The sequence below is a fragment of the Arachis stenosperma genome, chromosome 10 (genome assembly GCF_014773155.1).
Source record: "Arachis stenosperma cultivar V10309 chromosome 10, arast.V10309.gnm1.PFL2, whole genome shotgun sequence".
NCBI classification, from domain to species: Eukaryota; Viridiplantae; Streptophyta; class Magnoliopsida; order Fabales; family Fabaceae; genus Arachis; species Arachis stenosperma.
Window position 1 is genome coordinate 98,635,409 of NC_080386.1, and position 72,089 is coordinate 98,707,497.

Sequence of the window (72,089 nt, forward strand, 5' to 3'; positions counted from 1 at the left end):
TTTAAATTGAAAACTACTCAAAATTAATTAATTTCCTCTAATTTAATTCTATTTTTAATTTAACCCATTGTATACATTGTATAAAACATACATTGGCTCCTCATACTTTTTCTTTACAGAAGAACCGCTTGTCTCATAGAGATAACGGACAGTGATCGAAGTGGCTCTTTTTTTTTTTTTTGTCAAAGATGGCGTTGTCCTTCATATAAAAGGATAAGGTCGGATTGACAATTCACTCTATAAATGTCATTATATAGAAGCAAACATGAATTTTTAATATATGTATTAGACAAATACATTTTTAACAAATTGCTATAGGATAATAAAAATATCATGCGTTATTTTTCACATATTTTCAATGTATTATGTTAGGTATATGTAAAATTCAGCATTTAAATTAATTGTCTATATAGAATATATATTAAAATATAACATATATATTAAAAATATGTGAAATAAAATATATTTTTATATACAAATATATAGTGACTAATTTGATATTTAATTCTTTATATACATAATATTTTTTTGTATTTCAATAAATATATATTATACAAGCGATTAATTTGATGTGTAATTTTTAATATAACATAGCATAGTTGATAAGAGTCAAAACATTAATTTATCAAAGCACTCTAAACTGCAATGTTGATAATAGAAAATACTTAAAAATACAGAAGCTTTAATGGCAAACTAAAGATTAACCGTCAAAACATTTTGAATTCCAACCACTCATGAAATACAAATCATAGATTATTCCTTTAAAACATTCCCAGCATTCTCCAAAAGTACAAATTTAGAGCCACTAATAATTTATTTGCATCACAATGAATAGATGTAACGAAGAAAAAAAATATTATTTAACCACATTCTTTTTTATGGAAGATAGAAGGAACAAGCAATGAATTATTTAACTCACATTCTTTCTTGATGGAAGATAGAAGGAACAAGCAATGAATCTAAGATACACTACTAAGTAAGCCTCACATACAAATTTTAAAGCACAAGAATCATAAGAAAGCCCAAATTCTATATATAAGAACACAAATTTTAACAAATATTCAAAAGATGTGAGACACAATTCTCTAACACTATAGCGCTAACTCAACACTAGGTCACCAATCTTAAAGGTCACATGAAAACTCAAGTAAAGTTTATGACATGAAGGTATAAAAATATGATACTCTATAATGCACGGATACACTGACACGGACACGGGACACGATACGACACAGGACACGATACGATATGGGACATGCTGACACGCGAATTTTAAAATCTTATAAGATACGGGGACACGCATACATATAAAATATAAAGTATTGTTTTAGATAAATCGTAATGATATTTTAATATTTTATTGATATTGAAATATAAATTATTATTTTTATTATTTTTAATGTCTTATTTTAATTATATCAAGTATTTAAAATATCTTTTTGTTTTAATAAATAATAATATATACTATATCTAAATTTATTTCAAGAATATATGTTAACAATAAGACTGGACACGCTGACACGTGATAGTATTTAGGTGTGTCCAAGTGTGTCCGGCAAAAATTTTTTTACTTTTTATTAAGACACGGTTGGACACAGTAGACACGAGTGTCGAACGAGTGTCGTGTCCGAAATGTGTCCGACACACGAATACAGCAACTCAGCCAAGTGTCCATACTTCGTAGACTATACTATACTAAAACACAGAAAAAAAAATAAAGACTTATTAATTCTGTTATTTTCGAAAAGAATATAATTTTTCTATCTTTTCTAAATAGATTACACACTTTCGTATAAAATGTTACAAGCTGCTATATAAAAAATTATCATATTAAAAATATTTTTTGCATCCATACTAATGCCATGATGAGAAACAAACACTCCAAATATGGAAGTTACAAGTTGCTATATAAAAAGTTATCACATTAAAACCATTTCTTGCGTCCATACTAATGCCATAATGAGAAACAAACACTCTAAATATGGTACTAAACTTTTAAGAACTAAATTTTGATATATTCTCAAGAGAATATTTTTAGTATTTTAAAATTAAAGAGCGAAATCGTAATAAAGCCATGTTTAAAAATTTGAATATTAAAAGAATTATATTATATTGGTTTTGGATATCAAAGAGACCAAGAATTCGTCTAAAAAATAATAGTACTAAAAAGGCAGTGTTTATAAGGTCTATTGGAATAAATCAGGACAGCAAGAAGCTCCCTAATACTTTTTTAGTTCAGTGGGACTTACAAAATTTAATATTTAAATTCGAATTTATTAAGTCTATATTTAGTTTGTTTTGTTACTAGAGTTTGTTAGAAAATTTGATTTAGTACTGATTTGCTTACTATTATTTTAGGGATTTTAAATTTTAATCAATATGATTTAATCCAACAAGATCAAATCTGATTTAAATTAGTTATCATATTTTTAGAATTTTTTAATTTAAATTAGTTATCCTATCTTTTAGTTATTATATCTTTTAATTTTAGAGTCATATATAGGAAGATTTGACCTATTTTTAGGTTAATCTATTAGAATCTATTTAAACATTTTTTGTGAGACAATTTACACAACATTTGATGAATAAATTTTCGTGGTTGCTTTATGCATATTTTTTTATGTATTATCAAGTAAGGTGAGTGATTTGATTTGCTTGTTGCGTGAAAAAATTTGAAGGATCCAACCTAAGGTAATTCTTTAGTGTTAGTTCTTTCAATTTTCAGCCCTTTAAACTAGGATGTCAAGAACAGATTCTTTAAAGATCTAATAGAAAAAATTTTCCGGTGACCTATGTGACAACTTAGATTTTAGTAACGGACTTCTCGAGTTTCATACATTAGGAATTTGCAAAATTCAAGTAACATAGTAGACTTCGTTTGACAAGCCGATTTCGAATATATAGAAAAAAATAAATAATAATATTTTATTATAATATTATTTTAAGATAATAATATTTTAGTATATTAATAATTTATTATAGGAATATTTTATGATAATAATATAATATCTGGGTCCAAAAATCTACTGGCACGAATTAATGTCGACACTCTTGTTACTAGTATCATTATACTAGTAGCTCATATATTTATTCTAGTAGTATAACTATTTATAATCTAATACATTTAGTTTTAGTAATTATCTCCTTAAAATATATTTTATTAGTTAAGGCCGGTGAGTAATCACCTCGAGATTTGGCTCGTTTTGATTTTGGCCACTTCCTGCTTGTTTCTCTTTCTTCGCATGTAATCTTGAGAGCCACTTTCTTCTTCCAATCTCTTCTAGTTTTTACGAGCTTCCAAGGAAAGAAAAAGAGAGCAAAATTTAAGCAAACTCCCTTAGTCTCCTTAAGCTTCTATATTCAACTCTTTTGATTCTACAACTCCAACGAAAATTATAAACCGATTAAAATATTCGTCTCTTCACAACCGTACCCGATTTCTTAAGGAACTCTTGCTTAAACATCCATAGGGGCAAGAATCCCTCAATCCCAACTTGAGAAAGGAAATGAGCGAGCTACAAATCGCCGAGAGAAAAACTGGTTTTTGCAAGCTAAAACGAAGAGGTAAGATTTGGTAAATTTATTATGAAATAATTATGTTCTTGATGACTGATTGATGGTTGGTTGTTTGTTACTTGAAAATTGAGTGGTTACGTAGTGTTTTGACATGTTTTTGGTGGCTGGATTATTAGGCGTTGGGTGCCTCTCTCTTGAAATTCATGGGTGTTAGACGCCCTCCCTTTTTGTTCCTTAGGCGCTGGGCGCCTTATCTGTTGCTTTTCTCGGCGCTGGCCATGCCTTCTGAATTCTTAGGCGCTAGGCGCCGCTCACTTTAAATTTCATAGGAGCTGGGCATCCTACTTTTGGTATCCTTGGACACTGGGCTCCTAACCATACACACGCTCGAAGGCACTGGGCGCCCAACCATGCAACCTACTTGGACACTAGGCGCCCTATTATTTAAAATCCTAGGCACTGGGCCCCTAATATTGGGTGCTAGGCATATGTGTTCTGCGATAAAGTACACACTTCGAAAGCGTTAAGCGCTAGTTTGAGTGCTAGGCACCAAGGTAATATAATAGAATTTCGTAAATAACCAAGAAAAAACGTAATTTGGTGGAAATGCAAAGATAAAAGTGTGATTAGTTTAAAGGCATGCATTAATGATAATTAACTAAAACTTAGAAATTAAGCTATAAACATCCAAATCTTGAATTCTAGTGTAATATTTTAAGATTTAGTGATATAAAAAAAATTAAAGTAAAATATGAGGTAAGTAACATAAAAGTTTAGGAATATTACGGTAATTATAATAAAAGACTTAGAAAGATAATTCAAACAGTCTAGATTCTAGAGATTTTTTCATAAAAGGTCTATGATGAGGTAAGAGAACTGAAAATTGATAAGAGAGTAAGCTAAAAATTGAGGAAGAGATTAAGAACAAAGTAAAGAAAAAAATTAAACAAGAGGCAACTGAATGGCCTCGGCCATAGGGCTTAAACAAGAGTGAGTCGAAAGTCAACTAAATGACTTCGATTATAAGGCTTAAGAGCTAAAGTAGGAAAGTCTAACGAAATGAGTGAAATGCAATTAATAAGAAGTGAAATAACTAAGAATGTTGAACGAGTGATTGAATGACTGGCAAGGTCAAGGATTTCGTTCTGCTTGCGCAGTGTTTGAATATATAGTGAGGATGCCCGTAGTGTTTGAATATATAGTGGGGATGCCCACAAACTGATAATTGTTCTCCAGATATAAGCATATCAATATAATTTAAGTTAATAGAATGGCTATGCTATAGGAATTAATACAATTTAAAATCAATTGGATGGCTATGTCGTAGGGCTTAATACAATATAAAGTTAACTGAAAGGCTTTGGCCATAGGGCTTATGCAACTGAACATTTGAAAAATCATATCTGGTGCACGAAATTGTGATCAATACTTTTCAAAACATAAACAATCCCTAGTAATGGCTCCAAAGACTTGGTGCTCAATACCATGGCATAAACACAACTTCACACAACTAACCAGCAAGTGCACTGGGTCGTCCAAGTAATAAACCTTACGCGAGTAAGGGTCGATCCCACGGAGATTGGTGGTATGAAGCAAGCTATGGTCACCTTGTAAATCTCAGTCAGGCAGACTCAATTGGGTATAGATGATGAATAAAGCATAAAGATAAAGATAGAGATACTTATGTATGTCATTGGTGAGAGCTTCAGATAAGCGTATGAAGATGCCTTCCCTTCCGTCTTTCTGCTTTCCTACTGTCTTCATCCAATCCTTCTTACTCCTTTCCATGGCAAGCTTGTGTAGGGTTTCACCGTTGTCAGTGGCTACCTCCCATCCTCTCAGTGAAAATACGTCCCTGATGCTCTGTCACAGCATAGGCTAATCATCTGTCGGTTCTCGGTCCGGCCGGAATAGAATCCAGTGATTCTTTTGCGTCTGTCACTAACGCCCCGCCTTTCGGAGTTTGAAGCACGTCACAGTCATTCAATCATTGAATCCTACTCAGAATACCACAGACAAGGTTAGACCTTCCGGATTCTCTTGAATGCCGCCATCAGTTCTTGCCTATACCACGAAGACTCTGATCTCACGGAATGGCTGGCTCGTTTGTCAGGCGAGCACTCGGTTGTCAGGCGATCAACCATGCATCATGCAATCAGAAATCCAAGAGATATTCACTAAGCCTCGAATGCTTGTAGAACAAGAATGGTTGTCAGTCACCTTGTTCATAGGTGAGAATGATGATGAGTGTCACGGATCATCACATTCATCAAGTTGAAGAACAAGTGATATCTTGGACAAAGAACAAGCGGAATTGAATAGAAGAACAATAGTAATTGCATTAATACTCAAGGTACAGCAGAGCTCCACACCTTAATCTATGGTGTGTAGAAACTCCACCGTTGAAAATACATAAGAACAAGGTCTAGGCATGGCCGAATGGCCAGCCTCCCAAATGATCTAAGATAGCATAAAATTAGAAGATAGCTACCAAGATGTCAATACAAGTAAAAGGTCCTACTATAGAAAACTAGTAGCCTAAGGTGTACAAAGATGAGTAAATGACATAAAAATCCACTTCCGGCCACTTGGTGTGTGCTTGGGCTGAGCAATGAAGCATTTTCGTGTAGAGACTGTCTTGGAGTTAAACGCCAGCTTTTATGCCAGTTTGGGCGTTAACTCCCATTTAGGTGCCAGTTCCAGCGTTTAACTGGAATTTCTTGAGATGACTTTGAACGCGGTTTGGGCCATCAAATCTTGGGCAAAGTATGGACTATCATATTGCTGGAAGCCCAGGATGTCTACTTTCCAACGCCGTTGAGAGCGCGCCAATTGGGCTTCTATAGCTCCAGAAAATCCACTTCGAGTGCAGGGAGGTCAGAATCCAACAGCATCTGCAGTCCTTTTCAGTCTCTGAATCAGATTTTTGCTCAGAACCTTCAATTTCAGCCAGAAAATACCTGAAATCACAGAAAAACACACAAACTCATAGTAAAGTCCAGAAAAGTGAATTTTAACTAAAAACTAATAAAAAATATATTAAAAACTAACTAGATCATACTAAAAACATACTAAAAACAATGCCAAAAAGCGTACAAATTATCCGCTCATCACAACACCAAACTTAAATTGTTGCTTGTCCCCAAGCAACTGAAGATCAAATAAGATAAAAAGAAGAATATGCAATGAACTCCAAAAACATCTATGAAGATCAGTATTAATTAGATGAGCGGGGCTTTTAGCTTTTGCCTCTGAATAGTTTTGGCATCTCATTTTATCCTTTGGAACTCAGATGATTGGCTTCTTTAGGAACTCAAATCCAGATAGTGTTATTGATTCTCCTAGTTAAGTATGATGATTCTTGAACACAGCTACTTTATTGAGTCTTGGCTGTGGCCCAAGCACTCTGTCTTCCAGTATTACCACCGGATACATACATGCCACAGACACATAATTGGGTGAACCTTTCAGATTGTGACTCAGCTTTGCTAAAGTCCCCAATTAGAGGTGTCCAGGGTTCTAAGCACACTCTTATTGCCTTGGATCACAACTTTATTTCTTTCTTTTCACCAATTTTTTTCGTTTTTCTCCCCTTTTTTTTTTCGTTTGCTTTTTTTTTGTATTCACTGCTTTTCTTGCTTCAAGAACCATTTTTATGATTTTTTCAGATCCTCAGTAACATGTCTCCTTTTCATCATTCTTTCAAGAGCCAACATTCATGAACCACAAATTCAAAAGACATATGCACTGTTCAGCATACATTCGAGAACAAAAGTGTTGCCACCACATCAAAATAATTAAACTGTTATAAAATTCAAAATTCATGCAATTCTTTTCCTTTTCAATTAAGCACGTTTTTATTTAAGAAAGGTGATGGATTCATAGGACATTCATAACTTTAAGGCATAAACACTAAGACACTAATGATATAAGACACAAACATGGATAAACATAAGCACTAAAATTCGAAAAACAGAATAAAGAACAAGGAAATCAAGAACGGTCCACCTTAGTGATGGCGGCTTTCTTCCTCTTGAAGGTCCTATGGAGTGCTTCAGCTCCTCAAGTCTCTTCCTTGCCTTTGTTGCTCCTCTCTCATGATTCTTGATCTTCTCTAATTTCATGGAGGAGAATGGAGTGTTCTTGATGCTCCACCCTTAGTTGTCCCATGTTAGAACTTAATTCTCCTAGGGAGGTGTTTAGGAGAATGGAGTGTTCTTGATGCTCCACCCTTAGTTGTCCCATGTTAGAACTTAATTCTCCTAGGGAGGTGTTTTTGCTCCCAAGAATGGAGTGTTCTTGATGCTCCACCCTTAGTTGTCCCATGTTAGAACTTAATTCTCCTAGGGAGGTGTTTAGTTGCTCCCAATAGTTTTGTGGGGGAAAGTGCATCCCTTGAGGCATCTCAGGGATCTCATGATGAGAGGGGTCTCTTGTGTGCTCCATCATTTTCTTGGTAATGGGCTTATCCTCATCAATGGTGATGTCTCCCTCTATGTCAACTCCAACTGAATAACAAAGGTGACAAATGAGGTGAGGAAAGGCTAACCTTGCCAAGGTAGAGGACTTGTCCGCCACCTTGTAGAGTTCTTGGGCTATAACCTCATGAACTTCCACTTCTTCTCCAATCATGATGCTATGGATCATGATGGCCCGGTCTAGAGTAACTTCGGACCGGTTGCTAGTGGGAATGATTGAGCGTTGGATAAACTCCAACCATCCTCTAGCCACGGGTTAGGTCATGCCTTCTCAATTGAACCGGCTTGCCTCTTGAATCTCTCTTCCATTGTGCGCCCTCTTCACATATGATTGTGAGGACTTGGTCCAACCTTTGATCAAAGTTGACCCTTCTTGTGTAAGTGTTCATCTCCTTGCATCATAGGCAAGTTGAACGCCACCTCACACTTTCCGGACTAAATCCAAGTATTTTCCCCGAACCATTGTGATAATTCTTTGGATCCGGGTTCACACTTTGATCATGGTTCTTGGTGATCCATACATTGGCATAGAACTCTTGAACCATCAAGATTCCGACTTGTTGAATGGGGTTGGTAAGCACTTCCCAACCTCTTCTTCGGATCTCATGGTGGATCTCCGCATATTCACCCTTTTTGAGTGAAAAGGGGACCTCGGGGATCACCTTCTTCAAGGCCACAACTTCATAGAAGTGGTCTTGATGCACCCTTGAGATGAATCTATCCATCTCCCATGACTCGGAGGTGGAAGCTTTTGCCTTCCCTTTCCTCTTTCTAGAGGTTTCTCGGCCTTGGATGCCATAAATGGTTATGGAAAATGAAAAAGCAACGCTTTTACCACACCAAACTTAAAATGTTTGCTCGTCCTTGAGCAAAAGAAGAAAGAAGAGAGTAGAAGAAGAAGAAATGAGGAAGAGGGAGATGGTGGTGTATTCGGCCAAAGAGGGGGAGAAGTGTTGTTTAGGTTGTGTGAAAATGAAGGAGTGAAGAAGGGTATTTATAGGAGAGAGGGGAGATGGTGTTCGGCCATTATGGGTGGGTTTGGGAGGGAAAGTGGTTTGAATTTGAAGGGTGAGGTTGGTGGGGTTTTATGAAGGATGGATGTGAGTGGTGAAGAGAAAGATGGGATTTGATAGGTGAAGGGTTTTTGGGGAAGAGGTGTTGAGGTGATTGGTGAATGGGGGAAGAAGAGAGAGAGTGGTGGTGGGGTCCTGTGGGGTCCACAGATCCTGTGGTGTCAAGGAAAAGTCATCCCTGCACCAAATGTTGCTCAAAATCACGTTTTGAGCCATTTCTGGCGTTAAACACCGGGCTGATGCCCATTCCTGGCGTTTAACGCCAGGTTCTTGCCCTTTTCTGGCGTTTAACGCCAGTCTGGTGCCCCTTTCTGGCGTTAAACGCCCAGAATGGTGCCAGACTGGGCGTTAAACGCCCAACTGCTAGGCTTACTGGCGTTTGAACGCCAGCAGCATCTTCCTCCAGGGTGTGCTGTTTTTCTTCCTGTTTTTCATTCTGTTTTTTGCTTTTTCAATTAATTTTGTGACTTCTTATGATCATCAACCTACAAAATAAAATAAAATAACAAAAGAAAATATGTAAAATATAATATTGGGTTGCCTCCCAACAAGTGCTTCTTTAATGTCAGTAGCTTGACAGAGGGCTCTCATGGAGCCTCACAGATACTCAGAGCAATGTTGGAACCTCCCAACACCAAACTTAGAGTTTGAATGTGGGGGTTCAACACCAAACTTAGAGTTTGGTTGTGGCCTCCCAACACCAAACTTAGAGTTTGAATGTGGGGGCTCTTCTTGACTCTGATTTGAGAGAAGCTCTTCATGCTTTATCTCTATGGTGACAGAGGGATATCTGATGAGCGGATAATTTGTACACTTTTGGCGTTGTTTTTAGTATGTTTTTAGTATGATCTAGATAGTTTTTAGTATATTTTTATTAGTTTTTGATTAAAATTCACTTTTCTAGATTTCACTATGAGTTTGTGTGTTTTTCTGTGATTTCAGGTATTTTCTGGCTGAAATTGAGGGACCTGAGCAAAAATCTGATCCAGAGACTGAAAAGGACTGCAGATGCTGTTGGATTCTGACCTCCCTGCACTCGAAGTGGATTTTCTGGAGCTACAGAAGCCCAATTGGCGCGCTCTCAAAGGCGTTGGAAAGTAGACATCCTGGGCTTTCCAGCAATATATGATAGTCCATACTTTGCCCAAGATTTGATGGCCCAAACCGGCGTTCAAAATCACCTACAGAAATTCCAGCGTTAAACGCCGGAACTGGCACCTGATTGGGAGTTAAACGCCCAAACTGGCATAAAAGCTGGCGTTTAACTCCAAGACAAGTCTCTACACGAAAATGCTTCATTGCTCAGCCCAAGCACACACCAAGTGGGCCCGGAAGTGGATTTCTATGTCATTTACTCATCTTTGTACACCTTAGGCTACTAGTTTTCTATAAGTAGGACCTTTTACTATTGTATTTGACATCTTCTGATCTTTGGAACCTTTTCTTTAGATCTTTTGATCACTTTGGGAGGCTGGCATTCGGCATGCCTAGACCTTGTTCTTATGTATTTTCAACGGTGGAGTTTCTACACACCATAGATTAAGGTGTGGAGCTCTGCTGTACCTCGAGTATTAATGCAATTACTATTGTTCTTCTATTCAATTCCGCTTGTTCTTTGTCCAAGATATCACTTGTTCTTCAACTTGATGAAGGTGATGATTGACACTCATCATCATTCTCACCTATGAACAAGGTGACTGACAACCATTCTTTTCTACAAGCATTCGAGGCTTGGTGAATATCTCTTGGATTTCTGATTGCATGATGCATGGTTGATCGCCTGACAACCGAGTGCTCGCTTGACAAACGAGCCAGCCATTCCGTGAGATCAGAGTCTTCGTGGTATAGGCAAGAACTGATGGCGGCATTCAAGAGAATCCGAAGGTCTAACCTTGTCTGTGGTATTCTGAGTAGGATTCATGATTGAATGACTGTGACGTGCTTCAAACTCCGAAAGGCGGGCGTTAGTGACAGACGCAAAAGAATCACTGGATTCTATTCCGGCCGGACCGAGAACCGACAGATGATTAGCCTATGCTGTGACAGAGCATCAGGGACGTATTTTCACTGAGAGGATGGGAGGTAGCCACTGACAATGGTGAAACCCTACACGAGCTTGCCATGGAAAGGAGTAAGAGGATGGATGAAGACAGTAGGAAAGCAGAGAGACGGAAGGGAAGGCATCTTCATACGCTTGTCTGAAGCTCTTACACCCATGATATACATAAGTATCCCTATCTTTATCTTTTATGTTTTTCGTTCATCACCATACCCATTTGAGTCTGCCTGACTGAGATTTACAAGATGACCATAGCTTGCTTCATACCACCAATCTCCGTGGGATCGACCCTTACTCGCGTAAGGTTTATTACTTGGACGACCCAGTGCACTTGCTGGTTAGTTGTGCGAAGTTGTGTTTATGCCATGGTATTGAGCACCAAGTCTTTGGAGCCATTACTAGGGATTGTTTGTGTTTGAAAATTGATCACAATTTCGTGCACCAAGTTTTGGCGCCGTTGCCGGGATTGTTCTTGTGTATGGACAACTGACGGTTCATCTTGTTGCTTAGATTAGGTATTTATTTTTTTCGAAATTCTTGAAGATGAATTCTAGAGTTTCATGATGATTTGCTGAAATCTGGCTGGCTGTAAAGCCATGTCTAATCTCATTGGACCGAGGTTTCAACTTATCATCACAGAAGCTTGTTGATTTTTTATCAATCTTGCTTTTGGAGCAGTGATCTGCTAAGGCTTGGCTGGCCTTTGGCCATGTCTAGTGTTTTGGACCGAAGCTTTCTTTGAAAGCTTGGCTGGCTGTGAAGCCATGTCTAATTCCTGGACCGGAGTCTTAGACTAGCATTGCACTGATTCCTGAAATTCTCATTAAGAATTTTGATGTTTTCACTTAATTTTCGAAAAAAGCACAAAAAAAATTTACAAAATCATAAAAACCAAAAAAATTTTTCTTTTAAGAAACAAGAAACATCAAGTATTTTCTATTTTTTTTTCTTCTTTGTTTCTTGCTTGAGTCTAGTGTCTCATCTTAAGTTTGGTGTCAATTGCATACATTCATTCATGTGTCTTAAGGATCTTCAAGTAATTCTTGATGATTTCTTGCTTTGATCTTTGAATTCTTTTGACTTGAGTGTTTATGTGTCTCATATAGTGTCAGTAGTACACAAACTGCTAAGTTTGGTGTCTTGCATGCATTGTTATTTGATTCTTGTTGCATTTTGATTATTAAAAATCCAAAAATATTTTTAATTTGTGTCTTTTCAAGTCAATAATACAGAGAATTGAAGATTCAGAACATACTGCAGAGGAATTATACAGAAAACGCTGGGCATTCAAAAATGCCCAGTGAAGAAGACAGACTGGCGTTTAAACGCCAGCCAGGGTACCTGGTTGGGCGTTTAATTTCCAAAAAGGGTGCATTTTGGGCGTTAAACGCCAGAATGGATACCATTCTGGGCGTTTAACGCCAGGATGGTGCTAGGGGGAAGATTTTGTTTTTCAAATCAAATTTTTTTCAAGTTTTCAAAGTTTTTCAAAATCAAATCTTTTTCAAAATCATATCTTTTCAATCAAATGGTTTTCAAAATTAATTTCTTTCCTTTTTCAAAGATACTTACTAACAATTAATGATTTGATTGAACATTTTTTTCCTTTTCTGTTGAGGAAGGTTTTATGTTTGACTCATATCTTTTCTTGTTAGGCAAGTCATTTATTTTAAAACCATATCTTTTAAAATTGTTTTCAAATCATATCTTTTCAATCTCATCTTTTTTTTAAAAACCAATCATATCTTCTTAACCACATCTTTTTCAAAATAGTTTTCAATCAAATCTTTTTGATTTCTAATTTAAAAATCTTTTTCAAAAATCACTTGATTTCTTTTCCACTTTTATTTTCGAAAATCAATTAGTGTTTTTTTTCAAAAATGTTTTCAAAATATTTTAATTTTCGAAAAAATTACTTCCCTCCTTCTCACATCCTTCTATTTATGGAGTACCACTCCTTCTCAATGCACAATTCGAACCTTATCTAATTAAAGTTCGAATTCTTCTTCTCCTTCTTCTTTCTATTTCTCTTTTCCTCTGACACCTCAGGAATCTCTATACTGTGACATAGAGGATTCCACATTTTCTTGTTCTCTTCTCTTTCATATGAGCAGGAGCAGAGACAAAGGCATTCTTGTTGAAGCTGACCCTGAACCCGAAAGGACCTTGAAGAGAAAGCTAAGAGAAGCCAAAGCACAACTCTCTTTAGAGGACTTGACCGAATTCTTCAAAGAAGAAACATGGCAGCCGAAAACAACAATAATGCAAACAATGCAAGGAAGGTGCTGGGTGACTTAATGCACCTACTCCCGACTTCTATGGGAGAAGCATCTCTATCCCTGCCATTGGAGCAAACAACTTTGAGCTTAGCCTCAATTAGTTTCTCTAAATGCAACAGAATTGCAAGTTCCATGGACTTCCAATGGAAATCCTCATCAGTTCTTAGCTGAATTCTTGCAATCTGTGACACAGTCAAGACTAATGGGGTTGACCCTGAGGTCTATAGACTGATGCTATTCCCTTTTGCTGTAAGAGACAGAGCTAGAATATGGTTGGACTCTCAACCTAAAGAAAGCCTGGACTCTTGGAAAAGCTAGTCAAGCCTTCTTGGCAAAGTTCTTTCCACCACAAGATGGAGTAAGCTTAGAGTGGAAGTCCAAACCTTCAGACAGAAGGATGGAGAATCCCTCTATGAAGCTTGGAAAGATACAAACAATTAATCAGAAAATGTCCTTCTGACATGCTTTCTGAATGGAGCATCATAGGTATTTTCTATGATGGTCTCTCTGAACTATCTAAGATGTCCTTGGATAGCTCTGCTGGAGATCTCTTCATCTGAAGAAGACGCCTACAGAAGCTCAAGCTCATTGAAATGGTTGCAAATAACCAATTCATGTACACTTCTGAGAGAAATCCTGTGAACAATGGGACAAGTCAGAAGAAAGGAGTTCTTGAGATTGACACTCTGAACGCCATTTTGGCTCAGAATAAAATATTGACTCAACAAGTCAATTTGATTTCTCAAAGTCTGTCTGGAATGCAAAATGCACCTGGCAATACTAAGGATGCTTCATCTGAGGAAGAGCTTATGATCCTGAGAACCCTTCAATGGAAGAGGTGAATTACCTAGGAGAACCCTATGGTAACACCTATAATTCTTCATGGAGAAATCACCCAAATCTCTCATGGAAGAATCAAGAGAGACCTCAACAAGGTTTCAACAATAATAATGGTGAAAGAAACATGTTTAACAATGGCAAACCTTTTCCATCATCTTCTCAGCAACAGACAGAGAATCCTAAGCAGAACCCCTCTGACTTAGCAACCATGGTCTCTGATCTAATTAAAACCACTCAAAGTTTCATGAATGAAACAAGGTCCTCCATTAGAAATTTGGAGGCACAAGTGGGACAGCTGAGCAAGAAAGTTACTGAACTCCCTCCAAGTACTCTCCCAAGCAACACAGAAGAAAATCCAAAAGGAGTGCAAAGCCATAAACATGGCCGAATTTGGAGAGGATGGAAAGGAAGTGGACGCCACTGAGGAAGGCCTCAATGGGCGTGCACCAACTTCCAATGAGTTCCCCAATGAGGAATGAAACTAAATGACAAGTTATTTGGAAATGAGACTTGGGAGGATGAACCCCCTTTGCTCACCAAAGAACTGGATAACTTGTCTAGGCAGAAACTACCTCAAAAGAGACAAGATCCTGGGAAGTTTTCAATACCTTGTACCATAGGCACCATGACCTTCAAGAAGGCTCTGTGTGACTTAGGGTCAAGTGTAAACCTCATGCCTCTCTCAGTAATGGAGAAGCTAAGGATCTTTGAGGTACAAGCTGCAAGAATCTCATTAGAGATGGCAGACAACTCAAGAAAACAAGCTCATGGACTTGTAGAGAATGTTTTGGTAAAAGTTGAAGACCATTACATCCCTACTGATTTCATAGTCCTAGAGACTGGGAAGTGTATGGATGAATCCATCATCCTTGGCAGACCCTTCCTAGCCACTGCAAAAGCTGTGATTGATGTTGATAGAGGTGAACTGATCATTCAAGTGAATGAAGAATCCTTTGTGTTTAAGGCTCAAGGATATCCCTCTGTCACCATGGAGAGGAAGCATGAAAAGCTTCTCTCAATTCAGAGTCAAACAGAGCCCCCACAGTCAAACTCTAAGTTTGGTGTTGGGAGGCCACAACCAAACTCTAAGTTTGGTGTTGAACCCCCACATTCAAACTCTAAGTTTGGTGTTGGGAGGTTCCAACATTGCTCTGAGTATCTGTGAGGCTCCATGAGAGCCCTCTGTCAAGCTACTGACATTAAAGAAGCGCTTGTTGGGAGGCAACCCAATGATTATAATTTATATAGTTTCTTTTGTTATTTTATGTTTTTTTGTAGGTTGATGTCATAAGAAGTCACAAAATCCATTGAAAAAGCAAAACAAAATGAAAAACAGGAAGAAAAACAGCACACCCTGGAGGAAGATGTTGCTGGCGTTCAAACGCCAGTAAACCTAGCAGTTGGGCGTTTAACGCCCAGTCTGGCACCATTCTGGGCGTTAACGCCAGAAAGGGGCACCAGACTGGCGTCTCTTCTTCCCCCATTCACCAATCATCTCAACACCTCTTCCCCAAAAACCCTTCACCTATCAAATCCATCTTTTCTCTTCACCACTCACCATCCTTCATAAACCCCACCAACCTCACCCCCTTCAAATTCAAACCACTTTCCCCCAAACCCACCCATATGGCCGAACCCCATCTCCCTTCTCTCCTATAAATACCCTTCTTCACTCCTTCATTTTCACACAACCAAAAAAACACTTCTCCCCCTCCTTGGCCGAATACACTAAGCCATTCCTCCTTCTTCATTTCTTCTTCTTCTCCTCTCTTCTTTCTTCTTTTGCTCGAGGACGAGCAAACTTTTAAGTTTGGTGTGGTAAAAGCGTTGCTTTTTCGTTTTTCCATAACCATTTATGGCATTCAAGGCCGGAGAAACCTCTAGAAAGAGGAAAGGGAAGACAAAAGCTTCCACTCCGAGTCATGGGAGATGGATAGGTTCATCTCAAGGGTGCATCAAGACCACTTTTATGAAGTTGTGGCCTTGAAGAAGGTGATCCCCGAGGTCCCCTTTTCACTCAAAAAGGGTGAATATCCGGAGATCCGCCATGAGATCCAAAGAAGAGGTTGGAAGTACTTACCAACCCCATTCAACAAGTTGGAATCTTGATGGTTCAAGAGTTCTATGCCAATGCATGGATCACCAAGAACCATGATCAAAGTGTGAACCCGGATCCAAAGAATTATCTTACTATGGTTCGGGGGAAATACTTGGATTTTAGTCCGGAAAGTGTGAGGGTGGCGTTCAACTTGCCTATGATGCAAGGAGATGAACATCCTTACACAAGAAGGGTCAACTTTGATCAAAGGTTGGACCAAGTCCTCACAACCATATGTGAAGAGGGCGCACAATGGAAGAGAGATTCAAGAGGCAAGCCGGTTCAATTGAGAAGGCATGACCTCAAACCCATGGCTAGAGGATGGTTGGAGTTTATCCAACGCTCAATCATTCCCACTAGCAACCGGTCCGAAGTTACTTTAGACCGGGCCATCATGATCCATAGCATCATGATTGGAGAAGAAGTGGAAGTTCACGAGGTCATAGCCCAAGAACTCTACAAGGTGGCGGATAAGTCCTCTACCTTAGCAAGGTTAGCCTTTCCTCACCTCATTTGTCACCTCTGTTATTCAGTTGGAGTTGACATAGAGGGAGACATCACTATTGATGAGGATAAGCCCATTACCAAGACAAGGATGGAGCACACAAGAGACCCCTCTCATCATGAGATCCCTGAGATACCTCAAGGGATGCACTTTCCTCCACAAGACTATTGGGAGCAACTAAACACCTCCCTAGGAGAATTAAGTTCTAACATGGGACAACTAAGGGTGGAGCATCAAGAACACTCCATTCTCCTCCATGAAATTAGAGAAGATCAAAGAATCATGAGAGAGGAGCAACAAAGGCAAGGAAGAGACATTGAGGAGCTCAAGCACTCCATAGGACCTTCAAGAGGAAGGAAGAGCCGCCATCACTAAGGTGGACCCGTTCCTTGATTTCCTTGTTCTTTATTCTTCTGTTTTTCGAATTTTATGCTTATGTTTATCCATGTTTGTGTCTTGTGATCATTAGTGTCTTAGTGTCTATGCCTTAAAGTTATGAATGTCCTATGAATCCATCACCTTTCTTAAATAAAAACGTGCTTAATTGAAAAGGAAAAGAATTGCATGAATTTTGAATTTTATAGCAGTTTAATTATTTTGATGTGGTGGCAACACTTTTGTTCTCTGAATGTATGCTTGAACAGTGCATATGTCTTTTGAATTTGTGGTTCATGAATGTTGGCTCTTGAAAGAATGATGAAAAAGGAGACATGTTACTGAGGATCTGAAAAATCATAAAAATGATTCTTGAAGCAAGAAAAAGCAGTGAATACAAAAAAAAAAGCAAACGAAGAAAAAAAAATAAAAAGGGGAGAAAAACGAAAAAATTGATGAAAAAGAAAGAAATAAAGTTGTGATCCAAGGCAATAAGAGTGGGCTTAAGAACCCTGGACACCTCTAATTGGGGACTTTAGCAAAGCTGAGTCACAATCTGAAAAAGTTCACCCAATTATGTGTCTGTGGCATGTATGTATCCGGTGGTAATACTGGAAGACAGAGTGCTTTGGGCCACAGCCAAGACTCAATAAAGTAGCTGTGTTCAAGAATCATCATACTTAACTAGGAGAATCAATAACACTATCTGGATTCTGAGTTCCTAAAGAAGCCAATCATTCTGAGTTCCAAAGGATAAAGTGAGATGCCAAAACTATTCAGAGGCAAAAAGCTAAAAGCCCCGCTCATCTAATTAAAACTGATCTTCATAGATGTTTTTGGAGTTCATTGCATATTCTCTTCTTTTTATCTTATTTGATCTTCAGTTGCTTGGGGACAAGCAACAATTTAAGTTTGGTGTTGTGATGAGCGGATAATTTGTACACTTTTTGGCATTGTTTTTAGTATGTTTAGTATGATCTAGATAGTTTTTAGTATATTTTTTATTAGTTTTTGATTTTTCACTTTTCTGGATTTCACTATGAGTTTGTGTGTTTTTCTGTGATTTCAGGTATTTTCTGGCTGAAATTGAGGGTCCTGAGCAAAAATCTGATCCAGAGACTGAAAAGGACTGCAGATGCTGTTGGATTCTGACCTCCCTGCACTCGAAGTGGATTTTCTGGAGCTACAGAAGCCCAATTGGCGCGCTCTCAACGGCGTTGGAAAGTAGACATCCTGGGCTTTCCAGCAATATATGATAGTCCATACTTTGCCCAAGATTTGATGGCCCAAACCGGCGTTCAAAGTCACCTACAGAAATTCTAGCGTTAAACGCCAGAACTGGCACCTGATTGGGAGTTAAACGCCCAAACTGGTATAAAAGCTGGCGTTTAACTCCAAGACAAGTCTCTACACGAAAATGCTTCATTGCTCAGCCCAAGCACACAACAAGTGGGCCCGGAAGTGGATTTCTATGTCATTTACTCATCTTTGTACACCTTAGGCTACTAGTTTTCTATAAGTAGGACCTTTTACTATTGTATTTGACATCTTCTGATCTTTGGAACCTTTTCTTTAGATCTTTTGATCACTTTGGGAGGCTGGCCATTCGGCCATGCCTAGACCTTGTTCTTATGTATTTTCAACGGTGGAGTTTCTACACACCATAGATTAAGGTGTGGAGCTCTGCTGTACCTCGAGTATTAATGCAATTACTATTGTTCTTCTATTCAATTCCGCTTGTTCTTTGTCCAAGATATCACTTGTTCTTCAACTTGATGAAGGTGATGATTGACACTCATCATCATTCTCACCTATGAACAAGGTGACTGACAACCATTCTTGTTCTACAAGCATTCGAGGCTTGGTGAATATCTCTTGGATTTCTGATTGCATGATGTATGGTTGATCGCCTGACAACCGAGTGCTCGCCTGACAAACGAGCCAGCCATTCCGTGAGATCAGAGTCTTCGTGGTATAGGCAAGAACTGATGGCGGCATTCAAGAGAATCCGGAAGGTCTAACCTTGTCTGTGGTATTCTGAGTAGGATTCAATGATTGAATGACTGTGACGTGCTTCAAACTCCGAAAGGCGGGCCATTAGTGACAGACGCAAAAGAATCACTGGATTCTATTCCGGCCGGACCGAGAACCGACAGATGATTAGCCTATGCTGTGACAGAGCATCAGGGACGTATTTTCACTGAGAGGATGGGAGGTAGCCACTGACAATGGTGAAACCCTACACGAGCTTGCCATGGAAAGGAGTAAGAAGGATTGGATGAAGACAATAGGAAAGCAGAGAGACGGAAGGGAAGGCATCTTCATACGCTTGTCTGAAGCTCTTACACCCATGATATACATAAGTATCCCTATCTTTATCTTTATGTTATTTTCGTTCATCACCATACCCATTTGAGTCTGCCTGACTGAGATTTACAAGATGACCATAGCTTGCTTCATACCACCAATCTCCGTGGGATCGACCCTTACTCGCGTAAGGTTTATTACTTGGACGACCCAGTGCACTTGCTGGTTAGTTGTGCGAAGTTGTGTTTATGCCATGGTATTGAGCACCAAGTCTTTGGAGCCATTACTAGGGATTGTTTGTGTTTTGAAAAGTATTGATCACAATTTCGTGCACCAATATCCTTGAGCCTTAAACACAAAGGATTCTCCATTCACTTGAATGATCAGTTCACCTCTATCAACATCAATCACAGCCTTTGCTGTGGCTAGGAAAGGTCTGCCAAGGATGATGGTTTCATCTATGCATTTCCCAGTCTCTAGGACTATGAAATCAGTAGGGATGTAATGGTCTTCAATCTTAACCAAAACATTCTCTACAAGTCCATAAGCTTGTTTTCTTGAGTTGTCTGCCATCTCTAGTGAGATTTTTGCAGCTTGTACCTCAAAGATCCTTAGCTTCTCCATTACTGAGAGAGGCATGAGGTTTACACTTGACCCTAAGTCACACAGAGCCTTCTTGAAGGTCATGGTGCCTATGGTACAAGGTATGGAAAACTTCCCAGGGTCTTGTCTCTTTTGAGGTAATTTCTGCCTAGACAAGTCATCCAGTTCTTTGGTGAGCAAAGGAGGTTCATCCTTCCAAGTCTCATTTCCAAATAACTTGTCATTTAGCTTCATGATTGCTCCAAGGTATTTAGCAACTTGCTCTTCAGTGACATACTCTCTCTTCAGAGGAAGAATACTCATCAGAGCTCATAAAAGGCAGAAGTAAGTCCAATGGAATCTCTATGGTCTCATTTTGAGTCTCAGATTTCCATGGTTCCTCATTAGGGAACTCAGTGGAGTTCAGTGCACGCCCATTGAGGCCTTCCTCAGTGGCGTTCACCTCCTCTCCTTCCTCTCCAAATTCGGCCATGTTTATAGCTTTGCACTCTCCTTTTGGATTTTCTTCTGTGTTGCTTGGGAGAGTACTTGGAGGGAGTTCAGTAACTTTCTTGCTCAGCTGTCCCACTTGTGCCTCCAAATTTCTAATGGAGGACCTTGTTTCATTCATGAAACTTTGAGTGGTTTTAATTAGATCAGAGACCATGGTTGCTAAGTCAGAGGGGTTCTGCTTAGGATTCTCTGTCTGTTGCTGAGAAGATGATGGAAAAGGTTTGCCATTGTTAAACCTGTTTCTTCCACCATTATTATTGAAACCTTGTTGAGGTCTCTCTTGATTCTTCCATGAGAGATTTGGGTGATTTCTCCATGAAGAATTATAGGTGTTACCATAGGGTTCTCCTAGGTAATTCACCTCTTCCATTGAAGGGCTCTCAGGATCATAAGCTTCTTCCTCAGATGAAGCATCCTTGGTACTACTTGGTGCATTTTGCATTCCAGACAGACTTTGAGAAATCAAATTGACTTGTTGAGTCAATATTTTATTCTGAGCCAAAATGGCATTCAGAGTATCAATCTCAAGAACTCCTTTCTTCTGACTTGTCCCATTGTTCACAGGATTTCTCTCAGAAGTGTACATGAATTGGTTATTTGCAACCATTTCAATGAGCTCTTGAGCTTCTGTAGGCGTCTTCTTCAGATGAAGAGATCCTCCAGCAGAGCTATCCAAGGACATCTTAGATAGTTCAGAGAGACCATCATAGAAAATACCTATGATGCTCCATTCTGAAAGCATGTCAGAAGGACATTTTCTGATCAATTGTTTGTATCTTTCCCAAGCTTCATAGAGGGATTCTCCATCCTTCTGTCTGAAGGTTTGGACTTCCACCCTAAGCTTACTCCATCTTTGTGGTGGAAAGAACTTTGCCAAGAAGGCATTGACTAGCTTTTCCCAAGAGTCCAGGCTTTCTTTAGGTTGAGAGTCCAACCATATTCTAGCTCTGTCTCTTACAGCAAAAGGGAATAGCATCAGTCTATAGACCTCAGGGTCTACCCCATTAGTCTTGACTGTGTCACAGATTTGCAAGAATTCAGCTAAGAACTGATGAGGATCTTCCATTGGAAGTCCATGGAACTTGCAATTCTGTTGCATTAGAGAAACTAATTGAGGTTTAAGCTCAAAGTTGTTTGCTCCAATGGCAGGGATAGAGATGCTTCTCCCATAGAAATTGGGAGTAGGTGCAGTAAAGTCACCCAGCACCTTCCTTGCATTGTTGGCATTGTTGTTGTTTTCGGCTGCCATGGGTTCTTCTTCCTTGAAGAATTCGGTCAGGTCCTCAACAAAGAGTTGTGCCTTAGCTTCTCTTAGCTTTCGCTTCAAGGTCCTTTCAGGTTCAGGGTCAGCTTCAACAAGAATGTCTTTGTCTTTGTTCCTGCTCATATGAAAGAGAAAAGAACAAGAAAATATGGAATCCTCTATGTCACAGTATAGAGATTCCTTGAGGTGTCAGAGGAAAAGAAAAATGAAAGACAGAAGTAGAAAATTCGAACTTATCAAAGAAGATGGAGTTCGAATTTTGTATTAAGGAATAGTGTTAGTCCATAAATAGAAGGATGTAAGAAGAAGGGAAGTAATTTTCAAAAATTTAAGTAAAAGATTTTAAAAACATTTTGAAAAACACTAATTAATTTTCGAAAATAAAAGTGGGGAAGAAATCAAGTGGTTTTTTGAAAAAGATTTTGAAATTAGAAATCAAAAAGATTTGATTGAAAACTATTTTGAAAAAGATGTGGTTAAGAAGATATGATTGGTTTTAAAAAGATGTGATTGAAAAGATATGATTTGAAAACAATTTTAAAAAAAAGATTTGATTTTAAAAAATTAATGACTTGCCTAACAAGAAAAGATATGATTCAAACATTAAACCTTCCTCAACAGAAAAGGCAACATACTTGAAATGTTCAATAAAATCATTAATTGTTAGTAAGTATCTTTGAAAAAGGAAAGAAATTGATTTTGAAAACATTTGATTGAAAAGATTTGATTTGAAAAAGATTTGATTTTGAAAACTTGAAAAAAAATTGATTTTGAAAACAAAATCCTCCCCCTTGTGCCATCCTGGCGTTAAACGCCCAGAATGGTGCACATTCTGGCGTTTAACGCCCAAAACTCTACCCTTTTGAGCGTTAAACGCCCAGCCAGGTACCCTGGCTGGCGTTTAAACGCCAGTCTGTCTTCTTCACTGGGCATTTTTGAATGCCCAGCTTTTTCTGTATAATTCCTCTGCAGTATGTTCTGAATCTTTAATTCTCTGTATTATTGACTTGAAAAGACACAAATTAAAAATATTTTTGGATTTTTAATAATGAGGAATAATCAAAATGCAACTAAAATCAAATTACAATGCATGCAAGACACCAAACTTAGCAATTTGTATACTACTGACACTAACAAGATGAGAATGCATATGAGAAACAACAAAAATACTCAAGTCAATAGAATTCAAAGATCAAAACAAGAAAATCATCAAGAATAACTTGAAGATTAATGAAGACACATGCATAAATTCGAAAAATGCAAGAAGAACAGAAACATGCAATTGACACCAAACTTAAAATGAGACACTAGACTTAAACAAGAAATATTTTTTGGTTTTTATGATTTTGTAATTTTTTTGGAATTTTTTTTTCGAAAATTAAGTGGAAAAGAAAACCAAGGTATCAAAATTCTTAATGAGAATTCCAGGAATCATGCAATGTTAGTCTAAAGCTTTAGTCTAAAGGAATTAGACATAGCTAGCCAAGCTTCAGCAGGACATTGCATTCAAGAGCTAAATTGATGAGGATCAATCAGCTTTGGTGATGATAAGAACATCACCTTGAAACACTAGAATTCATTCTTAAGAACTCTGAAAAAAAAATACCTAATCTAAGCAACAAGATGAACCGTCAGTTGTCCATACTCGAACAATCCCCGGCAACGGCGCCAAAAACTTGGTGCACGAAATTGTGATCAATACTTTTCAAAACATAAACAATCCCTAGTAATGGCTCCAAAGACTTGGTGCTCAATACCATGGCATAAACACAACTTCGCACAACTAACCAGCAAGTGCACTGGGTTGTCCAAGTAATAAACCTTACGCGAGTAAGGGTCGATCCCACGGAGATTGGTGGTATGAAGCAAGCTATGGTCACCTTGTAAATCTCAGTCAGGCAGACTCAATTGGGTATAGATGATGAATAAAGCATAAAGATAAAGATAGAGATACTTATGTATGTCATTGGTGAGAGCTTCAGATAAGCATATGAAGATGCCTTCCCTTCCGTCTTTCTGCTTTCCTACTGTCTTCATCCAATCCTTCTTACTCCTTTCCATGGCAAGCTTGTGTAGGGTTTCACCGTTGTCAGTGGCTACCTCCCATCCTCTCAGTGAAAATACGTCCCTGATGCTCTGTCACAGCATAGGCTAATCATCTGTCGGTTCTCGGTTCGGCCGGAATAGAATCCAGTGATTCTTTTGCGTCTGTCACTAACGCCCCGCCTTTCGGAGTTTGAAGCACGTCACAGTCATTCAATCATTGAATCCTACTCAGAATACCACAGACAAGGTTAGACCTTCCGGATTCTCTTGAATGCCGCCATCAGTTCTTGCCTATACCACGAAGACTCTGATCTCACGGAATGGCTGGCTCGTTTGTCAGGCGAGCACTCGGTTGTCAGGCGATCAACCATGCATCATGCAATCAGAAATCGAAGAGATATTCACTAAGCCTCGAATGCTTGTAGAACAAGAATGGTTGTCAGTCACCTTGTTCATAGGTGAGAATGATGATGAGTGTCACGGATCATCACATTCATCAAGTTGAAGAACAAGTGATATCTTGGACAAAGAACAAGCGGAATTGAATAGAAGAACAATAGTAATTGCATTAATACTCGAGGTACAGCAGACCTCCACACCTTAATCTATGGTGTGTAGAAACTCCACCGTTGAAAATACATAAGAACAAGGTCTAGGCATGGCCGAATGGCCAGCCTCCCAAATGATCTAAGATAGCATAAAATTAGAAGATAGCTACCAAGATGTCAAATACAATAGTAAAAGGTCCTACTTATAGAAAACTAGTAGCCTAAGGTGTACAAAGATGAGTAAATGACATAAAAATCCACTTCCGGGCCCACTTGGTGTGTGCTTGGGCTGAGCAATAAAGCATTTTCGTGTAGAGACTTGTCTTGGAGTTAAACGCCAGCTTTTATGCCAGTTTGGGCGTTTAACTCCCATTTAGGTGCCAGTTCCGGCGTTTAACGCTGGAATTTCTTGAGGTGACTTTGAACGCCGGTTTGGGCCATCAAATCTTGGGCAAAGTATGGACTATCATATATTGCTGGAAAGCCCAGGATGTCTACTTTCCAACGCCGTTGAGAGCGCGCCAATTGGGCTTCTGTAGCTCCAGAAAATCCACTTCGAGTGCAGGGAGGTCAGAATCCAACAGCATCTGCAGTCCTTTTCAGTCTCTGAATCAGATTTTTGCTCAAAACCTTCAATTTCAGCCAGAAAATACCTGAAATCACAGAAAAACACACAAACTCATAGTAAAGTCCAGAAAAGTGAATTTTAACTAAAAACTAATAAAAGATATATTAAAAACTAACTAGATCATACTAAAAACATACTAAAAACAATGCCAAAAAGCGTACAAATTATCCGCTCATCAATATCTAAGACTAGTTCTTAGGTAATGTCGGCTTATAGGGTGTAAATCGACACGTGAACTCATGACCTGCATATGATAGACATGCATCATACTTGTTTACGCATATTCCTCTGATGTGTGTGTGTGTGTGTGTGTGTGTGTGTGTGGTGTCCAGTAATGATGTATGATCATGTGGAGAAGTAGTGGGTGATATTTTACCTTTTGATGATGTTTAGCTTAGCCCGAGTCTTGAAGACTTAGAATGTTATTCCCTTACTTTTGTAGCCTAGAAGGAGTAGGAAAATATAGAGTTTAGGTTAGCTCGGGTGTCAGCTTAAGAACTTCTTGGACAAGTCAGGGACTGGGAGGTCATATGTATATGTATGTAAATAGTTAATAACTTGCTACTTCCAGGGGTGTCATAAATAAGTGATGTAAACTGAGTGCGATATATATATACACACACGCGCATGTGCACGCACACACACATTGATAGTTTTAAATTGCTTTATTTGTTATTTCCTGTAATTTTATCTATGAATGTTTCTACATATCAACCAAACATTTTGGAAAAAAAGATACCGCGTAAAATAACTACGCTTAAACAATGAATCAAGGAGGCGAGTTAGTAACGCCCAACTTCTAGTGTGATCATGACATAATAAAAGTTGGGTCGTTACAACCTAGGTTGTTAATTAAGAACAGGTTTTCTTAGAGGTCTAGTAGAAAAACCCTTCTCTATCTTTTTGTGTTTCCGATGTCTCTTTTCTTTCGTCATTCATATTTGTTCATATCTTTCCTATCATCTGGTAGCAGTTACAGATTGTAGATAAATTCTTATTTATCTACACGTTTTATGGTTCTTGTTTAGCTCTTTATTTTATTTTTTGTATCTATAAATTTACTTTAGAGTCACATTAAAAAATTCAAAAAAAAAACACAAAATAAAAAAATTTAAAAAAAAAATGAGAAAGAGGTAATGTTCTTTGAAGTACAAAAAAAAAAGGAGGAAAATGCCATACAATTAACAAGGTTGTTTGATTTCAATTTTCAAGTATCTAAATTTTCATATTTGTTTCAAATTACTTTGGGATATCAATTGGGATTGGAAATTATCTTAGTGTCTCTAAAACTCTAAAAAAATGTCTATCCTTGTTTTATGTCCTTCGCCATATAATCTGATTTTTTTTGTCTTGTCAAATTGAGAAGTTTTTATAATTAAGTTTATCTTAGTTTGGTCTCTTTTTTTACGTTGATTTCTGAAATGCAACTTGTTAATGGAATCCAAGAGCGAAAAAAAGGTAAGACTGGTGAGCTCAAAAGAAGGAAAAAGCCATAGACTGAGTGCAAACACGAGTGTACTAATTTGAGTGATACACGTGAGAAGAGTGTTGTTAGATTCTTTTTATCCTTTTTTGGTTTCCAAATCAGAACACAATGAGGATTAAGGATTGTAATAGTGATGATGAAGGAATCTCGTATGCGAGAAAAGTTTTTAGGTCACAAATTCCTATATTTAAAGGAATGAATGATGCTAGTTAAAGCTTATTTCGAATGGGAAAGGGACAAAGTCAATTTTTCACATTGTATCCTTTCAGAGAAAAAGAAAGTTCGATTGGTAGAATCCAAATCTTTCGCGATGCTCGTATATGGTGGAATGAGTTAGGAAAATCTAGAAAAAGGTATGAAAAAGACTAATTTACAGCTGCGAGAAGATGGAAAAAATCATGAGGAATCGGTTTGTGCCATCATCATACATCATGAAGAATTGGTTTGTGCCATCATCATACCACAACAAATTTCTTGAAAAATTTCGTAAGTTAAAACAAGGTTTCAAATTAGTAAAAGAGTACCACAAGAAGTTAAAGGATTTGATGACAAAGGCTAATATTGAAAAGAGTTTTAAAGTTCTTATAAGGCGCTTTCTTATTGAATTAAACAAAGAAATTGCAGATAAGGTCAAATTTTTTCATTATGCAACTATGGAGGATTTAGTCGATTTGGCTAATAAGGTGGAGTAATCGCAATAATTTATTGCAACTTGGCACCTTTCAGTCTCTAATGCTATAAGGTTTCTAAAGGAGTAAAGTTTGAGGATAAAACAAAATTTAAAGTTGCAGATTTCAAGAAGAATCTTATAGATTGACATAAAAAGAGTTCTTTTAATCCTATCTTTAATTCTTCTTCATAGTCGGTGATGGAAGAATTTGTTGAGTATGATGTAGATGGAAATATGTGCTTGGATGAACCAAATGTGCAATAGTTTTTAAAGGGGTCCTTGGGATGTGCAATTTGAAAAACAAGAGAGAAAATAAAAGAATTTAAGAGAAGAAGAAACTAAGAAAGAGAGTGAGTGTTTGAGTGAAAAGAATCAATGTTCGAGTGATAGGAAGAGTTTTCAGAAACAAGATAATAGTGAGAGAGAGGAGTCAATGAAAGAAAAAGAAAGTGAAAGCAATAAACACACTTGTAAAAGAGGTTTAGAAAGTTCTAGCTTAAACAAGAGTGCATTAGTATTATTAAATTCCAAAGAGTCTTTAATTTCTCATATATCAAACTATGAATTGCCTAGTATTTTTATGTCAACTTTTCAAGATTTTGCAGATTCACTGGTAAATTATGGATGCATTAATATGGATAAAAAGAAAGAAAGAAAATTAATTTCAAATTTTGGTGAGCAGTTATATGAAACATGTCTCATGTTTTCAACATATCATAAGGTGTTATAGGTTTTGCATTTGATAATTCAAGAGATCTTGAACAAAAGATATGCAAAGTGGACTAAATTGTTAGATTATTTTTTATGTCATAAAACAAGGTAACGAGAATATGATTGCTAATTAATTGTCTATAAGATATGATTTAATGACAACTCTTACTCCTAAATTCTTAGTATTTGATTATATGAAGTATTTTTATGCAACTAAATTTATTTTTGTTCTATATCTGTTACTTGTGAGAATATTGATTTCAAATGCCATAGTGGAATGATAAACCACTATTTTATGTTTTATATTGTGTTTAATTGAGTGGTTTTTATCAAATTCTTGCCCACTTATTCATATGATTTGCATGATTTTACAATTCCTTCCTAGTTTAGTTCTATGATTGAAAACTTGCTTCCTAGAAAACTTTTAATTACGTATTTTAATTCTCCTTTATACCATTCGATGCCGTGATCCGTGTGTTAAGTGTTTCAGGCTTCATAGGGCAGGAATGACTTAGAGAATGGAGAGGAAGCTTGCAAAAAGGGAAGGAGTACAAGAAATAAAAGAGACAACCAGCGAACAGCGACGCGCACGCATGGCTCACACATCCGGGCGATTGGACAAAATCACAGCGACGCGTACGCATGTTTGACGCGTACTCGTGGATTGGAGTTCGCGCAAACGACGCGAGCGCGTGCCTGACGAGCACGCGTGGAGAGGAAAGTCGTCAAACGACGTGTACGCGTGACATGCGCGATCTGCAAAAAATTCAGGAAACGCGGGGACAATTTTGGGCCGCGTTTTGACCCAATTTTTGGCCCAGAAGCACAGAATAAAGCCAGAGAATATGCAGAGACTCAAGGGAATTCAGAAATTCACAATTTTGGATTTTTAAATGTAGTCTTTTGAGAGACAGGTTCTCTCCTCTCTCTTAGGTTTTAGGATTAGGATTTCTTTTAGTCATTATGATTGTTTCTTCATACCAGGTTCAATATTCCTTTATTTTGACTTCTCTTCTACTTTTAGATACTTTAATGCTTTTATTTATTAATAATTTATGTTGCCAAATTGGCTTATGAACTTCTCCATGTTACATTTGATATCTTTATTAATTTAATTTGAGGTATTTCATATTTATGATTTTAATTTAGCTTTTTACACTCTTAGTTTTGGTTAAGTAATTAGTAACACTTGAGTTACCAAACTCAGCTGTTGATTAAAATTGGAATTTTTTGCTGATTAATTTGTACTCCAATAACTCTAGTCTTTCCATAAGAGTTGACTATGACTTGAGAATCAAATTAATTAGTCCGCTTGACTTTCCTTTATTTAGTAAGGGCTAACTAAAGTGGGAGCAGAGTCCAATTCTCATCACACCTGATAAGGATAACTAGGATAGGACTTCAATTTCTCATACCTTGCCAAGAGATTTTATTAGTTATTAATTTAATTTCTTGCAATTTACTTTTCTTGTTCAACCTATTTAAAAACCCCAAAAAGATACTTTTTCCATAACCAATAATAAATCATACTTCCCTACAATTCCTTGAGAAGACGACCCGAGGTTTGAATACTTCGGTTATTTATTTTTTGGATTTGCTTAAGTGACAACCAAAACTTTTATACGAAAGGATTTTCTGTTGGTTTAGAAACTATACTTACAACGCGATTATATTTGTGAATTTCTTTACCGATAGAAATCAGTTCGTCAAAATGGCGCCGTTGCCGGGGAATTGCAAACGTGTGCCTTATTATTGGTTATTGTAAATATTTTCTTTTTTTATTAATTTTTTTTATATTCTCTCACTACTATGAACTTTCACCCCTTTGGCTATGAGTCTGGTTACAATTATGTTGCAGGAAGAGGAGATTACAATGAGAACATGCATCAAGGTTGGAACAATCAAAGATGGGAGGAGCCACAAAGATTTGATCAACCCTCATGACAACAACTACCTCCAATGGACTATCAACAACCATTCTGTGATGCATATCAAGGCAATGGCTATGGTGAGCACTCTTTTGATTATCAACAACCACCACCATATGCCTATGAACCCCCCTCAACATGACTTTGGACCACCATACTCACAAGTCCCTTTCCACCATTCACCTCCGTATGACCCTAACCCTCAACCACCATACCAACCACCTTATGAGCCATATGAACCATATATAGAACCACTCCAATTCCAACCCAATTACTCCCAAGAACCACCACCTCAATATTCACCATCTTCATATCCATCAATCCAAGAGCACTATGATCCTACTTATGATAGCGGAGCGCAACAAGAATCAAGGGATCGTCTCAAGAAAACAGTGGAAAAACTTCATGCAACCCTTCGACAACTGGATCAAGCGATAAATCAATTACGTTCCCGATGTTTGGACATTCAAGGAACCCCCATGGCTTCATGTCGAGAATCTACTGAAGAACGTGGCATAAAGCAGAAGTTAGAAACTCCGGTGGATAGTGAGTAGCACGATTTTGTATTGGAACAATTGGAAGAAGCTACGCCTGCCATTGAAGAGGAAGAAGTGGTTGAAGACTTAAGAGATGCAGAACCTCCATGGAAAACTCAAGTCATAGAGCCTCCTTCTAAGACGTTTGTAATTGATGTTGAGGAGGGTGTACAACCTCCAAAGCATATCATGGTTGAAGACTTTGAAGGAGACGATCAAGAGATGGATTCAATCATTAATGAATTCTTATCTACATTTGAATCCTCTCCCATTGGACTTGACATGGAGATTAAAGAAGAAGAAGCACAACCTCCCATATCCTTGGTGAACAATGAAGAAGAAATTGAATCAGAAAAAAACTACCAAGAGGAAGAGGTTGAAATTGAAGAAGCTTACAAAGAGGTGGAAGTTATCAGAGAAGAGCACAAGGGAGTGGAGCTTGCAAATTCATTAGAAATACCTCTCCCAAGGCCATTACTGTCTAACACAACGTTCAAGTAGGTAAAATTCTTATCCTTGACCTTTACCTTCCCACTTGAATATGGGCTATTGGAGACGGATGGTCAACTTAGAACTCTTTGTGGCATTAAGAGTAAGAGGAAGATGGTTAGTGGTGGGCAACACAATCCTAGGTTCATTAGGTTGAAAGCTTAAAGTTTAAATGCAAAAGTTGGTGTAGAACTCGATTGAATGGGTCTAGGAAGATGTTTGGGTGCTTACGTGAGAATTCTAAAGCTGAACCACCCGAATGGAATCATGATAATCAACTTGAAGACGGGTGTAGAAACAAGATTTGGGATCCGGGAATATATGAGGATCAATTTTGGGAGCTCAAAGCTTGTAAAAAACCCCATCAAAGCTTGAGGAATTTACGTGGTATTGATAGAGCTTATTGGAAGTCCAAGTATTGGTGGAAGTTTCAAGACGAGTTCAAGCACAAGCCACCATGACAAGGAGCTCACCAAATGTCCAACTTAAGGACTTTAACTAAAAGTGCTAGGTGGGAGACAACCAATCATGGTATGATCGTTCTTTTTCAGTTTAGTTTTATTTTGTTTTATTTTATTCTTAGTTTTATTTCATTCTATTTTTCTTAGTGTTCATTCATAATGTCTGCATCAGCATCTGTATTTTGCATTCTGCATACTGCATATTAAAAAAAAGGGCGATCGACGCGCAAGTGTCTACGATGCGCACGCGTCATGTGTTTATGCGCCCTTGAACAGAGAGTTGCACGAGAGACACGCGGGAGTGGTGCGTGGTGCACAAACCATACCAAGCGTTCGCGTACCTCACGCGTACGTGTCCCCTGCGAAAAATTCAAACCACGCGTACGCGCCATTGACGCGCACGCGTGACTATGTAAAATCGGTGTAAATGATGTTTGGCCAGAAAATTGTGTTGGTGTGGGGCTGGAACTGTGCTGGGAGCACAAGCCCCATCATGCGTGCGCGTCCCTGACGCGTGCGCGTCGCTTTTCCACAATGGCCATCCACGCGTACACATCCTCGACACGTACGCGTCACTTGAACTTTATGCGATCCACGCGTACGCGTGCTGTACGGGTACGCGTCGCATGCGACGCATGATTGAACCATCTCAGCGCCTGATTATCTTTCCCCCAATCCTAATTCTTTTTCATTCATACTTCTTTCATTCTTCTTTCTTTCTTTTCTTCTCCCCATCTACTCTTTTATCCTTTTAATTTGCTACATTTATTTATGGTTTCACTATTTTGGTTTCTTTTCTTCTTTCCTTTTCATGCATTTTTATGTTGGTGTTAGAATTCGATTTTGGTCATACCTTACTATACTTGAGCTTGTGGATTTTTTTGAGGAGTGATTTGACAATTGCACTTAATTTTGGCACTCATATACATTTGGATTATATTATTTTCATTCCTATTTTCACATTGCACACCAAGTGTTTGTGAAAAAGCTCCTATGGCATTTTGAATCATATTTTGTTTTACTCTTCTACTTTTTTGCCTCTTTTTCACAACACTTGGATGCCACATGTATTTGGGATTATCATTCACAATTGTCATCATTACACATGCTCTTTCAATTGGCACATTTAATACTTGATGCTTGAGCTATGCTTCTCATGCCTATTTCTGCATGCCATAAATACTCATACATCTCATTGTTATGAATTGCCTTTTTGCTCCTAATTGTTATCTTACCTACATGTTGTAGCTATCATGTATTTAAAGCTATTATTCTCTCTTTGGCATTCATTATCACTTGGAATCTCTTCCTCCCGGTTCTTTCGTTCTCTATATTTAATATTCTTCCTTTTCTTTCTTCTTTAGACATGGGTACCCAGAAAAGAAAAGAGAAGGCCACTGACAAGACACCGGCACGGAAAGGAACCAAGAGACCTCCAGCTAAGGCGCCTCCATCTACAAGCGTCAGTTAGAGCCACCCATCCATCTGTACATCTCAACATGCACCGAGGACAGTGCAATCTTTAAGTGTGGGGAGGTTGATACCGATCTCCGTGGGTTAGTACCTTCCTGTCTCAACACCAATGTTTAAATTTTCTTTGTTAAATTAGTTGTTGCATTTGCATGTTTGATTGTATATTTTCTTGATTTTGTGCATATTTTACCTCTTGGTTGAAGTAACATTTTCTTTTTCAAGAAAATTTTTATAGCATTTCACTAATTTGAATAAAAATTTTTATTGAACTTGTTTGAAGAAATATTATTTTGGAACATGGTTTAGAGCTCAAACACACAAAACCTGTGAGATTTTGAGCCTACTTGATTGGTTGCATTTTATCAACCAATAGAAAGGGAGGCTTAAGGTAAGGTAAGGGGCCAGAGCAAGTTGGGTTGGGGTATAGAGCCGTAAGCGCTTTTATTTTTGGTGTGTTTTTCTCTCTAAAATTGTGATCTTTGTCTTGCTTAATACTATATGTCCATTATTTGATGTATGCATACACTTACATGATTGAGGGCTTATTTCACTGAACTTACATACCCATATGGCCTTACCTTTCATTATCCTTTGCAAACCAAAGTTGAGCCTATTTTACCCCTTTGTTCTTTATTTTAGCACATCATTAACTCTAAGCGAAAAACAATAATGTCCCTAATTTGAATCCTTGGTTAGTTTAGACTAGTGAGAATGCTCACGAATTAAGTGTGGGAAAAAGTGGGTTTGAAAATGTTTGGTTTAAGAATTGGGTGTTGTATATCTTTATGAAAATGTGAAAGAAATATTTAGGACATGTTCATGCATTCAATAATTTAATCATATGCATTGAGAAAATTAGAAAAAAAAATTAAAAAATAAAATATAAAAAAGGAGAAAAAAAGAGCAAATAATAAAAAGGGGACAAAATACCCCAAAGTAAATGGTGAAAGCAACGCATATGAGTTGTACTCAAACTCGGATACATGAATATGTGAAAAACATGGTTAATGGATAGTTAGACTTTATATTATGATTACATGGATTGTCCTAAGTTAGGTGAAAAGTTTAAGTTAATTAAGAATTCCGATTTTAGTCCACTTAACTAAATACAATCCTACCTTGACCCTAACCCCATTACAACCCTTAAAAGACCTCTTGATTTGTGTATTTGTGCATTAAACTTTTGTTGATTGGTAGAAAAAGAGCAAGCCTTAGAAAGCAAGGTTAGTAGAGAATTGAGAGAATCGAACCTTAAACATATGAGTGATTAGAGTGTATACACTTCCAGTGAGGGTTCGATGCTCGATTCCTTGTTCCCTGCTTTCATGAGCTATTTTCTTCACGCAAGTTATTTGTACTTTATTTTGTGATTTGAATTAGTGAAATCCAGTTCATATTTGTTCTTGAAAGATTTATTTACTTTTTCACCAAGTAGGTAGAATCATTTTAGCATGTAGTTGCATTCACATTCATAGGTTGTATTGCATGAGTCTTACTTTTCCCTACTCATTTATTTTATCTCCTTAAGCTAAGCATGAGGACATGCTAATATTTAAGTGTGGGGAGGTTGATAAACCACTATTTATGGTTTATATTATGTTTAATTGAGTGGTTTTTATCAAATTTTTGCCCACTTATTCATATGATTTGCATGATTTTACAATTCCTTCCTAGTTTAGTTCTATGATTGAAAACTTGCTTCCTAGAGATCTTTTAATTAAGTATTTTAATTCTCCTTTATACCATTCGATGCCGTGATCCGTGTGTTAAGTGTTTCAGGCTTCATAGGGCATGAATGGCTTAGAGAATGGAGAGGAAGCTTGCAAAAAGGGAATGAGCATAATAAATAAAGGATACAACCAGCGAACAGCGACGCGCATGCATGGCTCACGCATCCGCGCGATTTGGATAAAATCACAGCGACGCGTACGCATGCATGACATGTACGCGTGGATTGGAGTTCGCACAAACGATGCGAGCGCGTGCCTGACGCGCACGCGTGGAGAGGAAAGTCGTCAAACGACGCGTACACGTGACCAACGCGTACGCGTGACATGTGCGATCTACAAAAAATTCAGGAAACGCTGGGGACGATTTTGGGCCGCGTTTTGACCCAGTTTTTAGCCCAGAAGCACAGAATAAAGCCAGGAAACATGCAGAGACTCAAGGGAATTCAGAAATTCACAATTTTGGGTTTATAGATGTAGTTTTTAGAGAGAGAGGTTCTCTCCTCTCTCTTAGGTTTTAGGATTTCTTTTAGTCATTATGATTGTTTCTTCATACCAGGTTCAATATTCCTTTATTTTGACTTCTCTTCTACTTTTAGATACTTTAATGCTTTTATTTATTAATGATTTATGTTGCCAAATTGGCTTATAAACTTCTCCATGTTACATTTGATATCTTTATTAATTCAATTTGAGGTATTTCATATTTATGATTTTAATTTAGCTTTTTACACTCTTAGCTTTGGTTGAGTAATTAGTAACACTTGAGTTATCAAACTCAGCTGTTGATTGAAATTGGAATTCTTTGCTGATTAATTTGTACTCCAATAACTCTAGTCTTTCCATAGGAGTTGACTAGGACTTGAGGATCAAATTAACTAGTCCGCTTGACTTTTCTTTATTTAGTAAGGGCTAAATAAAGTGGGAGCAGAGTCCAATTCTCATCACACCTGATAACGTTAACTAGGATAGGACTTCAATTTCTCATACCTTGCCAAGAGATTTTATTAGTTATTAATTTAATTTCTTGCAATTTACTTTTTTTGTTCAACCTATTTAAAAACCCCAAAAAGATACTTTTTCCATAACCAATAATAAATCATACTTCCCTGCAATTCCTTGAGAAGACGACCCTAGATTTGAATACTTCGGTTATTTATTTTTTTGGGTTTGCTTAAGTGACAACCAAAACTTTTGTACGAAAGGATTTTCTGTTGGTTTAGAAACTATACTTACAACGCGATTATATTTGTGAATTTCTTTACCGATAGAAATTAGTTCGTCATGGAATAAAAAGAATCACATATATGTTATTTATATATTTTTGTTGGTCTCATAGACATAAGAGTGTTGATGAAATTTATTCTGATTTTATTGCATATAATAAAATTGAATCTTAATTTTTTTTGAATATGTTGTACATTCCTTTACTTATTCCTACTCATATATGGATTAATATTCCTATGAATTTTCTACTTGATCTTCTTAGAGTTAGAAAACGTAAATATATCATTATTTTTTCTGTGGATAGATTTCTTGTGGTGATATTTCTCATTGCAAGTCAAAATATTAAAGATTTTACACATATTGCTGAGTTGTTTTCGAAGAGTTTGTGCTAACTTATGCTAGTTATTCGGATGATTATATCTTGCATGTTAAGAGTGTTTTGGATAATTCTGTGCGAGACATTGAACTTCCTTATAACTCTAATATTTATAACTCTGTTGGTTGTTATCCTTGTAAATCTTTTTGAATTATTATTTTTGCCCTTGAATAATAATAATGTTACTTTAGATGGTGAAAGTAAGGTTGATAAGATTGAACTTGGACACATGAGGGATAAAGTCACTAATCAATGAATAAAGAAGAGTCATCAAACTATGGTATTTAAACTTGAAGATTGGGTTTGGATTTCTTGGAGGGAAGAAGAACTTCTTATTCAGAGAAAAATAGCACTTGTTGTTAGAGAAGATGGTCTATTCCAAGTGTTGGAGATTATCAAGGACAATTCCAACAAAAATAATGTTCTTTGTAGATATTATGATCCAATTGTATTTAGTGTATCTAATTTTTCTCATTTTAATATATATGCATATTCGAAGAAAAATTTTTTTGAAAAGGGAGAAAATGATATGTGCTCAAAAGGGTATTTTTGACATTTGAAAGCTAAAGGATAAAATGGTAATATTGTCATGTTCAAAGATCTGAACATTGGAAGAATTATACCATGCCAATCTTGAACATTAAGGAAACCAAGAGTTCGTCTAAAAAATAGTAGCGATGCTGAAATGGTGGCTACTCATAAGTCCATTGGGCTAAATTAGGATAACAGGAAGTGCACTAATACATTTCAAGTTTAGTGGAAGTCATAAAATTAATATTTAAATTCGAATTTATTAGGTTTAGTTTGTTTTGTTGTTACGATTTGTTACAAGATTTGATTTAGTTTTGATTTGGTTAGTAGTATTTTTAAAAATTTTAAATTTAAATTAATATGATCTAATTCAACAAGATCAAATATGATTCAAATTAGTTATCATATTTTTTGAGATGTTTTAATTTAAATTAGTATTATATATTTTAATTTTAGAGTCATATCTACGAAGATTTGACCCGCTTTTAAGTTAATCTGTTAAGGATCTATTTATACATTTTTTATGAGACAATTTATATATTTTTTGATGAATAAATTTTTGTAGTTACTTTATGCACTTTTTTTTGTGTGATCAAGTAAAGTGAGTAATTTACTTTACTTGTTGCATGAAGAAATTTAAAGGATCCAACCTAAGGTAGTTCTTTAGTGTTAGTTCTTTCAATTCAGCTCTTTGATCTAAGTTATCAAAAACATGTTCTTTAAAAGTTTAGTAGAAAAAATTTTTCTAATGACAAAAGTTGTTAAGAACAAATTTTTTAGATATCTAATAAAAAAACTCTTATCTATCTTTTTATGTTTCTGGTGTCTCTCTTATTTCGTCTTTCATATTCATTCGTATTTTTCTTATCAAATCTTCCCCCAAAGAAAAAAAAAAAAAACAATAGAATAGGAAAAGAATCAAGAACCTCATGACGATCAAGATCCAAGAGCAGTGCCAAGAACAAACGAGAAGAGCTCATGAATGGGCAAAAACTCGACGAGGGCAATGTCAACAGCATAGCCAGTAACAGGAATACATCAACCTAATAATCTCAAGGATGTTAAAGAAAACTAACAACAACATAACAGAATCAAAGAAATCATTGTAAAAATCGAAAAAGAAATTAAAGACAACAGAATAACAACAACAACATAATAGAATCAAGAACATCATCAACAATCCTAAACCATAGTAATGACAACAATAATTGAAGAAGAAAAATCACAGATTAATAATCCTAAACCAATTAAAACAATTACAGTAAAAAATACCTTCTAGAGCACAAAGATGAGGGAGCACGATAGAAGGCTGGGCGCAGCAGAACTGGAGAAGAGGTGGTCCGGACCGCCGCAGAACTGGAGCTGGTGAGGGTGGTGCACAGCAGAACTAGGAGCAGAGAAGGGTGGAGCGTAACGAAGTTACAGCAACCAAAAGGCTGGAGCCGATGGAACAGAGCCAGCGTGGCGGAACATCGACTGCGCGACAGAAGAACGATGTGAGATGAGTTGCAGTGGGGACGGTGGTTTCGAGTAGTGGCCGAGATAACCGTAATGGGGACGACGGTTTTGAGCAGTTTCAATGGAGACGGTGACACGGCGGTGGCTGGACGGAGCAAGTGATGGATTTTTCTTTTGCTGAGGGAGTTAGGGAGGAGCTCAAGAGAAAGGAGATGTTGCTGCTGAGTAGTGACTAGTGAGTGTTGAACTCAGAAGATTAAGGTTACCTTTTATTTACTCTCAAATGTGTTAGATCTTAGTTCGGTTTGATCGAGTAATTTCTAGCTGGTTCAGCAATCCAAAGACAATTTTTGAAAAAGACAATTATACCTTAGTTTTTTACCAGTTTTCGATTCGATATGTCTAACTGATCGATTCAAATCAATTTCAGAACCTTGGATAAGACAATTAGGTCATTTGAAAATATAATTATATGACTAAGACAAATTGGCCTTCCTTCTTATTGTTATTAAGGGAGCAATTCGTCTTAAAAATTTCTAAAGTAATAGGAGTTTGTAAGAAACCAAATGATTACTTTAAAACTCCAATCATATATATGTTTACTCTAATATTATCATATATACAAAAATATTTTATTGAGCATAAAATTTGTACAGACACGTAATTTTTTACATGATGAGTAACATAGAATGGAATTTTTTCATATAAGATTTTTTAATATTGAGCCAACATCAAATTTTAAATCATATGTAATTATTAAAAATTCATAAAGCTTAAGTATGAATAAGTCTGAAGGGTACATTTAAAAAAAATCAATTACCTATTTAATTGATTGAAATAAATTCGTATATTATTGTTAAGCTAGCTTTATTGTAAATAATAATCATGTTTGAAATATTCAATTATGGCCCCTAAATGCAAGATGGTAACTCCACGTAACTATAACATGTTGATGATTGAAAGCAGGGAATACATGAGAAATAGCAAGCAACTAGCTACAAGATCAAGCCTTCCTTTGTACCCTCTTAAGATGGAAAATCTCAGAGTAACGACCCTTTTTTTTCTTTTCTTTAGCGCCCTTCTCATTCTTCAGGTGAATGCAAAGGATGATGTTCAAAATCAACCACAAGAAAATCCATCATCTCTTTCAAAGATACTCACTGATACAATTTCTCTGCTAAAAACATCGCAAGAAACTTCATGGGAGAAGATCAAAACCGTCATCCATGAAATGCGAAAGCAGTTTTCCCCTTCGAGTTTGGAGTGAGTTTAAAGATCCTTAAAACACCCTTTTCAATTTGATTGAATGTTTAATTTTTTATGAGTATTGTTTCTTGATTTCAGGGGTGTGGGTGAGACAGAAACTGAACTTGGCACTGGTGGTGTCAAAGGAACCATTAACGATGCAATCACCAAGAATTTGGAGAAGAGCAAAGAGACAGTTGTTGAATCTGCCAAATCTGCTGCAAATGTTGCCAAAGAAGCTGTTCACAACACTGGAGAAAAAGACTCTGATGCAGAACTTTGATTAAAATCTTGGAATTATTTCTGCATTTAATTTTGAATTTAATCAAAATTATTAGTCTTCTGAAGGCTGAAGCACACTCCATAATTGTATACACAAATTTATTGTGAAATTTTGTTTCCCCAACAATTCATCCTTTGCTCCCAATACGTATCAGTGTATCACAAGAATCATCGGTTTTTTTTTCAAGAACAGGCAAAATGCCAGAGAATTCCGTTTTATGGTAGGGATTCCGTCATGATGAAGGAAAATTAATACATAGATATATAAAATATGAATTTCATGACCAGAACAAAAATTAATTAAACAATTATTCATGAAAGTATACTAAAATGGTATATAAGGGTAGCTCTTCTATGATCTATGTACCACAAAGTATATACATATTACAAAGGTGCATCACAACTCACAAGAAACAGTAACCATTACCAAATGCCGCTGGATTCACCTACAACTTTTGGCACCAATAATTTAAATTGAGACATTCATAATGGCACGATAACTAATGAGTGCTAGAACATCCAGTAGCACAACTGAACAAGAATTCTGTTATGCTGTTTAAAAATTCCAAGGCTGAGTGAAACCTGCTTCAAAATTAGTAATAAATTTAGGAAGGTGTAGGATCCAGCATCCAAGTACAGGAGCTCAACTCATGCAATATCTTGAATATGGAAGTCAATTCCAAAACAAAACTCCATTTATCTGATTAATCTATAACTTGCACAATAACTTCATCTTTGTACTTGGCATAATCAAGTTTCCCTGGTTGCTTCTGTTGTGTGAAAATTAATGTGCTTTTTTCTGGAATTCTATTGATCATGAGAAATATCCATGCTGAACGGGCAAGGATTCCTCGTATTGAGCCACAACTATCTCCTCCACTACAATCCAGCCCTTGCTATCCAGATTTGCTTGCTCGATCTGCTCATGGCAACTCTGAGAATATAAAAAAGATAAGGAAGATAAAATCATAAAAATGCTATTACATTACAGGCACAGAATGATAAGTTCAATGGACAAGAAATTCTGTAAAGACACTTGAGAGATACAGAAGGCATACCAATGAGTAACATATGTATAATCACATTAATTGACACACAACGAGGAGATGCTAATGGAGACTGGAAAATATGGATATTTAAAGGAAGAAGTAAAGCAAGTACGGCTAACATGAAGTGGTAACTAGCATCGACAAGCACAAGTTCAGGAGAACGAGTGCATTTTACAATAGAAAGTATGTATGGATCACCATTGAGCCATTTCTATATTGTCAAACTAAAAGGGACACAGAAAATGTGTCATATAGATCAAGTGGCAAGGGCAGAATACCAACCTCAGAACAAGTAAAAGCAATAAGGGTCATCCATTCCCAGTTTTCAATCATCTGTCTTTGCTCACCCTCAAGTGTTTCCTGAAGGAAATATAGTAATGGAGGCATAAGCTGCATCTCAAATTGCCTCGGTCTGCCACAGTGCCCGCAACTACCAGGGTCTATTTCCGCAGCTGCAGCTAAAAGTGGCTTCCCACCATATGAGTATCTATACGGTTACAGAAGAATAGTAAGCATGAAACCAAATTATATGACAAGCATGAGGCAAGTGCAATTCAACTCTTTCCTCCACTATAAACATACCTGAAACACTGTTCAGGATAAGAATCCAGTCGTTTCTTGAACTTGAGGTATGTCCTATCAGCAGTCAGAGCTTTATCATATTCATATTGTTCCTTGTCCCAAGTTTCTTCTGTTTGTGAATGATACTCAGCATCATTTCCATTCTCCTTAATAGAAAGAGATGAATAGCTAGAACACACAGAATTAAGATCTTTTGAAGGTGGTTCTTCCTGTGTGTATATATAAAAGCAAGGCATCACTGCAAATAACCAACACACCAAACAATTATAACTATTTCAACACGAAATTTAGTAGGCCTTGAGGTCATAAGAGTATCAGGCGTGGTAATTCAACCAACAGGGTGACCATTGTTTTAGCCCAAACAAAAAACTTTCCCACATTTGTGTTTTCATGCTGCGGGTTTGATTCACACAATATAAGCAAGAGAGGATCAAACAAGGCATCACATCATTTGGTTCAAATAGTAATTTTTACATGCTATAGAAAGGAGCAAGTTTTGATCACAGTAAAAACTTTTGAAGTTTTCAATCCATTGAACAAATTGGAAACTTGCAAAACTTTTCTGTTCAATCCTTGACACAAGGACAGGGCACTTATCAGTTACACGCAAGAAAGATGATTTTTGTTTTTTATTACCTGGCGTATCAGCATCAAGGGGGACAGCTGCTGGAGGCTTGTGATTTTGGCTTCCGGGTGTTTTCTTCTTATTCTTCTTCTTCTTCTTCTTCTTGGTTTTAAGGTTACTGGGAGTAGCAAAAGTGGTAGCTGCAAAGAGTGCCTTCCCCAGTTCTTGGACATCCACTTCGTCTTCACTGTCATCATCATTCAACAAAGCAGCAGCAGCAGATGGTTCATCCGGTACATCAGCTAGCAGAGAATTGTCCTCTGCATCGTGAATATTCTGAAGTCGAAGAACTCGCCAGCTGCCAAAGACCACAACGCAAGTAAAGCGTAATAACAAGAGGAGTAATGCCAGGGAACCAACTTTTTTCGGCCAACATCAGCCAATTTTTTAAAATTATTTTGTTTACCTTAAATTCTTTTGCCCTAAATCATTAACTCTTAATCTTAAATTCTAACCTATAAACCTAAACCCTAAAGTTGGCTCATTCGAAGGAAAATAAGAACAGAAAGAGAGAAAGGGAGGAACCTGTGGCATTTGGGAGTAAGGCAACCGAAAAGGAAAAGAAGGCGTTGTTGAAGGCTGCGATTTGGATTTGAAAGGGGAGCATAGACTTGTGCGATAAGACACAGTTTAGTGCCGCAGTTGCCGCAGTGAAGCAAGTTAGCGTCTACTGCGTGGTTGGGAAGGGGCCAATCCTGTTTAATGATAGAGGAAGCGAATCAAGCAACTATAACTGAAACTAAAATTGAATGAGAAAGGTTTGTTACACATACAGGGAGACCTCCAACTTTGGTGGTGTAAGGATCGGCAGGTTCACGATTGTTGTGAGCCCATGGCCCAGGCATTCCCAGCATCGTCACTTTCGCCATTCTTCAATTGTCACTTGTCCCTGGACTCCCTGCTCATCTCATAATAGGGTTTTGGGTTTGCTTCCACCTAAAACGACTAAAACGACGACGTAACACTCACAATCTCATACAATTTGCTGCCGCTGCTTTCATTTCAATTTTCATTTGCTTTATATTCATTTTCGATCGGAGTAAATCGTAAAAATTAATCTTAAATTATCAAACATATATTTTTAGAAAAGCTTTTACTGACAAAGTTTTTTACACGTATGATAAGAAAATAAAAATTTTTATTTTTAAAATTTGATAATTTTATTATAGATATTTTTTTTGTAATTTTTTAAATTATTAAAAATATTTTTAAAAAGTAAAAAAAATTTGGAGATTGAATCTTAGTTTTGTTTTTCACATGTACCTTCTAATAGTTAATCAAATATTTTTACAAATTTTCGAATCAAATATGTAAGTATTTTGCTAAATACGTAAGTTATTTGTAACTTATAAAAAAATTATATCTTTTTGTTATTTTTATTGTATTTTAAAACATTTCAACATTTTTTGTATTAATAAATTTAGATTGTAATTATGTCAACGATTAATAATTAGAAGGTATTTTTGTGGTTTATTTTTTATTATATTATTCTATCACGTGTTGTATTCTAACACCAAAAATACTGACATAGCATGTTTTGATATTAGTATACATATCTTTCTTTTTAATTTATTTTAAAAAAATATCTTTTTATAATTATATGAAAATTAATATTTAAGAAATAATTATACTACTTATCAATTATTTTAATTATAAACATTCTAATTCTAACTATACTAATTGTCAATCATACATAATTAACATTCATGGTATTTATGTTTTGTTAAATTTATGAGAATTATCATTGAAGAAGAATAATTGGTATAAAGTGAGAGCTAAGCTTATATCAAAACTTCAAGGAGAAAGAGTGAGGTTTTCTTTTATATCAGAAATTATAAACCGAGTTTCACAAAAAGGGAATGGGATTCTCTTATTAGTTATATATATATATATATAAAAGTCTAGCAATCCTAACTAATTTCATGTGACTTCAAATCTTTTGTGCAAGTTAAGTTTTTATGATGACATTCGCCCTTAAGTTGAAAATTTCAAAGGCACTGGCAACTAATGTATGTAGATTAATCTTGCATATTCCCTCTTAAAATTAGATTGTAGATGTTGAGTATTTTTAACTTGCGGTATCCTAGTTTGAATGGACTTGGATTCAGGCTTTAGTCATGATATCGGCATTTTGGTCCCTGCTGGAGATGGGAAAAAGTTTGATGAGGCCTGAGAATATCTTCTCACGTACCACGTGATAGTCCATTTCGATGTGCTTGGTGCGCTCATGAAAACACGGGGTTGGCAACTATATGGTGGGCAGATTGACTATCACAATATAAAGGAACAGGTTTGGCTAGAGGTAGATGAAGATCTTTGAGAAGATATGCTATCTACTGAGCTTCACAGGTTGCAAGAACTAGGACCATGTACTCAGCTTCTGAAGAGGATCTGACTAATGTTGATTGCTTTTTACTTTTCCAGTAAAGGAGAGAGGTGCCAAGATAGAAGCAATGTTTGGAAACAAACCTGCGAGTGTCAGAACATGCTGCCCAGTCTACATCTGAATAGTCAGAGAGTTGCAGGTCAGAGGAAGTAGAAAAAAATGCATGTTGTTGGGGCTTGTTTGAGGTACTTGAGGACCTGAATGGCTACATTATAGCGAGAACTAGTGGGACAATCAAGGTCGTGACTGAGCTTGCCAACCGCAAAAGAAATATCGGGTCTCGTGGTAATGAGATATACAAGGTGGCCAATAAGACTGCAATAAGCAGCTACATCTGTGAAGAGAGAAACTAAGTCCTTAGCTAGCTTCAATACCGTACTCCATGGGAGCTGAGGCAGGTTTGCAGTCCAACATTCTATTGTCATGCAACAAGTCCAACACATATTTTAACTGATGAACAGCAATACTTGAACTGCTTCATGCAATCTCAAGGCCAAGAAAAAATTTTAGATCACCAATGTCTATGATCTTGAAGGCATCATGTAATTGTTGCTTGGTGGCTGAAATGGTGTTTAAATCATTACCCGTGATAATCAAATCATCGACATATACTAACCCGGCAGTGAATTTTTCATCAACTAATTTGGTGAATAGAGAGTAGTCATGGTTGGATTGGCAATAGTCAAGGATGAGAAGCATCGAAGTTAGTTTTATATTCTATTGGTGGCTGGCCTGTTTGAGGCCATAAAAGAATTTTGTTAGCTTGCACACTAAACCGGATTGTGAAACTGTGAGACTAGGAGGGACGGTCATGTAAACTTCCTCATCAAGGTCTTTATGGAGAAAAGTAGTGTTGACGTTCAACTGCTGTAAATGCCATTATTTAGCAATTGCAAGAGCAAGATGGATGCACAATGTTGTCATCTTAGTCACGGGGCTCTAGATATCAAAGAAGTCAAATTCCTGCCTCTAATTATACCCTTTTGCCACAAGACGGTCTTTGTGCCTCTCAGTTATCCCATTCAGCTTGAACTTCAACTTGAAGACCCACTTGCAACCTATAACTTTCTTACCCTTAGGTAAGGTAGCGACAATCCATGTCTTGTTTATCTCAAGAGTACTTAGTTCAGCTGAGACATCCCCTTTCCAACAAGGGTCAGCCACAGCTTCTTCATAACATGTAGGTTTGACACTTGATGCAATTTTGACTGATAGTGTGTGGTGTGTAGAAGGTAGAGTATGATATGTCATAAAGTTAGAAATTAGATACTTGGATGAGGAGGAAGCTGATTCAAAAGAGGCTTGCATGCAGTGATAATTTTCTAAATATGTGGGTCTCCTTCTTTCTCTTGTAGATCTTCTAAGTAGTGTTAGTGAAGTGTGTGGGAGAGGTGTGTGTGGCTGTGGAAATTAAGTGAGAAGTAAATGCTGCTGAAGGGCTGTTTGGGAATAGTAAAAAAATCATGAAAACTAGAAAATTAAGTGCTTACATGCGGTTGAGTGTGAGTAGGTGAAGGTGATAATTATGAATAGTGATTATTAGTTTTGAAAGGAAAACTGTGCTCATAAAAGGTAATATCCCTTAAGACATGAAGTTTGTTGGTGTAGAGATCCAAAATGAAGAATCCTTTTGTGCCCTCTTAAAATTCAAGAAACACTCCTTTCTTAGCTCGTGCATCAAGTTTCTTTTGACTTAATGATAATGTAAATATGAAGGATAAGCATCCAAAGACTTTAAATTGTGTTAGATCAACTTGCTTGTTATATAGAATTTCAAATAGACTTTTGTTATTTAGAAGTTGCTAGGGATATGGTTGATGATTTGGGTTGGATATGCAGCCGTCAAATCCCAATAACATTGAGGCACTGCTGAGTGAAATAATATAGCTCTAGCAACTTATAAAATATGCTGGTATTTGCACTCCACAATTCTCTTTTGTTGAAGAGTCTCAGCACATGAGGATTGATGTAAAATTTCTTTGAAGTGTAAAATTGAGTTAATTGGAATTTCTTACGATTATCTGATCTAATGCACTAGATGTTACTATTAAATTGAACACGAATCAATTTTATAAAATTTTGTACAAGTGAAAAGCCTCAGATTTTAGTGTCATAGGAAAGATTCAGGTAGACCTACTAAAATCATCCACAATAGTGAGAAAGTATTTACAATCTTTTGTAGATGGGATCTTATTGAACCCCAAATATCTGCATGGATCAGCTCAAAAATATTTCTAGTTTTTGTTGTGCTCAAAGAAAAAGAAGTTCTTTTGTGCTTGGCAAAGTGACAACTATCACATGGAGACATAATCATTGCTTTGTTAATTTTTGTATGCAGTAAATTGGAATACAACTGTGTAATATTGTGTAAAGTAGAAAAAAGAACATGACCTAATCTATTATGCCATAAGATGGAAGAGTCATTGGGTGTGTTCGTGTTTGAATGAGTAGTGAGATGTATGCTATGATGCTGTGTATTGTCTAATGTATTTGCTTGGAATGCATACAGTCTTTTATTGAGTTCAACTACTTAATCCTCTTCATTGTATGGTATGATAATCCTGTATCTCACAGTCGAATTGGTTAAAAACGAATTGACAGTCAATGCAAGCTATAAGTTTTAACACTGAAATCAGGTTTAACGAAAAAGAAGGTAAGTAAAGAACATTTGTGAGGTACAAGTGTTTAAAAAATTTTACTGTGCCATATATTGAAGCAATGACCATGCATTTATTAGGTAATTTGACTCTTATTGGATGTATGGCTTTGTTTGTGTGGAATGTAGCAATGTGATGGGTGACATGAACTGTGGCACCTGTGTCAATAACATAGGAACCAGTGTAATGTAATGAATTAAGAGTGCATTCCATAGAATTGCCTTCAGAAGGATATTCGACTTCTATGGCATGCGAGACTTGATTCACAGTATGGGAAGTTGTTGAGGCATTTTGTTGTAGGAGAGCTAATAGGGCTTGCTTTTGATCTTAAGTAAAGAAGGTTGATGAACTATCACTATCTTTCTAATAGAGCTCAACAATATCATCATGCTCATCATCATGTACAGCAGCTGTGATATTCTTGATGGTATGGGCTATTCTGGCTTTAAAGTGTAGAGAGAAGCCATGTTTCTTGTAGCATTGATCTACTAGATGTCCTTCCCTGCCACAAAAGGAACATTGTTTGCTTTGTCCTCGTCCTCCATAACTTCAGCCCCTGCCCCACCATGGCCATCTCTGCCTCAATTCTTGCCTTGGAAAGAATTAGTTCTAGAGAAGTTGTGAACCGCATTCACCAACTGTTTAGATTCTTCCAAATCATTCCGAAAAAATTGTCTTTCCTGTTGCATAAGCAATGAAAACGTGGTGTCAATCGATGGCAATGGCTGCATTAGCATGATGCTTGATCGAACAATTGAATATTTCTCGTTTAAGCCACGAAGGAATCGAACAACAAATGTGGCGTCTCTGTATCCTTGAGTTGTGGATGCATGTAACACCCTAATATTCAAATCCTTATGCTCGAGTCATAAGTCAATGATATTACGGTGGTACGACTCTCAGGTGGATTTTTAATATATAAGTATAGGTAATTTCGAAAGGAATATTAATCGAGAAGCCTGAAAGGAGTAGAAATAAAATCGCGAAGACGCTTCACTCACGTTTCGACAACGAAAAGTTAAACTGTGAATCCGAAAGCGATATACGGACAAGGCATAAAGGAGATTAAGAGATAGATAACGGATAGATATATATATATATAACATAAGTAAATAGCCACTAGTCGCGACCCGCGAAGTTTAGGCCGGCTAGGGTACAGTATGAAAGTAGTTGACAACAATATATCCTAATCTCTCCCAAAGGAAACATAAGAGCCCCTATAGGCAAGTTCCAAAAGAGTTCAATACATAATATAATATCTTCAAAACAAAGGTGGAGAGATTCTAAGCAAAACACAAAGTAGAGAAAATAAAGATCTTCGCCGTCTCTCAGACGAACCGCAGCTCACTTCTGAGCACCTGAACCTGTATCTGAAAAACAAGAGATATATACGGAATGAGAACCCCGGGCCCATGGGTTCCCAGTACGGTAAAAGTGCCAAATAAATCCAATGCACTGCAATAAAAACTCACTAAGCATCCTAAACTCCTTTTCACCAAATATCCAGCCTAGATTCTCACTAATCCATAAATAGGCATCTGACGTAAGGGGATGCTAAATCTAGTTCATATTACACATGTTTTCCCAATCCACTGATTCTTTCACGAATCGGACTCAGAACCATAAGCAAAACCATTACCAGTTGCTCTGCCTCAGCAGCTCTATATCAATACATCATACCTTCGCCTGGAGCCAGTGAAATCACATCACTACGTCCACCCAGGGGGCTCAAGTGATCTCATTCAAAAATCATCATCATTATGCAATCGCATTATCAATTCATCTCATCAAGAACAGCCCCCAACATCCACCAACACCATCATGAGGGATCTCTCAGTTGTACAAACACAAGCAATACAGTCAAGTAATACACAAATAAGGTACAAGTAGAACAAGTAGCATGTAATCAGGTAACATAGCATATATGATATAGAAATCCAAAACAAATAGGCAAACCCAAACAATTCAAACATATGCAAATGATGTATGCCTGCCCTATGGCTGATGATATCATCTGTCGGTTATCAAGCCAACCCGACGTGTCCGGCAGCTAACCCGGGCACAGTCTCTCTGTTGCGTATTAATATCATTAGAGGGAATATGTGCCCTGTCACCATTAGAGGGTATCTGCGCCCTGTCGCCATTAGAGGGTATCGGTGCCCTGTCACCCTTACAACCAGAGAGAAAACACAAGCATTGACCCAGAGCAAGCGGGACGAACCACAACCCTTGCTACTACCCAGGTAAACTCGTATCTCAGATAGTGGAAGTGCAATTCACAATTATCAATAATTCAGCATAAACATGCATGAATTCTCATCCATGGATCAACATCCATATCAGCCATCCGGCTCACGGTTAAATCCATAACCAGCCAATATTCATAGCATACACAGCTATTCCGGCTCACGGTTCAATCCAGAACCAGCCAATATTCATAGCATACACAGCTATTCCGGCTCACGGTTCAATCCAGAACCAGCCAATTCATAAACAATTACGGCCCTTCGGCCAATGGCATAACAAGCACTTCCACCACCATCCTCCACATCTCACATAATCCTCAATGATCCTCATTGATTATTCGTTTTCCCCTTGCTTCACTCGCAAGTTACCTCATTCACTAGCCCTTTTCTAATAGCTAGGCATATCATAAAGATTTAAGATATAAGTGGTGAGGTCGGAGGCTTAGAAGTATGAGATTTGGCTTTTAAAACTCAAATATCAACTTTGGCATGAAAACAATGCCACGCGTACGCGTATTCCACGCGCACGCGTGGATGTCCTTAAAAACTCATCGACGCGCAAGCGTCATGCACGCCAACGCGTGGATTAAAGATTTGCCAAATCGACGCGCACGCGTCAACCACGCGTACGCGTGGATACTATCGTGCCCCAGGCACAAAGCTGGCACAGTTCTGGCACAACTCTCTGGAAAATGGCTGGGCATTGGGTGCAGCACAATCGGCGCGCCCGCGCACATCACGCGCACGCGTGGATGGCGTTTTCTGGAAGATCGGCGCGTACGCGCCAAGTGCGCCCACGCGCAAGGGGTTATTCTGCTAAAAATTTTCTAAGTTAAAAGCTGCAGAATTCACAGACTCAACCCCCAATCTTCCGACGGACATAACTTCCTCTTTTTAAATCGTTTTTCACCCGTTCTTCGAACGGCATGGACATCCCGGACCCAATTTCATTTCTAAACAGATTTGGCACAAAACAAAGATCCGTAGTCCAAGTTATGTCCCGTCAAAGTATGCCCAAAAACCATGCTTTTCATATAAAACCACAAAGTGCCATTTTCAAAACAAGCCATTTTCTACTCTTTTCAAAATCAATCAAAACATGCCAATTTCAACCCTTTTTGAAACCAATCAAAATATACCAAAATCAACATCAAGCCTCCTCAACTCATACATTAACACTTTACCCCGAATCACAAAACCATCATATAACCATCTTTACCCATTTCAAGCAAATGGCTAAATTCCAAGCATATCAACATGTCATACGTCCTTCCTCATCTCAATTTCCAACAATACTATTTCCAATCAACCATCATTGTACATAATCAATATCATAATCACTATCACGTGGTTCCACCCACAAATCAACCTTAATCATTCCTCAAACATATATCACAATATATACCTCTCATGCATTATCATACCATCAAGGCATCAATAATCATACTCACATATATGACCACATAATAAATCTCAACCAAAATCAAACATACCTCATCTATACAATTTCACCCAAAATTACCAATTTCCACACTTCAACTCCTCAAACCTCATTACCCAATAACCAACCCAATCATTCATACATTCATTATATGAAATTCATCCAATCACTTGTGTCATCATACAATGCACACATCAACTTACCTTCCTTACCTCTTTCCGGCCTCCGGCCCAAAATTTACGGCCTCCGGCCCAATTTCACAATTTAAATGCATAAATCACAAATCAATACTCATTACCCAAAACATCAAATTTTCAATACACCAAGCATACAAGGCCACACCATTCTCAACCCAATCATCAATTCACATTACATACCAACTATGCATATTAGCATCAACCATTTACACAATCCAAACTTAATCATAGGGGCATCTAGCCTAGGAATTCTCATCACACCACACGGTACTTAAATGAAACTTAAACCGTACCTCTTGTAGCCAAATCAATTGAGCCTCTTCTTTGGAAGTCTCCACCAACCTTAGCCCTAAGCCTCACCAAAGCTCCTCAAGCAACACCAATCTCCCAATTGTGCACCAAGATCATCAAATACACTAACATAACCAATATCACATACATACATCAACCTAGGGCTCATAAAATGACAAATCACAAGAGTTTGAGCACTTCTTACCTCAGCCCATATGAAGTAGGGATAGAACCCACTTAGAATCCATGTTGGAGTATCCCTAAACACCCAAAATCACAAGATTTCAACACTAACTTCCCAAAAACGTGTAACAGTGGGGAAATTCGAAAACTGGGCAGAGATGAATGGAATACTCACCACAAAACTTAGATAGAATTGTAGAGGATGAGAAGAGCGACGCGTGGCTGCAAACGGCTCGTCAATCGGAGCTCCGTAGCTCAAGTTATGGTGATTTGAAGATCAAAGAGAGTTAGGTTTTCTCTCTTCTCTCCTCTCTTCACTATTTCAGCGCCCCAACCCTTCTCTTTAGGGTAAAATGAGCTGAAATGCTCATAACTAATGTTTATATATGTTGGGTCTTGGGCCCACTTAGGCCCAGTTCACTTATTGTTGTCCGTTGGCCCAATTTTGGACCAAAACCTTTAAGATTAGCGCTTTAAATCGCACTTCAAATATTTCTACCTCCCCTAATCATAATTCCTCATTTCTTAATATTATTTACCCATAATCAATTTTCTCAGCTGTAGTACCAGACAAATCTCAGCCGGTACTTCCGGTCAAAATTCCACTGCGCGCTTTTACGCAGAAAACTATGTTTTCCGACTCGGAAAAATTCACTGAATCCAATTATCATATTTAAATCATCAAATTCCAATTGCAAAATCTTCCAACCATATTCGCTCCTACTTAACTTATTATTTAATCAATTTCGGTTAGACCGGGTTTTACAATGCACATGGATAATTAGTGTCGCAAACGCATGAAGAGATGGGTTGCAAAATTTCTAGTTCTTCCTATATTCCTCGCAGCTTTGTGAAATAGGATGTAAGTTCAAGATCACCCTGTCTAAATGAGAAGAGGTATTCTTCGAGCTCAGCAAAGCAAAACACACCTCCTTGATAAAAGCGCTTTTTGAGTTCTTCCAAAATGCTATGAGCGACACCATTCCAAATGACGCTGTTGCGTATGTCTAGGCTGAGAGAGAGGTAGAGTCAAGAAACAACATGTGTATTGCAACATTCCCTGGCATGATGAATGGGATCGTTCTCATCTGGCTTTGGAAGGGAACATGTTACACAGATTTTTAACAAATCTGGGTGGTTTGATATCTAGTGATTTAGGAGTGAAACTTATTCCTCTTGCGAGTACTAGTTTTCGAAAGTGCATCAAAGACTCTTTTAATTGGTTAAAATAACAAAAAATTATGAAAACAATAACTTTAAAAATAAAATGACTGAAAGTGAAAGAAATGCATTTAATTTAAAGAAAGCAAGAAATTGCCTTCGATAACATCGAAGGACTTTAAATTCAAACAAAAAGGTACAAAATCTTAAAAGTAGAATGAAAGCATAAACTTGCTGAAAAAATAAACTTGCAGGAAAAGAAAGATTACAAGAAATTTAAAGTAAATATAAAAAACATAGAAAGAACCCTACAGAAAAAAAAGCTCTTTGCAAACTCAGAAATTTGCTGGAGATATGAGTGTGCGAGAGTGTTTTCTAAAATGAGATTCCAACTCTTATTCCTTCCATTCTTCATCTATTTATAAGACTCTTTGATCAATCAAATTTTAAATACATTTTCCACATGCATCAATCTTTAGGTAATCATTTCTGTGCTTTGAATGATGTCAATAATTGCCATCAATTATCTTCAATAAAATTTGTTGGTCAACCTCATCTTCCTCATCGATAAATCCCTTTCGATGAGTCCTATATGGCTATATCCTTCAAGAAGTACTTATTGAGCTTTGATCTCGATACCTCAAAACTTATTTTATTTTTTACTAACAAATTGCCTCCTTAGAATTAACACGTCTATTTGAAATCAAATTGAAAATGAAGCGCTTAATCCTACTTAAAGTTTCTCTCAAATACCATTATTAATCAATTAATTTGCACGAAGCTCATTAATTCTTCATGTCTCCAGAAATCCAATAATTACGCCACTACATCACATTTTTCCATTAATTACTGCTTCTCTTTCTTCCAGTTTCACCTTCTCAAAGAAGTTTCCTCTTTTCAATTTTGAAAAACAAATTACAAACTGGAAAAACTCTATTTACTTCCTCTTATTCGATTTGGCAATATCTTCGCAACAATTAACAACGTTAACTTTCTATCTTCTAGTTCTTCCATTTTTTCTCCTCTTTTTTCAGTAACCGTTTCATCTTTAAACTTAACCTTCTTTCTTGATTTCATCTCTCTGTAATCAATAGTCTCATCTAAAGCTCCAGAAACTTCATTAACCAAAGATAAAGGCAAAAAGGTCATGATGAAAATTTTTGTACAATCTGACTTGAATATTTTATCTCGAACTAGAAATATCATCATTAAAGACCCAGGTAACACCACTAATGACAAGAATATTCTCTTCTCCTTCACTGTAGAAGACGATACTTACTGCTTCATTAGCTCTATACACTCTTTAGAACAAGCTAAAAAAATTGTCCATCATTTTTCTAGTGCTGAAGGGGAATATCTACTCATTAAACAAGAACTTTTCATAGCTTTTACTGATGACAAAAAACCTTTTCAAAACAACCCTAAGATTTTCTTCAAAAAATGCCAACTTTTTTTCTTGGTATCAAAGGGTTGAATCTGTAAAAGGTGAAACCTGAAAGTTACAAGGTATTCATGATCACCTTTGTCTCTTTCATTTTACTCCTACAATGCATCGTTGGATGATTGGCGATGCCCTCTATTTTTAGAATAGAACCACCAATAATTTTTACCTTACATGGGTATGGTCGACCCCATACTCTTTGATGTAGCTGCTATTATTGGACTACTAATGGGCAACCCTGTTGCCATATTTGAAATGAAACCAAGTCGGTAGTACAACATCATCGAGAAAAGCTCTTATGGTAAATTTATTAAACTCAATATGGGGAAAGAAAACACCCCTGTTACCGATGATAAGTGTGTAGCATTTTTGTATTATTGGTTAAATGCTATTGTATTCTGTTCAAGAAGTGTCTCCATGCAAAAATTATTCATCCCCTTGGCTGCCTTGCTTCACGAGGGACACAAATTTAACTTGGCCAAATTACTCCTTGGCAATCTATATGACAAATTAGGACAAATGGTCAAAAGTCTTCAGAAAAGAGCTTCGATTAGTGTAGGGGGTCCCCTTTGGCTACTTCAACTTTGGCTCAACGCCATCTTCGAAAAGCACATTAAACAAGGTTGACTCACAAGTTCCGAAAAACAAAATATCGAAGGATTCTGACTAGTCACCTTGCAACCAAATTTCGAGAATGCACATTCAACAAATGAACTTTTTTGGGAAGCATTTTCGAAACTTCATTCATGTAAAGATTTTTAAAATGAGGACTTGAGACTTGCTCCTTTTGCGGATCGAAGGTGTGGACCTTTATGGTTTTAACATCATCTATTTTCGGATGATGACGTTCATACCTCGAATAATGTAAATTGATCCGACTTTTTTGCAATTCAAATCTTCCCAACAGGCATCCCTCAATACAAGAAAGAGCAATTTAAAGTAACCCTACTTGCCCATCATTATGTGGCTAGGCAATTGAATTTTTCACAAGCCATTCCAGCTCTTTTTCCAAGAAAACACCCAGCTCTTTGTCATGTCACCTTCAAAACAAAAGAAGATGCCAAGAAATGTCTTCATCTCAAAGTCAAACATTGAAGTCATTATTCTCCTCTTACTTTCCTTCATAGTGACTTTGTTACCAAGTCTTTCATCGAATGGTGGAACAACTAATATTCTCGATATGATCATACTTTGGACGATATCATGAAGAAGTCAATAAAATCTCATCATAGTACTTTGGAAGCATCTCCCCAAAAGCGCCAAAAAGAAAAATGGAGACATCGAGACAACAAAAGCAAAAAGTGAGAAAAACTTCTAAAACCACAACGGCAAAAAAGGTAAAAATCAGTTAAAATTCCTTCCATTCTCTAAATAAAGTACTTCCCCTTCCCCCCTTTTTTTTTTAAAAAAATCTCCATCTTAAACTCTTTTTATCATAGAAACAATCCTCCAATGAAGACTCTTTGGATAGAGGTGCCAAACCTTTACCAAAACACCTCCCCTAATCTAAGTGACTCTTTTAGGAGCTCTGAATCGAATAGCTCATCAAAGAATTCTACTCATTCCACACATCTTGAACCCGAAATAACCATTAAGGTATACTCATAACTAACATGACATCAATTTTATCGAGTAACTCTTTTAATCTTTTATTCACTTGTTACTAATTATTGTGAGAAGGCTAACGCATTACTCCAACAACCTCTTTCTACCTCTATGGCAAAAATTGTTCCACACAAGGAAAAAGAACAAGAATCAAGCTCATCCTCTACTGGCAATGTAATCTCCCATTACTTGTCACTCAATCAAGAGGTCCAACAACCTAATCCACAACTCAACAAGGACACTCCCCTTGTCAAAAATATCAATCCGTCAGTCATCGAAGAACACATCTCGACAAAATCGGTTATAGCAAAATTACCATCAGCTCAACTTGTAAATGATCTCCCTTCTTCTCCTACTATTGATGTCAATCTCACCATCAACTATTCTCCTTCGAAAGGAGCTAGTCCCCATACAAAAGAAAATGAAAAGAGAACATCTCTATCTTAACTTGCCTCAGGGATCAGAATCTCATCAGACTCAATCACTCAACCTGGGCAATCTTCACAACATGATCCTGAGACTAAAGAAGGGCCTTTCAGCTACTGTGTCTAGTCCCCCAGATGCTGACTTAGCTAAAATCCTCTCTATTATGTCCAAAATTACTCATAAGACGGAAATGCCGACTTCGATTCTGACCATGGAAGAATTTTCGGTACAAAATCTCCCAAAAGACCTGACTGATGCAAGTGCATATTTGCTTTATTAGTTAGTTAGTTTAGTTAGTTTTAGCTTAATTTCACTTATTTTCTCTAAATAAACAAGTCCTTTTATGAGTTTTGTTTCCATGCATGAGAATACCAAGGAATATGTTGATTCTAGCCAAATTCATGCAAATGATTTAAGGAATGCATATATGAATGAGTATGAATGAATCTCATGAAATTTATTGCATGAATTGGTAAGACTTTGAAGCTATTTCCCTTGTTGATGATAGGTGATGAAATAAAAAAGCATGGAAGCAAGAATGATGCAAGCTGGGCAAGAAGTTGGCGTTGCCAACTTGGATATAATGGGCGTTGTTCTTGCCAACGCCAGGAAGAGGAGTTGGCGTTGCCAACTTGGGATTAGGGGGCGTTTTTATGAATAACGCCAGGATGCCTTGGAAGCAAAATTGGCGTTGCCAACTTGAGGAATGTGGTGCGTTGTTGAAGGCAACGCCAGGCTGCCCTGGAGGAAGAGAAGCTGGCGTTGCCAACTTGAGAAGGGCGTTGCCAACGCCACACACAAGCAAGCTTGGCCCTGGAGGAAGAGAAGCTGGCGTTGCCAATGCCAGGAACCATAGGCGTTATTCAAGGCAACGCCAAGCAACAAATGGAGCCTTGAAGAGGAGCTCGAGGGCGTTGCCAACGCCAGGAACCATAGGCGTGTCCCTAGGCAACGCCACACACAAGCAAACTTGGCCCAGGAAAATGAGATGCATGTTGCCAACTCCAAGTTATGAAGGCGTGTTCCTTGGCAACGTAGCAAGCAATTTTGGCACCAAAGGGGAGCTCGAGCACGTTGTTGGGCTAGGAAGCATTGGCGTGTTTGGCAACAACGCCAAGACTAAGCAACATCCAAGTTGCCAACGCCAAGACTAAGCAACATCCAAGTTGCCAACGCCAAGACTAGGCAACATTCAAGTTGCCAACGCCAAGACTAGGCACCATTCACGTTGCCAACGTGGGAAGCAAGTTTTAGAGCCTTGAAGAAGGCTCGAGCACGTTGCCAACGCCAGCTTCTATGGGCGTGTTCACTGGCAACGTGGGAAGCAATGCCTGGAGCTAGGAAAGGAGGCTCGAGCACGTTGCCAACTCAAGAAAGCATTGGCGTGTTTGGCAACAACGCCAGGATGGTGAGGAAATTGTGATGCACGTTGCTAACTTGGAATGTATGGGCGTTATTCACAACAACTCCAACAAGGCAGCCTGACCATGTCCTCTTCAATGGAAGATATCTTGAGCTACAGAGATTCAAATTGAATGATTCCAGTTGCATTGGAAAGCTGACATTCAGAGCTTTCCAACCATATATAATAGTCTATGGTGGAGCACAAAATTGAAGCCAAACCAGAGTCATCTTTAGGCCCTAAAAACAAGAACATGAAGTGAAATTCAAGAAGGCTAGAGATTAGCCTTGGAGTGTGGCACGAGCACGTTGCCAACGTGCTAGATAGGGGGCGTGTTTTGCAACAACGCCAGCCCCAAGTCCCTGCCTTGGGAGAGTAAAGCACGGGCACGTTGCCAACTTGGGGGTGAAGGTGCGTTTTTGGCAACAACTTGGCAGCTTAACCTTACCTTCTTTGAGGAACCATAACTTGAGCTAGGAAAGTCCAATTGAGGTGATTCCAGTGGCATTAGAAAATAGACATCAAGAGCTTTCCAATGATGTATAGTAGTCCATATTGAAGCAAAAGGTTGACACTCAAATTCTGGGCTACATTTAGCATGAAAGTAGAGCCAAGAAGAGGAAAAGCAAGTTGTTGGCAACAACTTGGGCTAGCAACGCCCAAGTCTCAAACTCACTTCCAGGAAATTATGATGCACGTTGCCAACGTGCATTAAGGCCACGTTATTGACAAAAACGCCAAGCCAATGGGCCAGAAGCATGATGAATGAACTCTTCCTTTCCAAGTCTAGCAACACTTTCAATTGAACCAAGAATGCAACAATGAGAAAGCCCACATTGCTAACCCAAATTGGAGATCTCTGAAGAAGTTTTGGGAGTAGTATAAATAGAAGAGATTGGTGTACTTGTAGGGGACTTTTTGGACACTTCTAGACACTTAGAACTTTTTCATACTTTTTAGCACTTTTACTTAGCTTTTGCTAGTACTTCCGGGTACTCTCCCGGAAAGCTCATCTTTGGTTTTCTATTGGAATTCTTCTTCTTCATTTTCAAGTTTTAAGCACTTCATTCTTCTTCTTCTTCTTCTTCCCTTACATTTAGTTTAATTTTGATTTATGGCAATTGTTGTTGAAATTGGAGCAATGACTCACTAAACCCCACTTTCATTAGGGGGAGGAGCTCTGTTTGTTGGAATGAATTGGTGAACCCATCTTCTCCTCCTCAATTCTAGTGGTTGATCTAAAGAGGGAACTCTTGCTCTTCATAGATTCAACCACCATCGAGAGAGGGGTTAATCTACATGAATTATGTGGTGAATTTGAGGAATGAGTCACATAATTCAGTTTAGAGTTCATCCTTTCATGATTTCTTTAATCAATATACCTTGGTTAGTATGTGAGATGTAACTCTCCTTGGTTGAGATCATAGGAATTGTGTGGCTGGATTAGATTTGAGCTTCATCTCTTCTCATGAACAATTAGATCACGAGAGTGGCAATTGGTTATGTTGAGAGAGATTGAATCACCAAGAGATTGGGATACAATCACCCACTTGCCATGGATCTATACCCATGATTGAGGAAGATTTGACTAACATCAATTCATGAAAACTAGCATCTCTGATCCCTAATGATCCTCTCTATCATTAATTCTTATTTCTCTTGTTCTTAGTGTTTGAAAACCCATTGCCCAACTCCCTTCTACATCCTGTCAATTTACTATTCTTGTTATTACATTCTGTTCCTTTATTTCTTGTCATTTACTCTTATGTTCTTTAAATTTCTGCAACCTTTAATTCCTTGCAATTTATCTTTGATGTCATTTAAGTTTCTTGCACTTTAAGTTTCCGTCATTTACTTTCATTTTATTTCTCTATTCTATTTCTTTACATTTTGTGTCATTTACATTCTTGCAATTATGTTCAAAAATCAAAATGCTCATGAAATCAAAACTATGTTTGCTTGACTAAATTTACCATTAACTAAAGTTGCTTGATCTACCAATCTCCGTGGGATCGACCTCACTCTTTGTGAGTTTTATTACTTGATACGACCCGGTATACTTGCCGGTTATACGTGAAATCTAATTTTTACGTATCACTGACCTATCAAGCTATCAAGAAATTAACTTCCCTTCTTAACCTCCTAACATACATTGTTGATGAATGGGTTAAAAGGGATGTTTTGAACACCATCCTTTCTGATACTTTGTTTGCCACCCTGGAATATCAAGTCCCACTTAGTTTTTTTAGAGGGGTGAAAAAATTCAAGAAAGTTACCAACAACAATTTCATCTCCCAAAACAAAATGGATGAAGTAAAGAAAAGAATCGTCATCATCAAAGAGGAGTTTACTAAGCTTGATACTCCCACAAGTCAACGCAAAAAATGTTTAAGGAATTTGAAATCAATTTCACTCATGCTGCCAGCACTTGAGTTCATTTAACGCAACGCAGAGAAGAGCTCGAAAAAGAACTTGCCCAAATTTGAGAAAAAAAAAAGCTTTGTTGGATGGGCCCTATTTCAAAGCACAAAAGAAGAAGCATGATCTTTATCGAGACCTTTGTGAAATGAAAAATAAATAATTGAAATTAGGAGAAAATATAAAAGATTGCAAATCGAGAAACGTGATGAAATCATGGTTTACTCTTCCCATGACGAAGAAAGATTTTGACTTCGTTTTGAGCTAAAAGAATTATTAGAGCCCTATTTTTCAAGGACTTAGAATGTTTTTGTTTTGTTATTATTTTTTATAACCATTGAAACTTTGCTTCTATTATTTACACTTTTCATATATTAAATATTATTCTCCCAGCATCTATATTGCTTTAAATACTTTCCATTTATCGACTTAATTTCAACACCAGAATCGATATTCTTTATGCGATATGTATTCCCAGAGTATAAATCAATTACCTGGAAAGGGCCTTCCTATTTATGAGACCATTTACCATAAAATTTTGATTTTCTTTTCATCGGTAATATAACTTTAAGAACTAATTCTCCCACTTGGAAGTATTTTTCTCTTATACGTCGATTATAACTTCGAGCAACATTCTCTTTTTGACGAATCAGATTTTCAAGTGGCAAAATGTGATCATTATCCAAATCATTCAATTCATCGAACATCGCATTCCAATAATCCTCAATTGGCAATTCATTCTGTCTAATTATTCTTATAGTATTAAGTTTAATTTCTAAAGGTAAAACTTCATCATGACCATAGACCAATTTATAAGGAGACGTATTTGTCGATCCTTTAGGAGAATTTCGATAAGCCCATAATACTTGGTGTTCCGGGGGTTACCTGAAACTGTAGCTCGATATCGGTCGAGATCTTCTATGTTGGTCAGAGCCGACGTGTCCGGTAGGTGTATAGCGGCCGGAGCTGGTGTGTCCAACTTGTAGGACTTGGTGATGGTGCTGATCCTTCGTCCCCGGAGGGTGGGGGGGTACCTGCAAGGGACTCCGATGCTTAAGTTAGTAAGGGTATTAAGCAGGTATTGAGTAGAATCAGAATATGAGTTATACCTGGGTGCTCCAGTGTATTTATAATGGTGAGATGTGGCCTCCTGTGGATAAGATAAGTGAGGTCATCTTTAAGGGAACCGCCTTTATCTCTATGGGCTTGGGCTGCCCTTGGATTTGGGATGTGTTCTTCTATTTGGACCCTTCGTTTGGGCTTTCCTGTGACTTGGCCGAGCTCTTTGAAAAGAGGTCGGGTTGTCCTAACCTGAAGAGGTCGGTCGCTTTGTCTGTAGAACATCCCGGGTCGGACAGCTCGACCCAGGGTATGAACACTTGGCTTCATGCCAAGTTCGAGGTCTTTGACAAATTTGCTTTTTAATTAAATTATTCAAAATCTTATTTACAGCCTCAACTTGACCATTTGCTTGTGCATAATATGGGGTCGAGGTCACCATAGTTATATTTTTTTTATGCTGTAAAATTTCTAACACATTGGCCAATAAACATGGTACCCTTATTAGTACTCAATGTTTGAGGGATTTTGAATCGATGAATTATATGTTTCTCTATAAAATTAATGATTTCATTTTGACCTACTTCCACCAAAGGAATATTCTTGACCCATTTTATAAAATAATCGATAGCCACTAGCATAAATTTATGATTCTTTGACGAAGGAGGGTGGATCATTCCAATCAAATCCAAAACTCATCCTCTAAATGGCCAAGGTTTTATAATTGAATGCAACTCAGAAGTAAAAATTTGTTGTATTATTCCATGCTTCTGACATTCTTGACATGTTTTGGCATAATTAATACTATCTTTAACCAAAGATGGCCAATATACTCGATCATGTCAAAGTACTCATTTCATTTTTCTCCATCTTGATGAGAATCACATATGACCTTATGAACTTCTCCCAAAATAATATCATTTTGAGATTGACTTAAACACTTCATGAGACTTCCTTCAATACCTTTCTTATATAACTCATCACCCATCAACAAAAAATTCATTGCTTTTATCTTAACCTTTTGATCGACTTGAATATTAGAGTTTCTTAAATATTCTACAATTGATTTTCTCCAATCATCATCATCTCACTCGTCTATAACTAAAACTTTCCTTTCTTCAATAGCCACAAGGATTTGTTGTACCTTTGCCAATTTTTCTAAAGTTTCGAGAAGTATTTTATATTTTGATACAATCTGAGCTAACTTATTGGAAACTTCATTTTGAATTATTTGAATATGAACCAATAATACTTTTCGAAAAGGCACTAATAATTCCCACGCTATCGACAAATACTTTTGCAAATTTACATTATTGCATTTAAATTCTTTTGATAGTTGTTTTAAAACTAATTGAGAATTTCCTAGAATTTGAACATCTAATGCTCCTTTATCAATCAAAATCTCTAATCCTGATGATGCATAAACTTGTTATGCTACGATTTTAGGAAATTGCACAAATGGCAAAATTCCTTCCGGCAAGTGCACCGGTTATCGTCAAGTAAAAACTCACAATAGAGTGAGGTCGAATCCCACAAGGATTGGTTGAATGAGCAATTCAAATTAGAAGTTTGATTAGTTGAGCGGAATCAACTTTTAGATGTGAATTGCATAAAGTAAATGTGGCAGGAAACGTAAATTGCAAGGAATTGAAATTGCATAAACTTAAATTGCGAGAGTTAAGGTGCGAGAAGGTAAATTGCTGAAATTAAAAAGGGATGGGGGTGATTGCATGAATTGAAATTGCAGAATGTAAATAGAAAGTGTAGATCAGAAATGGGGAGTTCATTGGGTGTTAGGAGATATTGAGATCTCCGAATCAAAACATTTTTATCTCTTCCTCAACCAATGCATTCATTGAATTTTGCTTGGCAATCTTATATGATTGGATCCCAATCCCTTGGCTCACCAATTCTCTCTAAAAATAAACAAATTCCCAATCCCTTGGTTTAAATGTTCATAAGAAGAGATGATGCTCGATCACTGATTATACCACACAGTTTCATGAACCACAATTTGGTAGGATTACATGTCACAATATCCATCCAAACCCCAATTCAATTCACTGTGAGAAAGCTTCTCTAGCATGAATCCATCATTCCTTTCCCAAGGTTCCGAAGGATTCCAATTATGGGTAGTTTCTTTCCCAAGACAACTACCCAATGGAGTTAGATCGAGAAGCTTTCTAACAAAATTCAAGAGAAAAGATTGAAGAAGAAGATAAAACTATTATTGATTCATTGAATTACAATAGAGCTCCCTAACCCAATGAAAGGGGTTTAGTGAGTCATAGCTCTGAATTCAATTACAAAGATGAAAAAAAAGTTCCGAAGTGTAAAAAGTTGCTAACTAACTTAAATTCTATCCTATTTATACACTTTCTAAATTGAGCTTCTGTTGTGTTCCTTGGGCTTTGAGGCCTTTCCCTGATTTCCCTTCGCTTTGGGTTTATGGTCCATAATCCTGATGAGGCTGTGATTCAAATCTGTAACATTCATTGAGCAAACTTAGTGATAAACAAATAATGACACAAGACTCAACAAATGGATGCTCCAGACTCATCAATTCTTCAAGCCCAATCCCATAAACCATGATATTCAATTGGGTTTCATACCATAATACGTTTAAGTTAATAATTGTGCTCAAATGCTAACTTAAACTTCAATATATTTGGCCCAGAAACCCTTTCAAAAGGTGGCGTTTAAGTTGAAGTTTAAGTTTCAGTTTAAGGTTAAACTGAAACTTAAACGTGGAATTTGGAAGAAAGCAACCCAGGAGTGTAAAATGTCGAACACATTTAAGCTTCAGTTTAAGGTTAAACTGAAGCTTAAACGTGGAAATGAAGAAAACAACCCTGGAGGAGCAATTGGGTCGAACACGTTTAACCTCCAGTTTAAGGTTAAACTGGAGGTTAAACGTGGAAAATGAAAAGGCAACCCTGGAGGAGAGAAATAGTCGAACACGTTTAACCTCCAGTTTGAGGTTAAACTGGAGGTTAAACGTGGAATGCTCCTGGTGCCTCTCTTGCTTCTGGCGTTTAACCTCCAGTTTAAGGTTAAACTGGAGGTTAAACGTGGAATTGCTCCTTGGTGAGAAAAGTGTCGAACACGTTTAACCTCCAGTTTGAGGTTAAACTGGAGGTTAAACGTGGAAATACTCCTTTGGTTCAATACTCATTCTGGCGTTTAACCTTCAGTTTAAGGTTAAACTGGAGGTTAAACGCCAGTTTCCTCTTTTCTCAGCTTTCATGATTCTGGCGTTTAACCTTCAGTTTAACCTTAAACTGAAGGTTAAACGCCACTTTCAGCTTTGGTGCATTTCTTGTTCTGGCGTTTAACTTCCAGTTTAAGGTTAAACTGGAGGTTAAATGCCAGTTTCAGCATTATATGGCTTGGCACATGTGATCTTCAAGCTTCCTTTATTGATTTTGTTGCTTCTTTGCCTAGCCTCTTCTTCCCTGAAATCATCCAAACAATTGCATCAAAGTCTTGCAAAATTTCATGAGAATTCTTCCATTCATAGCATTCAAGTAATATAACTAAAACTCATGGAATTTGCATCAAAATTATACTGTTTGGATGATTCATTACTTTGTTGTTCATTTAACCATTCTTGGTTACTTTAAGCTCAAGAAAATGCATAAAACAACTAAAACTAACAGAAAAATGCTAGTGAAACTAGCCTAAGATGCCTTGGCATCAAATCCCAAAATGAAAGCCTCATACTCAGCAATGTTATTTGAGCATGGGTTTTTTAATTCGAACAAGAATTCTGATGGGATACCTTTTGGGAAAATGATCAAAGTACCGACTCCAGCACTATATTTATGCTTTAAACCATTAAAATACAACTTCCAACAATCACCACTCACCTCGATAATGTTTGCTCCCTGGTCATTAGAATTATTCGGTCTATTGACTAGAAAATCCATAATGAACTGACCTTTAACAATCTTAGCCGACACATATTGCAAATTGAACTCTGTTAAGGCAAACATCTACTTGCCTAATCGACCTCTTAACATGGGATAAGATAACATATACTTTATCATATCCATTTAAGCAATCACCTTTATAGTCTTCGCAACTATATAAAATTTCAATTTCATGCAAACATAATAAAGAGAAAGACATAATTTTTAATCGGTGAATATCTTGTCTCAATATCGGACATTACTCTAATCAAGTAATAAATGGCCTTTTCATGACTTTCTTCATCATCTTGAGCCAACATACACCCAATAGTATTTGTTGATGTTGCAATATATAATTTTAATGCCTCGTGGGGACGAACGGTTTCTATTATTGGTGCTTTGGACAAATAATCTTTGATCAAATTGAACGTCATTTGATGTTCCCCTATCCATATATACTGAGACTCATCTTTAAGCTTGCCTAAAGATTAAAAAACAGGGGTTCGACCAAAAAGATTAGAGATAAAACATCAAAGGGAATTAATCTTTCCCAAGAAATATTGTACCTCTTTCTTTGATGTTGGTGGTGGTAGCTCTAAGATTGCCTTGGCTTTATTTTGATCAATAACAATTCCTCTCTTTTGAATTGCAAATCCCAAAAAATTTCCCGTAGATACTCCGAACGCACATTTCAAATGGTTCATCTTTAAACCTTTTTTATGCAGTGTGTCAAATGCCTGACTTAAATGATCGAGATGCTAGTCTATCGAGTTTGACTTAACCATTACATCATTGATATATACTTCCATAAATTTTCCAATAAACTCATGAAAAATAGTATTCATGGCACGTTGATATGTCGTGCCAGCATTCTTCAAACTAAAAGACATCACCACCCATTCATAAGTTCCTAAAGCCCTAGGACATCGAAAAGCAATTTTCAACATATCATCCTTAGCTATAAAGATTTGGTTATATCCAGAATAACCATTCATGAAACTCAAAATTTCATCGCCTACTGCAGAATCAACCAACATGTCTGCTACAGGCAAAAAATATTCATCTTTAGGAGTAGCATTATTTAGATCTCAAAAATCAATACACACACGCAACTTCCGATTCTTTTTCATCAGTGGCACAATATTTGACATCCAATAAACATAAGGAGTTGTTCGAATAAATTTTGCTTTAATCAATCTTTCGATTTCTTCTTTATCGAGGTGCTTATTTTACTGGACAAGAAAATGGTTTAATGCCAATCGATGTTCTACCAAAGAATGATCAAGTCTAGACATCTCATCACAATCCCAAGTAAAACAATTTTTGTACTTAACCAAAAGTTTGATCAAATTTGCTCGAAATTGATCATCAATATTTTTGCAAATATAAGTGGGTCTAATATTATCACCAGATCCCAAGTTGATTTCCTCGAGAGGGTCTTGAGACTCAAAACCTCTTTCGATATTATCATCATTAACTGAATACTTTTCAAAGCCCAAAGGCTCTAAATCATAAATACAATCGAAAGAAAAGTCTATTAAATCATTTGAGGAAAAACAAACTTCATTATTAACCAAATCAGCAATCGAATCATTTTCAATACAAAGGTTTTAAGATACATCGACACAAGAATGGTCAATAACACTACTCCTATAAATGAAAATACAAGTAGAACCTAAATTACACTTGGACTTGATATGAGGAATCGAGTTTGTACTAGGGATTGAAAAAACTGAATTGAAATCCCTATATGATTTATCTTTGTCAGAAGAATTACTTCTAGCAAAAGAATTTTTTTTGCAGAATTGAAATTACTTAAATAATTTTCTAAAGAAACTAAATAAGTCGAGACATCTTGCTCTTCAGCCATGACAAAATATCTTCGAATTGTTGCCTTTAAAGAACAATTATTCCCACCCAGTGGGAGGAAAATCAAGCTTTGGCTGACGATGCCGTACATTAAGTCCTTCTGAAGTCAAAAAATAACCTTCGCAGTTATAAGAATTAAGCACCCTATCGACATTAAGAGGTTTCAATTTCTCATTATACACCTTAAAATCGACATGCATTTGTTCCACATAAAGGCATGAATCTGCTTTTATCACTTCAGATTTTCCTTCATCAGTCCAAAGAAAAATACTCTAATGCATGGTCAAAGGTATAACCCCAGTACCATGAATCCAGTCTCGACTTAGCAAGGCATTATAACTAGCCTTTGAAGACACCACCACAAAACAATGTTTCGATATGAAGACCCCACTTGCACTTGAAGGGTAACCAACCCTTTCGCATAGGTCAACACACCACTATAATCAGTCTCTAAAATATTAGTAGTGATCAAGTCATCAGAATGCTTCCCTACCTTGGTCAACATCTATTCCGGCAACAAATTATTTGCTGCCCCTCCATTGACCAAAACTTTGTTTACACAAAAATCACTCATATAAGTAGTAACATGTAATGGTCGAAGGTGTGACTTTTACTTTTCAGTGGGCCTTTAGAAATATCTCATTTCATCCTCTAAGCGAATAAAAGCAAAAGCCGCTTCATCTTTCACATCATAATCCTCATTCGGATTCCCTTCATATTCTCCCAAGTATTTAGTTGGTATGATCGAAATAGTGCTCACCACTTTCTCATCTCCTTCATTAAAATATTCTTCATCCAAGTGAATATCCTTTTTCTTTATCATTAATTGGAGCTACAACAACAGCCTTACCCTTTTCGAATTTAGCTAGTGAGGGAATTCCTTTAGGAACAGTTTTTCCACAGACAAGAAGACTATTCGAGAATGAGTAGAAGGCGTTGCTCCCTTGTCTTTAGAATTCGATGATTCCTTTTGCACCATCTGTCGTCCGTACCTTCCACCTTGATTTTCTCTAGCTCTTCCTCGAGGATATGGATGACGAAAATTCTCTTTTATAAGATAAGTTTTGTGTAAGTTTGTTTCAACAGGTTCATCTATGCCTCATGATGTCAATGAAAATTCTTTTCTGCAGGTAAATTTTCAATGGAACCAACATACTTCATATGTGAAAATGTCACAAGATTTTTTTAGAGTATATACCCAAATAAGTCCTCAAGAAATTTTGTATCGGACGTTTTGGTCCCAAAAAAAACTATATTACAATCAAAGTCCCCGAACTTTACATAAGTGAGACATGTAGACCCCCCCGTTAGTCAAGGTTGTTGACCACTAACGGCAAAAGTCTACGTGGCCATTAAGTTGCTGACGTGGCTTTAACGTTGCCACGTGTCGCCAATTGGACTAATAGGTCCCCCAAATTGAAGCACAAAAGCGACGCCATAGCCGTTGACATAACTTTAACAAAAGGAATCTTCCATCATCGTAAATCCTATTTTGAAACACAACTTCAACGAAAGCAACCTCCATCACCATAAACACAGCCATTGACATAACAAAGAAAAAATTTCAGTTTTCAAAGCTTGAACCCTCATATCAATGGCTACAATGGGAATCACTTCGGCCATGAATCGTCAACGAGGGGGAAGTCAATCTACTTTTAGAGATTCATTTTGTACCTCATGACATTTTACATCTGAATTTGTATCTTCTACAGCATGAGTCTCTAAACTCCATGGTTGGGGGTGAGGAGCTCTGCTGTGTCTCGATGGATTAATGCAATTATTTCTGTTTTCTATTCAATCATGCTGTTTTCTATTCTAAGATATTCATTTGCACTTCAACATGATGAATGTGATGATCCGTGACACTCATCACCATTCTCAACTTATGAACGCGTGCCTGACAACCACTTTCGTTCTACCTTAGATTGAGTGTGTATCTCTTGGGTTCCTGGTTCACGAGTTTGATTGCCTCTCTTGACAACAGAGTGTTCAAATCCGTGAAATCAGAGTCTTCGTGGTATAAGCTAGAATCAATTGGCAGCACTCTTGAGATTCGGAAAGTCTAAACCTTGTCTGTGGTATTCTGAGTAGGATCTGGGAAGGGGTGACTGTGACGAGCTTCAAACTTACAAATATTGGGCACAGTGACAGTGTGAAAAAGGATCAATGGATCATATTCCAGCACGAGTGAGGACCGACAGATGATTACCCTACGGAACCCGTAGTTGGAGCATTTTCACTGAGAGGACGGATGGTAGCCATTGACAACGGTAATCCACCAACATACAGCTTGCCATGGAAGGAGCCTTGCATGCGTGAAGAAGACAACAGTAAGAAAGCAGAGATTCAGAAGACAGAGCATCTCCAAAACCTCAACCTGTTCTCCATTACTGCTTAACAAGTATTATTCATTTTATGTTCTTTAACTTTCTGCAATTAAAACTAAGAATCATTATTGATATCCTGACTAAGAGTTACAAGATAACCATAGCTTGCTTCAAGCTGACAATCTCTGTGGGATCGACCCTTACTCATGTAAGGTATTACTTGGACGACCCAGTACACTTGCTGGTTAGTTGTGCGGAATCGCAAAAGTGTGATTGTGATTTCGTGCACCAAGTTTTTGGCACTGTTGCCAGGGATTGTTCGAGTTTGGACAACTGACGGTTTATCTTGTTACTTAGATTAGGAAATTTTTTTTTCTTTTTGGTTTATAGTCACTAAATTTGAGTCTTTTATTCTAAAAAATTTTTTAAAAATCTTATTTTCTTTATCAATTTTTTATTTTTTCCTTGAGTTTAGTTTCATGTTCTAAGTTTGGTGTCTTTTGTTGCTTTTCATTTTATACATTTTTGAACTATTAGTGTCCAGGGTATAAAAATTTTTAAGTTTGGTGTCCTTTGTGTTTTTATTTTTCGTAAAAATTTTCAAAATTTGTTTTTGGTGTTCATCTTGATATTCAAAGTATTCTTGGTGTTCATCTTTGTTTTAATATAAAAATTTCAAGTTTGGTGTCACTTTGTTGTTTTTCTCTTTCCTCATTAAATTCAAAAAATTAAAAAATATCATTTCTTTTAATTGCTCATAATTTTCGAATACATTAGGATTGATTTAGTCAAAATTTCAATTTTGAAAATATTTTATCTTTTTAAATCTTTTCCAAAACAATTTCTTTTTCAATTTTCTTTTATTTATTTTATTTTTCTAATTTTCGAAACTCCTTTTTAATTCTTCAATTATTCTATTTAGTTTTATTTTTATTTTTGGTCAACATCATCTCCCTTTCTCCATCATGGACCTAAGTAGAAATGATCAGTCTAGAAGGACTCTGGGGTCATATGCTAATCCCACTGCTGTTTCATATGGGGATAGTATCTGTATACCCCCTGTTCCGAGGGTCACCTGAAACTGTAGGTCGATCTCGGACGAGACCTTCTGTGTTGGTCGGAGCCGACGTGTCCGGCAGGTGTACAGCGGCCGGAGCTGGTGTATCCGACTTGTTGGACTTGGTGGTGGTGCTGATCCTTCGTCCCCGGAGGGTGGGGGGTACCTGCAAGGGACTCCGATGCTTAAGTTAGCAAGGGTATTAAGCAGGTATTAAGTAGAATCAGAGTAAGAGTTATACATGGGTGCTCCAGTGTATTTATAATGGTGACATGTGACCTTTTGGATAAGATAAGTTAGTTATCTTATCTTATATTTTATCTTTGAGTTAAGGTCAGCGTATCTTCAATGGAACCGCCTTTATCTCTATAGGCTTGGGCTGCCTTAGGATTTGGGTCGTGTTCCTCTATTTGGGCCCTTTATTGGGCTTTCCTGTCGATTTGGTCGAACTCCTTGAAAAGAGGTCGGATAGTCTGACCAGAGGAGGTCGGTCGCTTTATCTCCAATCATCCCAGGTCGGATAGCTCGACCCAGGGTTTGAACAGTGCCCCTGCTTGAGCTCGGTCTTCTTTTTTGAGGTCGAGTCCTTGACTTTGGTCCTTCTTTGGTGAAGCCGAACTCAAGCATTTTGTCGATTCCTTTTGTATAAGCTTTTGAATGTAGAACGTTTTTCTTTAAAAGCGCGCGCTTTTATATCGGCGCTTTTGGAAACGTGCGAGGGTTTAATGTCTACATTAATTTTAACATTAATTGCCCCGTTTCCCTTTGGCTTTTTTATCTTGATTTTGAAAACCCAGAAACGGTTTCTCTCCTTCGCCCTTTTCGTAACTTCTTCGCATTTCTCTCGCTTTCAAATTTTTTTTTTCGTGTTGCGACGTTTGTTTGGTTTTTCTGAAGCCTCTGCTTGGAGTTTTGCATTTCCGCATTTCAGCCCAGCGACGTTGCTTTTGCTCGTGTCTTCTCTTTTACTTTTGAGAGAGCAATTCCAGATTTTCGCCTTTCCTCTTTAACTTCCTCGAAGCCTGCTGCTTTTTCAGGTTGGTACTAACTTTCTTGCTTTCGCGGCTTTACTTTTAGTTTTTTGGTGAAGCTTTGATTTTGCATGTTTGAAAGTTTGAACCTTTTCATGATTTTGTGTTTGTTTGTCGCTATAAACGTGTTTTTCTTGGCTTTCTTTCGTGCGCTCTTTTGACATTTTGTTGAGGCTTTCTAGGGTTTTGTTGTTGCTTCTGATAGAGAATCTGCATCTTGTTCCTTGCTTTGCTTGATCGTTTTTGTTTCTGATTTTGAGAAAGTTCATACCTTTAGCAATTTGGCGCGTTTTGACGTTCTGGGAATGCTTTTTGTTTGGTACACTGTGATGACTTATGCTTCTGAAAATGCTTGCTTGTTTGAGGTCTTTTTCTTGTTTGAAAAAATGCTGGGATGCGAACTTCACACTATTTTTCTGGAAACCTTGTCTTGTTACTGCCTCCAAAGGATGCCCCAGGACTTTGGTTTGAGTCTTGGGGTTTTCCTTTTCTTGCTTTTCATTGCCTGAGAAGTATTGACCGAGTTGTTTTTTCCTTTGTCCGAGATGTTTGTAGTAACCTCATTTTCTTTTCTTACTTGTAGGATTTAGTTGGCCTCATATCTTCTCACAATAACATTGTAGAGATGTCTTCCAGAGTTTCCGAGGGGATGTCCGATTGGCTGGACTCCCTCGTTTTGTTGTGTGTTTCCGTTGTGGACGCTGAATTTTGCACAGAGCTAAAGAAGCGTCATAGGATTTGTGGTAACAATGCTCGCGAGGGGGATTACGAGCTTGTTGCTCCTGATTCTGATGAGAGGGTTTGCTTTCCGACTTCCATTGAGAGGGAGCATCCCTTCTTTATGCCTATGAATACTTTTTCAGCCAGTTGAATGTTACTTTTCCTTTTACTACTTTTGAAACTGACCTGTTGTGGTCGTGTAATATTGCTCCATCCCAGCTTCACCCCAATTCCTGGGGTTTTATTAAAATTTTTTAACTTCTCTGCCGTGAACTAGATGTAACACCGTCCCAG

General features: G+C 37.3%; 2 protein-coding genes, 1 long non-coding RNA gene and 1 other non-coding gene across 6 annotated transcripts; 2 read left to right on the plus strand and 2 right to left on the minus strand.

The window, feature by feature from the left end:
- Positions 1 to 21,361: 21,361 nt before the first annotated feature.
- LOC130958603 (small nucleolar RNA R71) lies at positions 21,362 to 21,469 on the plus strand. Its single transcript, XR_009077716.1, has one exon. It is a non-coding gene; the product is annotated as a small nucleolar RNA R71 (small nucleolar RNA).
- Positions 21,470 to 24,506: 3,037 nt separating this feature from the next.
- Positions 24,507 to 38,405, minus strand: LOC130954903 (uncharacterized). Of its 2 annotated transcripts, none has more exons than XR_009076477.1 (3): positions 37,999 to 38,405; positions 37,653 to 37,769; positions 24,507 to 25,136 (listed from the first exon to the last, which is right to left on the minus strand). It is a non-coding gene; the product is annotated as an uncharacterized LOC130954903 (long non-coding RNA). The 2 variants fall into 2 exon arrangements; XR_009076476.1 differs by having other exon boundaries at positions 24,507 to 25,554.
- Positions 38,406 to 39,106: 701 nt separating this feature from the next.
- On the plus strand, positions 39,107 to 39,712 carry LOC130957385 (uncharacterized). Its single transcript, XM_057884246.1, has 2 exons — positions 39,107 to 39,447; positions 39,529 to 39,712. The coding sequence occupies exons 1-2, from the start codon at positions 39,107 to 39,109 to the stop codon at positions 39,710 to 39,712; spliced, it is 525 nt and encodes a 174-aa protein (XP_057740229.1).
- Positions 39,713 to 40,007: 295 nt separating this feature from the next.
- On the minus strand, positions 40,008 to 42,952 carry LOC130954558 (probable 20S rRNA accumulation protein 4). Of its 2 annotated transcripts, none has more exons than XM_057881318.1 (6): positions 42,741 to 42,952; positions 42,493 to 42,662; positions 41,979 to 42,265; positions 41,343 to 41,580; positions 41,043 to 41,247; positions 40,008 to 40,645 (listed from the first exon to the last, which is right to left on the minus strand). In XM_057881318.1, exons 1-6 carry the CDS (start codon positions 42,834 to 42,836, stop codon positions 40,526 to 40,528), a joined length of 1,116 nt encoding a protein of 371 aa, XP_057737301.1. In that variant the 5' UTR covers positions 42,837 to 42,952; the 3' UTR covers positions 40,008 to 40,525. The 2 variants fall into 2 exon arrangements, with proteins under 2 accessions (XP_057737301.1, XP_057737302.1); XM_057881319.1 differs by having other exon boundaries at positions 41,343 to 41,451; positions 42,741 to 42,936.
- Positions 42,953 to 72,089: the final 29,137 nt, after the last annotated feature.

Coding starts and splice junctions, on each gene's coding strand:
- LOC130957385 (XM_057884246.1), top strand. CDS start 39,107: ATGGTAACTCCACGTAACTATAACATGTTGATGATTGAAAGCAGGGAA. Junction 39,448..39,528: donor TTTTCCCCTTCGAGTTTGGA/GTGAGTTTAAAG, acceptor TCTTGATTTCAG/GGGTGTGGGTGAGACAGAAA.
- LOC130954558 (XM_057881318.1), bottom strand. CDS start 42,836: ATGGCGAAAGTGACGATGCTGGGAATGCCTGGGCCATGGGCTCACAAC. Junction 41,581..41,978: donor CCTTGATGCTGATACGCCAG/GTAATAAAAAAC, acceptor GGTTATTTGCAG/TGATGCCTTGCTTTTATATA. Junction 40,646..41,042: donor TTGCTTTTACTTGTTCTGAG/GTTGGTATTCTG, acceptor TTATATTCTCAG/AGTTGCCATGAGCAGATCGA.